A 72,089-nucleotide genomic window follows, 5' to 3' on the forward strand; every position below is an offset into this window, starting at 1 on the left:
TCTTATGATTTTCATCTTTATGATAAATGACACAAAAGACAGTGACAAAAGAAAACATGACTATTTCTGAGAGGCTCAGAATCAATAACCTGTGGGTACCCCCAAACCAAATTTACAAGAGTCGCGATTCAAGATCCATTTTTACAACTGTTTCTCTCCTGCCATTTTAAATTTGGAAGGGACAAGGAGAAATTTTTATCCTCCTCTCTTGACTGGGTACTATAGTCAGATCTGGGAGACATGGTAAGAATTCTTACCTTCTGCTGATATGTTGTCAGTCATCCCATAACTCAACTGCAGTCTCTGGGAGAGTGAAGTGTTCTAGCCCATCCTCACTGCCAGAAACTGTACAGGACAAAAAATATATTTTTCTTGTACTCTTTTAGGTTTTCTTCTAGCGGTCTGTAAGAAAAGACAGATGAACAAGAGAAGAACAAACACATTTATTAAAATGTACATCTCATATATACTTGGGAGAAATGAAGGGAAGAGTAACTCAAAGAGATGGCTAGAATTTGGGCTTCCATAGCATTTTAACCAAGAAAAGTACATTTTTAGAGGAATGACAAGACAGAACAAAGAGTTTTAGGCTTCCAAGGACAGCAAACTGTGGGAATCTAACTATATGGGGTCAAAAGGAAGATAACAGCAAGTCAGTAAAGTTTGTTATGTAGAGTCCCCTGGTGCCCTCAGGGCTGATAGGTATCTAGGATTGTAGGTGATTAATTCTATACAAATTTATGTTCTGCTTTCAGACAAATGAGGCAGACAGCTTTTCGTGGATCTGCTTCTCCTCAATTGCCTTCAGTTCAAAATTATCCTTATGGCAAAGGGGCATATTTTTGGGTGGCACATTGTGCTACTCTTCTGTAGGTTTGATTATAAAATGCTATATACCTATTAAAATGACAGGTACTGTGTCATTTTAAAAAGTGTATATAAAATAATTTTAAGTGAAAAAGGTGAAGACAACATAGTGAATGCACACAAAAACAAGTAAATGGAAATGAATGTTAATCAAAGATCAGAGCTCGTTTTCAGTTCTATAAAATGTTCATTTGATTTTTTTTTTATTGTTTATAGTTGCTCAAATTCATAATAAAACAGGAGAAAGTTCCTGTTTGGAAACAGTGCTAATTCCACTTCTTCCTGAGCCAGATCTTTAAACAATGTCATTTCATCATTTTCCTATGGGTTAATTCTTGGGACATCAGAGTCACTTGTCATACATAAAAAGACCTTTAAAAGTCTTTTAAAAAGTCTTTTGAAAAGTAGGCCAAAAAACAGTTCCTGTTTTCCACATATCTCAAAGGGTGGAGCCTTTAAACCACTAGGAAAAGAAGGAAGTTGAAAGGGTTTAAATAGTGGGACTAGCCCACCCTGGTCAGCCAAGCGGTCTCACTTCCCATTCACCATGAAGTTTCTCCTTATTCTGGGGCTTGTCCTCCTTTCTGTCACCGTCCAGGGCAAGGTCTATGAAAGGTGTGAGTTAGCCAGAACTCTGAAAAGACTTGGATTGGATGGCTTCAAGGGAATCAGCCTGGCAAACTGTAAGTTAGCTCTTCTTCATACTTCCAAATAGTCAGCCAGGTGTGGAACATGGAGGACAAATAAGAAGAAGAAAGGGGCTCTGAGTGAATGGACTTATTTATGTATTCATTTATTTATTTATTTGAGAGTTTATATACTTAAAATGGTTAAAAACATCAACTTGGTCCTTTAGAATCAGACCAGATGAAGGAATGGGGGCATAGGGATGGCAAATTCTATTCCCTGCTAAAGAAACCAGGACCCATCGTAGTCTTTGAGTGCCACTGAATTTGCCAGTTGTCTCAGACTCAGTGGCACATGTAGGTTGACTAATACGTTTGAGCACCTGGGATATCTGTCAAGTCTTTGGTGCTCGACTCCAGCCCTTTCCCATTTGGGAATTGGATTCTGAGAACCTCGAGTAATGCAGTGTGTTTCTCTTTTTAAATTCCCCTGCATGACATGGTGTTTTTAATAGCAGGGTTTTGTTTGTTTGTTTGTTTGTTTAAACTTTTATTTATTTTAAGTATGCTTTTCCAGGACTCATCAGCTCCAAGTCAAGTAGTTGTTTCAATCTAGTTGTGGAGGGCGCAGCTCACACTGGCCCATGTGGGGATCGAACCGGCAACTTTGCTGTTAAGAGCATCACACTCTAACCAACTGAGCTAACTGGCTGTCCCCCCCCCCCCACTTTTTTATTTATGTTGAAATCTCAATACAGGGGCAGTAGGAACCTATTTCTCCTCAATCACTGTTTATGTAGGGATCCCTGAAATGCAGCATGAAATGACATTTTATTATTCTTACTCACTCTAGTTGATTAACTGTTCTCATTTTCTTCCACACAATCCATGATGTGCTCTGTGTAAAAGTTACCTTATATTTTAGTCCTCATTTGTCAGTGTAATCACTATTTTTCAGATTAAATTCAAACGTTTTCCCAAAAATAACTATTTTTGAATGAATGAGTGAATGGTTGGATGGATGCATGAATGGATGGATGGATGAATTAGTCTTTCCTCTACTGCAACTCTTGTTTTCCAGATTTTAATTTGATACACAAATTCACCTTTAGGTCTCATAAGACAATGTCTTTCTCCAAAAAAATTCTTATTTTTCCGAATAAAAAGCCTTTTTCCATCAGCATATGTATCTACTATTAATTACAAAATCCACTCAACAACTCTGTTGATTTTTCTGTGCTAGGCTGAATCTTGCCTGAGGAATAGGAGCAGGGGAGAGATATTAGCAATGGAAGAAACAGCTATTTTAATATTTTTAAAAATACGTTATCTTGCTTCACTAGTATTACAAATGATTTGCTAACCAAAGAATTCTCTTAAGGACCCTTTAACATGAAAGTGTTAAAATATTTTACAAATAAAAGAATACATCTTTATACTTATAAAGTAAATCATTAGTAAAATAGAATTGTTAAATAGAACTGATTATGGTATGCAGTATAAGTCATGTGGTGTTGCTATTTATTACTAAAAATAAGTTCTTTTCAGGGATGTGTTTGGCCCAGTGGGAAAGCAGTTATAACACAAAAGCTACAAACTACAATCCTGGAAGCCAGAGCACTGATTATGGGATATTTCAGATCAATAGCCGCTACTGGTGTAACGACAGCAAAACCCCAAGAGCAGTTAACGCCTGTGGTATATCCTGCAATGGTAAGACAAAATAACCTTTGAGTGATGACACAGGACCAATCTGGTTATACTTACAAGAATAGAGATTTCATGCAAATGAAAAAATCTTGAAGGGTTCATCAGGGACCTAGAAAAACTCTATCTCAACTTCTAGAAACTCTTTATTATTGTGGGGACAGAACCAGGAGTGCAGTTTCCAGGCTCTTGGCCTCACTTGGAAAGGTGCTGGCTCAGGTAGTAAATGGCCATCAACTGTGATTGGCTGGCCATCAGCTGTGGCTAGTTGGCCGTCAGCTGTAACCAGTGAGCCATTGGCCACTAATATAACTGCTGTGGCTACGCTAGAAGCAAATGGGGGCCAGCAAGAAAATGGTGGCTGAGCTAGCAAGCACAGATTGTGAGAGTTGGATGCTGCCAGTGAGAATATAGTGGTATGACTCCCCCATCTATGGCTCCATGGGTGTTCTTTTTTGGCCTCACCATATCCTGCGTTCTTATGTGAGGAGCAGGACCAGAGACCCCACCTGACACCCTGCATGACAATTATCTTCCTGGTAATTTCCTAAGAAATTAAGGAGCTGGTATCACAAAAGGTTGCTGTTTTCTAATACACAAAAGTTCTGGAATGACCTATTTATTGTACGTGGCTTTGTCAAGAACAATGTAACATTGTTCTTGTTTAGGGATAATTTGGTTATATGGTCTTTTTAAAAATTGTTTTTACTTTTTGTTATAAAATGTTCTAAATATACAGAAAATTACAGACAGTATAATAAACAGCCATATGCCCACCCCATACTTTTAACAGTTAACATATTTGTTTCTTTTATGTATACATATGTATATGTATTTTTTGCTGAGTGATTTTATAGTGAATTAGAAACATTATGGCATTTCATTTCTATTTAGTTTGCATCTTCAAAAAATAAAGTTCCTATATAATCATGGTCATATCTAACACGTTAATTAATAGATTTGTCTAATTGAGGTGAAATAAATGTTCTATTAAACTCACATAAAAATAGAAATAGCCTTGTAATCTTTAGTAAATAAAATATGGGAGAAATATTATAAAAAAGATATTGTTAAATTTTTAAATGTTAAAATTCCTAATAGGGAAGATTAGTCTTAGAATATTCTTTTGTAGCCAGTTAATTTATTTAAAAATATTTTGTGTTATATAATAACCTGTGGTCACTGAATAAAAATTTTTACTACCAAGAGATTTATGATCACTGGTAACTTTTGGTACATATTCTATATATCATGTATATGAATATAAAACTATATCATGCACCCACACGCAAACATGTAAGCAATGTGTGTTTTAACAAAAATAAATTTGTACTATTATGCAGCTTTACAATTGGCTCTTTCTCACACAAAATTATTTCTATGTTAACAAATACCAATATTCATTATTTTAAAAAGATGAATAGTATAAATATTCTATATTTTATTGATTCAACTCTTACTGTTAAGCACTTAGGCTGTGTCCATTTTCCTCTTTCGTTAATTGCAATGAAATGCCTTATGCATACATCTTTGGGTGCATTTCTTATTATTTCTTTAGGGAAAATTTCTAGTAGTAGAATTGCTAATTTAAAAATGGCTAGGCTGGTTCCTCTATTTTTTTTTATAGTGCCTAGTATAATACAAAGAGAATATTCTATCACATTTGTTAATAATTCCAGAGCTTCCAATAACTTTGAAAAATGAAAAAAAAAAAAAGCTTTATTTAATGCCAAATGGAATGGAATTAAAGAAAAAATTTCCCCCAACATTCACAGATATACAGACTCATGGAAAGTAATTTTAGTGTCCTTTTCTCAGTTTAAGAGAATAAAACTGGCTAAACCTAACACCTCTTTTTCAGTTTTGCTGCAAGATGACATCACTCAAGCTGTAAAATGCGCAAAGAGGGTCGTCAGTGATCCACAAGGCATCAGAGCATGGTATGTTTTAAGCATTAAAGGGGAAAGCTATTTTACCCTACTGTTATGAGAGAAGTGAAAAAAGATTCTCAAAGACCAATGTATTCTACTGAGAACTGAAAGTTGCAGCTTTAGACTTTGGCTAAACAATGTATCACTTAGAAACAATCTGATTCAGAGTCTTTCTCTTTTACTCCTCAGTTAATTTTAGGGGATTTCTAGAGTTTTTAAGATTCTCCACACTCTACCAGTTCCTTGTCATATCTTGGAATTAATTTTGGAATGAAGCAAATGTAGAATGCACTTTGTAGTTGCTGTTGGGGGATGCACGTGACTCAACATTTATGTTCAGCATTCTATGCTTTAGCAAGGACTTTTGGGAGAAGTGAAATATTTGGTGTACATATCTCCATTTAATAATAGCAATACTTGCATCTAGCAATACCCTGTACTTCATGTATTGATAAAACATTTTGTTCTCCCAAAAGATTTGAAGTATGTATATTACAATGAAGATATGCTTTTACCTTATCGCTATTTCATTCATCTTTTTCTACAGGGTGGCATGGAAAACTCATTGTCAAAACCGAGATCTCACTCAGTATATTCAGGGTTGCGGAGTGTAACTGGAATTTTTCCTCTTCAGTTCATTTTGTCTCTTTTTCATAGTAAGAGAGTAGTAGTTGAGTGAAAGTTCACACTACTGTTCTTTCACACAAATAATGTTTTTACAGAAGTAGGAGCAAAATATGGTCTCTCTTCTAAGATGCTAAATGCTTCTTTTCAGTCCTTGGCTGGCTCTTTCTCTGCTATTAATTTTTAACTGTGGGAGTGCCCCAGGGCTCAAGCCTATAATCATTTTATAAACTACATATTTTACTTATTTTTTGTCTCTTCTTGCTGAAATGTAACTTCCAGACAGAGACTTTCCCCACTTTTTAAAGATAATTGAAGTAATCTCAATCTTTCCCCAAATCTGCAAGTATAGTAAAGGGTCCTTTTATTTTTTTTGAATAGTTTAAGAGCAAATTGTCAACATGGTGTCCAGTGACCCTGAATCATTCAGTGCATAATTCCTAAATAATCTCAAAACATCGTCCAAATCAGGAAGCTAACATTGATACATTCCTTCTGCCTAATCATCAGCTGTCACTCAATTTCATCAATTCTCCCCAAGAGTTCTTCATAATAAAAAGATCTAATTCAGAAGCATACATTCGTTGTCTTTTTTTTTTTACTTTTATGACTTTAACACTTTTGAAGACCACAGACTAGTTACGTTGTAAAATGTCCAAAGGTGTTTCTGATGCTCTTGATTAGATTAGGTTATGCATCTTCAGCAGGAATACCACCGAGGTGATGCTGTGTGCTTCTCATTGCATTTCTTAGGTGGCATGCATTTCTGAAATATGCTGTTACAGACGATGTTCACTCTGATCACTTGATTAAGGTCAGATCTGCAAGTCACCTCCACTGTAAAGTATTTGGGAGGGGGTTAAGGTACTTGAAGGCTGTTCCTCATCAAAATTTCAATTGATAGATTTGTGTATTATATCTTTATTTATTTATTTATTTATTATGGCCTCCTACTTTTATTCAAATTATAATGAATTATAATTCATTACTATCATTTATTTTGACGTTCACATTGTCCCTGATTTGGCCAGTAGAAGCCTTGCAAGCTAGCTTCTGGGTCATTTTGACATGTCCCCATCATTCTTTCAGCACTTTCTTATTTTCTGGCACAAGATGTTCTAAGGCTCACCTTGTTCTGTTCTTGCTCCAGCCCTGGAATTCACCATTTTCCCAAAGAGCCCCGATTTCTCAGTGAATAATGGTACTTAAAAAACAAGATCTGGGCACTAGAGTGTCACTGTTCCCAGACCCCATCAATGGACAGAGCTAGAGGATATATGTATGTTTATATTGATCTATATTGAATTCACATTAAAACCTCCAATTCCAATCCCACATCATAGGGTTCATTCAAGTTTTCTCCTTTTTCTCATTGGTAACTCCCTTCTCTGACAGTGAGAAACCTGGCTCTTATTGTCCTCAGTAGCCTTCAAGTGTATCCTTAGTACAGGAATGTATTTCATTAATTTGCCTTTATGTAACAAATCTCCCAACACTGCCACACCATGGAATAGAGGATCTCCACTTAGGCTCTAATACCCATGTTGGGCTTCTCCTTCCTCATCTGGGCACCTTCTTTACTATGTTACATCTTTAACATGCCATGGTGGGTCTCTGTCCTGATAGGAAAGAGGGCAGAATTTTTTTTACTCTTGTTTTCGCTCAGATCCCAAATACCTAAAACAGTGTCTGCAACATCATACATGCTCAGTAAATATCAATTAACTTCATAAGTCTTTTCCTGGTTTTGTAGTATATTCTCCCATGTTGAGCATTCTAAGATTTTTCTTACTCATTCGTCCCACATAATTTCAGTACAACAGCTGCTGTGATTCCAAGGATCAAGTGTTAAGTCCATGTGAATGTACTGCATAGACCAGCCATCAGAGGGCACCATGAGGACCTACCATAGGCACCGCCTTAGGCTTCAAAATTCTGGGACCATTCTGGTATGAATAAATTCAGAAAGGTTATAGATTTCTTCATATCAGGATATCCAGAGGTGTGACGAAGAATGGGTGAAGATAGGGTAGACAGACTTGAAGAGTGACAGCTCAGATGCAAAGACGGGATATATCCAAGAAGCACCAGGATAGCCCAGCAATACAGGATGACCAACTGAACACAAATTAGCAAAAGTTGGCTGAAGAGGGAAAGCAATTGTGTTGAAGATTTTGCTTAGTGTTTCTGATAAAATATTATTTCTTACCCCGTTATTTTAGTAGAACCAAGTTCCCCAAATTTTTACTCATTCTGGGAACAGAATAAAAATCAAAATCAATATTTGATCACTTAAAAATGAAACTCAATTCCTATGTTGCTTAGTTTCACTCCAGGATATTATTTTAAATGTAGAGTGATACTCCAGATGATAACTGAGCTCATCATGGGGCACTAATTACAACAAAGCCCAACAGCACATTTCTTGTACTTCTATTTAGCAAATTCATTTTTAAAATATTTTCTTAGAAACTGCTAAAAGGAATTACTAAAAATTATAATCAGGAGTGACTACTATCATTCATAGACATAGTTTTCAACTAAATGCATGTCTATTATGCAAATTATATTTTTAAATCATTTTAAATTTTAACAAGTTTATAAATTCTCGATATTTACAGAGTAAATAGTTCTACAAGGTTTGTTATGAAAGGTGTACCTCCCCATTTCTCCCCCTTCGCATGCAACCACTTTCTCCTCTTTAAGCTTAATATTAATATTTTTATATTGACTTCCATGCTTTTAAGTATTATGCTTTTATTGCTCCTTCTTGATTTTTCCATTTTATGATATTGACTTCCACATTATGGAAGTTACGGATTAAGCTCTATTTCCTCCTTCCCCATCTCCAACACATGGCACCCTTCCCCAAAGCTCATTCTTCAAATGTAATTATTTTATTTCCAATGTATATTATTTTTCGTTAAGTCAGTACTCAGTATTTTACATAGGCATAAATAAAATTACTTTTTTCTCTTATACAAGATTTTATTTGCCCTAGGGGTAATAAAGGCATGACTCTTAAATTTGCTTAGTTTTCTGTGTACGTGTCAGTCATTTTTTTGTTCTCTCTGGAATTCCTAGGCTGGTCCTCTGATGTAGTTATCTGTCCCTGCAAAACTCATTAGTTCAACTTCCAAACTCTAAGTCCAATATTTAAATCTCCTCTCAAGGCTTCAGATTCAGGTAGAATTTTGTCAATTTCATCTTTCTAAAGCAGTAATTCCCAAAGTTTTGTGACCAATTCTAAGTGGGACTGATTGCTGTCTATACCTAACACATAGCTGTCATCCTGGGTTCTTTCTTTCAGCATCATCTTGGGATTCTCTTCATATTTGATATTTATTGTGTTTCCTGCATTTCATAATTTCCTCCTTCTTGGTTTATTCCCTCATTTTGGAGGATCACATATCTAAATTCTTCCTGCAGAAGAGTACATGAGAGGTACCTTTTTTTTTTTTGAGACTTATGTCTGAAATTGTTTTATTCTATTCACACACTTGGTTGAAATTTGCTGGGTATGGAATACTAAGTTGGAATTAATTTTCCTTCAAAATTTTGAAGGTGGTCCATTGCAATAGGACTACCTAGGGAACCCAATCTAGGTAACTGCATTGCTCCCTATATTCCAATGTTGCTACTGAGCAATCTGAGGTCACTCTTATTTTGGTGTCTTTATATCTTGGAAGTATATGAGATCTTCTCTTTACCTCCAATATTCTGCAAGTTCACAGTGATGTGCTTTGATGTGGATCTGTCTTCCACTTTGTTCTGGGTGCTTCGTAGGATCTTTCAGTTTGGAAACTAATACAATTGAGTACTGGAAAACTTTCTTGAGTCGTTTATTATCTCCTTCCTTCCATTTTTTTGTTCTCTCTGGAATTCCTAGGCTGGTCCACTGATGTAGTTATCTGTCTCTGCAAAACTCATTTGTTGAAGCCCTAATTCCCAATGTAACTATATTTGAAGACAGGGCCTTCAAAGAGGTAACTTAGAGTAACTGAGGTCATAAGGGTGGGGTCCTAATCCAATAGGACTATGTCCTTATAAAAAGAAGAGACACCAGGGATGCCCGCACACAGAGAAAAGGCCATGTGAGAATGCAGCGAGAAGGCGACCATCTGCAAGCCAAGGAGAGAGGTCTCATAAGAAACCAAATCTGACAACACCTTAATCTTGGGTTTCTAGCCTCCACAACTGTGAAAAAATAAATTTCTGTTGTTTAAGCCATCCAGTTTATGGTATTTTGTTATGGCAGACCTAGCAAATTAATACAGATGCTCTTATCTTTTCTTTCCTATTTTCCATCTCTGCCTTTTGCTCTTTCTGGGAAGTTTCTTTGATATTATTGTCCAGTCTTTTTATCGAGTTTTTCATTTCTGCTATCATATTTTAAATTTTCAATGGATCTTTTTTGTCCTCTGAATGCTCTTTTTTTTTTCATTGTATTGTGTCATATTTACTATTTATTTTATCTGAATATAATAATAATTTGGGCTTTTTGGTTTACTTCTGTTTCCTCTAACCTGTCGTTTTATTTTGGATTATATCTTTGATATTAAAGGCATTTCTGTTATTTGGTAATCCTTGACTATCTACTTAAATTTTGGGGTGGGAAACTAAAAAATTAGGGCCTATGTGGATTTGACCGTGTGTACTTTGTTGAAGTACAGTTTCATTGGGTTTCTCTGATAAGAACGAGAGGGTTGGTGTCAGAGTTGGAGGTCTGAGGAAAGCAGAGAAACGTTTAGAATAGCTCTATCTAGTTTCAAATAGAAAAAAAAGGGAGCGAACCCCTGGCCAGCACTTAAGACTTGAATTAAATTGAAGACCATTAATTGAGCACGGCACTAATCTGCAAAGTAGTTAGGACCACCGAAGGGCAATGAAGGGGCGGGGAGGTTTGTGTCCAGTCATGCACCTTGGACTCCAAACTGAGTAGAGAAGTAAGGAAAGGAAAAAGGCGATGACTAAGAAATAGCCGGTTCAAGCATTGAGATCTGGGTGTAGACAACGAAAAGTGGTGCGTGAGCGCGTCAATTTCATGAACTTGGTTTCACAATTGGAACGCTTTGGCCATGACAAGTATTCCCACCCAAGGCCATGTCTCGGTCGTTACGAAGCTAAGGGCACTGGTGACAGGCTCTCCCGACACCCACGCGTGCCCGCGGACCCCGGCTGCCAAGGCCCGCACAGCCGCAGGCCCGCGGCCGGCGCATGCGCAGGGAGCGCGCACTCGTCGCGCCTGCGCACGGCGTCGCCACCGCCCCCCCCCCCCAGTTCCGCGTCCCACCCGCGCGGCGCTGGATGGGCTTCCGGGACGGCGCCCGGGGCGAGTGATTGGCGGCTCCTCGTCTTCGCGGGCGTCCGTGACTCGCCTTCCCGCGGCCCGAGAGCCTCCGCCTGGGTCCGCGCAGGAGGAGCGGGGCCTCTGAGGGGAGCGGCGACCCCCGCCGGCCTCGGTCTCTTTCCTTGGCGGCGGCGGCGGCGGCTTCTTCCGTAGGACAATATGTTCAAGAGAATGGCCGAATTTGGGCCTGACTCCGGCGGGAGAGTGAAGGTCAGTGCCCGGCCCGCGCCTCCCGTCCGGGAGCGGCCGTCTTCGCCCCGGCTCCTCCCAGCACTGCGTGGGGAGGGCCCGCCGGTGTCCCTCTCGCGCCTTCTCGCCTCGCTTTGAACCGGGGTTTCTAGGCGGAGAGCGAGTCGCGGCCTCGGAGGGAGAAGCAGTGTTTCGTTGGGCCCCATCGTCACGGCGTCACCACCTCCCTTCCATCCCCCCGAAACACCAACGTGGTGGTGGCTCGGGCCCAGCCGGACCTTGCGGCGGAGGAAAGCAGCCCCTGGGAGCTGGGAAGCCGCGGCCGGCCCGGTGCTGCCGGCTCCGGTCACCCGGAAGCTGGCGGTGCCGCCGCCCCGGCCGGGAAGGGAACAGCGAGCACGTGGTGGGTACTCGCTCGCCGCGGTGCCGCGCGCGGTGGCGAAAAGCGTTTCCCGATTCTGTGACGCGGCCCCTCGCGGCAGCCTTCCACGGGCGGTCCTCACCCGAGCGATAGCTGAAGAACGACGGGGTAGAGCGTGTCAGGCAGCTGGCCCGAGCTCCTGCGGTTGCCACAGCCCCAAAGCGACAGCCACGATGAGCACGCGAGGCACGCGCACGGGCTGCCTGGCAGAAATGTTAGCGGCTGCTGTTTTGTTAAGTTATTATCGGAGAGCCTAACGTCACGTTTGACGCGGTGGCCCGTTGCCCTCCCACTGCCTTACGTTAAAACAGGACCCCCTGGGTTTCCAACGTAACCCCTGTGTTTACCCCGTGTGATTTTTATTCCTCGCAGAAAGGACATTTTTTAGGAAAAGAAATCACCCACTGTTGCACCCATCTAATTAGTTTTGAAGAGTCCTTATGTCGCATTGTTTGTACATAATTTTAGTTATACTGTGTTTACAGCTGTCCTACGCAGCGCTTTCATGTCACATGTTGAGTGGGAGTTCTCCGAAAATTTCCAAAGTTACTGGAATTTATTGTAAGGGGAAAGAGATGCCAGGTAAAACTCAGACCGTGTTTCCCTGAAAATAAGACCTAGCCGGACCGTCAGCTCTAATGCGTCTTTTGGAGCAAAAATTAATATAAGACCCGGTCTTATTTTACAATTACACTGGGTATAATTAACACAATATAATACCGGGTCTTATATTAATTTTTGCTCCAAAAGATGCATTAGAACTGATGGTCCGGCTACGTCTTATTTTCGGGAAACACGGTAATACTGGAGAAGCTTCCTAAACATACACATTTTGCCCAGCATTTTGGGCAAGGTTTTTTTTTTTTTTTTTAATTAGTTTCAGGAATACAAAACAATGTAATAGTTATTTATCATTTATATCCCTCACACAGTGATAACCCCCATCCTTCGGCAAGGTTTTGCACTGATGGGAAAGTATGTATTACCAAACAAAGGGTTAAAACAGGTTTTGTAGAAGAACTTAAAGAACTTTCTATACTTGTAATCACGTTAGGTTCTAAAAGTTTCTAAGTTTAAATCCAAAGTAATGTGAGGAGATTAGGCCTGTGGTCCTCAGATGCTTTTCCACCAAAGAGGGGTGTGAATTAGTCATGTAAAGCTTTAAAATTAGGGACTTAGTTCTCTACAGTTACTATGTATGTGGTCTTGTAGGCATCTTTTTCCAATTTAGATAAGTTTCATCCAGGTAGAAAGTCTGTTGACAGTTGAGCCCCTTTTATCATTGAGGAACTTTGCCACTTCTACCAACACTAATGCAACTGTGGGATCTATTATCCACTTACCATGCTAATGCTTCTTGTTACTCATTCATTCAGGCCTTGAACCAAAGTCCCCATCTGTGGTTGCCACACAAATGTCAGACTCTTACTGTGATTATTTAAGTTCTCCTACAAACTGTTTGCCTTCTTCTGAACTAACTTTAGACTAAAAGTATTGGATTTGTTAGTTATCCAGCCACAATTTAAAATTTTTTCATTTGTTCACTGCTTTTCCTCATTTCTTATTGTTGATTACATTGGCACCGCATTTTTCACATGTGGTCTATCTTGCTCTTTGACCTTCAGATACATTCTTATTATTGAACAATTGGTCTCAAATTTATTACAACATTGCAGCATTTTGTCTTCACTTGAAGTTTTTTTTCTCCATCATAATCTGTCAACACTCGCTGCATTTACCCTTGCAAGATGTGATGAGAAACATGTCTGTACGTCTCAGAACTGAACACAAATGTAGCAATCGTGCCATTGGCCAGTGTGAAACAAGCATCCATCGTCCAAGTGCCACTTTATCTGAATCCAACTGTAATATTTAACATTTTAACTTAGATCAATTATTTATTTTCTTTAAGGAGGGCACAGCTCAAAGTGGCCCATACGGGGATGGAACTGGCATCCCTGGTGCTACCAGCACCATGCTCTAACCAACTGAGCTAACCAGCCACGCCCCATAGATCAATTTTTAAAAAGCCCCATCCTAAGCATTAATATTTTTTAAATTGTGGGTTTGAATTGCTAGTTGTAGTTATGGTTTTTCTAATATTGATTAAAGTAAGCACATAAATAATTAAATATGTTTGCTCTTATTCTACTTAAAATCCTTTCCCAAACTGCCTTTAATATTTGTGCTTTGGAAAAAACTGCTATAAGCTGATAAATAAGGACATTACCATCAGGTGATGGTGGTCGAAATTGGCAATCTTTATTCCAGAGCCTTGCTTTAAACTTTGTGAATAAAGAGCCTTTTGTGTTTCTTTTCAGAAAAATCCTCACAGTACTTTACATGTTTTAAATAGACTTTTTCAAAGTGAGAACGTTGTAATTAATCTGGTGGTGTTATTTGTATTAATATGAAATGAAGATAATTGTTTTCTTGAGAGAATTCCATGTTGTAAGCAAACTTGAGGTTGTTAGATTGTCTGCCATTTCATAAAACAAGCTTTCAGAGCTCTTATTCTGTTTATTTGGGTAATAATACAATATTAATTGGTGTTTAAATTATTTTTCTTGTAGGGTGTTACTATCGTTAAACCAATAGTTTATGGTAATGTTGCTCGATATTTTGGAAAGAAAAGAGAAGAGGATGGACATACCCATCAGTGGACAGTATATGTAAAACCATATAGAAATGAGGTAGGCACTGCTTTTTCCTATAACTTTTTTGAAGCTACAGTTTGTCCTGCTTGAAGATAAATTGCAGTATTATTTTATAGTGACTTTCTGATTATATAATTGGTCCTTTTTAGAAATGTTACCCCCCCAAAAAAGTTGAAAGAATAAAGTGAGAGCTGTTATCTTCAGATAACTGTTCAGTAGAAATCAATTTTTCCAAAAATGTTTTCTAATTAAAATTAAGTTATAGTAATAAGAATTGTGTTATAAACATAGCACATCTTCCAATCACCACGGCTTACCTTAGCCTAGTATTTGATCAGGTGTTTCAGGAATAGTAGTTAATTTTTTTTTTTTAATTTTGTTGGGGAGTATTGGGGAACAGTGTATTTCTCCAGGGCCCATCAGCTCCAAGTCCAGTCGCCACCCTCAATCTTTAGTTGCAGGGGGTGCAGCCCACCGTCCCATGTGGGAATTGAACCAGCAACCTTGCTGTCGAGAGCGCATGCCCCAACCAACTGAGCCTTCCGGCTGCCCAATAGTACTTAGTTTTTTATTTTATTTTATTTTTTTTAATTTACACTGGGGAACAGTGTGTTTTTCCAGGACCCATCAGCTCCACATGAAATTGTTGTGTTCAATCTAGTTGTGGAGCGCACAGCTCATTGGCGCATGTGGGAATTGAACCGGTAACCTTGGTGTTAATGAACACTGCACTCTAACCACTGGGCCAACTGGCCACCCCCAGTAGTTAATTTTTAAGTGATAATTTGGTAATAAGACCATCAGAGAAGATAAAAGACAAAACTGCTATATAATCTGGCTGCTGGTAATTTTGTTTTGTTGCTAAATCTCTAATGCCTGGAATGCAGCCAGTACATAGTAAGTATTCAACAGATACTTATTGAATTAATCAACTATTCCTCTGTTTAAATCTTTCAAAGTCCACACAAAAACTTGTATATGAATGTTCGTAGTGGCATTACTCACAATAGCCCAAAAAATGGAGATAACCCGAATGTCTCTCAACTGATGAATGAATAAATAAAATGTGATACATCCATACAGTGGAATGTGATTAGGCAATGAAAAGAAATAATGTGTTGATACATGCTACTACCACGTGGAGAAATTTAGAAATACTATGGTAAGAGAAAGAAGCCAGACACAAAAGGCTGCATATTGTATGATTCCATTTTTATAAAATGTCCAGAATAGACAAATCCATAGACACAGACAATAGATTAGTGGTTGCCATTGGGTAGAAGGAAGAGGGATTTAGGAGTGAATGCTAAGGGTATGGGGTTTATTTTTGGGTGATAAAAACGTTCTGAAATTGATTATGGTGATGATTATTTAACTCTGTAAATATACTAAACACCAGCGAATGGTACACTTTATATAGATAAATTGTGTGGTATGTGAGTATCTCAATAAAGCTGTTATTTAAAAAAAAAAAAACTTAAAGTGATTTCCTATTGTCCTCATGATACAGTTAAGATTATCACATTTTAGAAGGCATGTCATGGTCTTTTCCTGTCCTATCTCTGCAGCATTATACCTTGTCTGTCTTTGTCTCATCATTTCCTTTTACCTACATTCTACCAATATTAAATTACTCTCAACTTCCCAAAGGAACACTCTTACACCTCTTCATTCCTTCCTTCATTCCTACCTACTTGAGCCTTACTGTTCCTTTAGGTCTTAATTCCAGTGTATTTTCTTTAGAACTACTTTCTTGATCTCCAAAGATTGTTCGGTGCCCTTCCTATAGTCTTGTTCCTCACGGCTTCATGACACAGATTACACTGAAATGCTGATTTTCTTGTCTGCCCCTATTCCACAGGGAGATCCTGCGGGTCAGACTCTTATTTACCACTGTAGCATCCGGTACCCAATATTGGTAGTCACTCATGTTTGGAGAAAAAATGAATGAAAGTATTTCCAAAAGAGTCTTCAAAGATACTTATGAAAATCTGCCTCAGAAAAAATGTTCACAATATAATGTTAAGTGATGAAAGCACATATTAATATATCATTGCAGTATGATTCCAATTTAAAAATATACATGTAGATAATAAGCACAAAAAAATTCCTGAAAGCAAATAAAAAAATTAATAAACATTACTATTTAGTGCAACTTATTCTGTTTTGTGTTTTCCTATTTTTCTATAATGAATTATTTTTGAAAAAGCCATATTCACTGGTAGAATCCCTTTTATGTGCCAGAAGTAATGAATATACTCCTGTGCTTCAAAATAAAATTAACAAAAGGAGCAACAGTTTTAGGTTCCTTAGATTAGTCGACCTTAGCTTTATATAATGTAATTTTGCTCTTTAAACTTGCTTAATTCTTAGATTTGCTTTGTTTTATATGGTTATTTCTATAAAAAATATTGGAAGTGTACTATATCTCTCAGGTATACCTCATGTTTTTTTAGAAAATTGGATTCCATAATATTTGAGGGGAAGTGTATTTTCTAAAATTAGGTACATATGCTCAGTGTATTTCCCTAGTAGTTTTTTTGAAGGCAGAACTAATTAATTCCTCTGTATTTTAGGATATGTCAGCATATGTGAAGAAAATCCAATTTAAATTACATGAAAGCTATGGCAATCCTTTAAGAGGTACAGTACAGTGTTTTTATTTATAATATACAAATTTAAAAAGAGCTAGGAAACTATTAGTAATTTATAATTTTTTTCCTCTCTTTTCAGTTGTTACTAAGCCTCCATATGAAATTACTGAAACGGGATGGGGTGAATTCGAAATAATCATCAAAATATTTTTCATTGATCCTAATGAAAGACCTGTGAGTAATGGTAATCTTTGCAAATATAAAATAGATTTTTAGTATTTGCTAAAATGTAGCAATACTTAATGAAGAGCTTGTGATATGTTGACATTTTTATTCAGATATACTTTATGTAAGCTTATGGCATGGTGTATCTTGCCATGAATTAAGATTTTTCATTTTTAAGGAAGTGCCTTCCAAAACTTTTATTTTTCAATATAGAAAGGAGGAATACAATGTGAACATTTATTGGAAAGAAACCATGGAAATCGTATGATTACTACAGCAAAAATAAATTAAAATTCATTAGTAATAAACAAGTTGAATCCATATGCTGCCTGAAATGGGAGTATCCAGTTTTTTATAGTTAAAAGCCCTAGAAACAGTCTTTTTGCTTTTTTCAAGCTGCCATCAATACTAGCAGCTTTTCTTTATATCTTATTCACGAATGCTTTTGTATAACCACAGACTTTTTCATCTTTTGATTTCTTCTTGTCAGATTGTTGCTTAATAATGTAAAAAGTCCCTTGAAGCTTTCACTTCGATCCTTCAGCAACTTTGTGAGATTGGTGATGTCCTCATTTTAGATATGAGAATACTAAGGCTCGGAGATCAAGTCATGTGCTCAGTTGTAGCACAGCTGGTTTTTGAATTCATGTATTTGCATTCAGGCCCCACACTTTCCATTACTCGTTCTTTTGACTAAAACCACTAAACATACTTTGTTTTTAAACCTATTGAGTAACAGCTCAGTTATGGCTCTCTCCTTTCACATTTGTATGGCTGGTGTTTAACTCCATTTTCAGAGCTTTAACTTTCATTACCATTAATTTTCATCTTGAGAAATTCAGCTCATTCCTTTAGCACCAAACATTTACACTTTAATTATTAGATTACATTTTTAAAATTGTATGTGCTTTTAAAGGAGTTGAGTATTGATCTGGGCCAGTGGTTCAGAGAATTAGTTTCGAACTGGCTGCATCAGAAGTACCTGAGATGTTTTTTAAAAAATTCAGACTCCTAGGCCTCATCCTCTGGAAAGTCTGATCCAGTAGGTTTGGGAAGGGGCCAGCACACCAGGTGACTTTGATGCAATAAGATTTAGACCCATTGACCTAGGCCTTACTCTTCTTAGGGAGGAATTCCTTCAAGCCATCTCTCAAATAAGAATCTCCTTTGGACTTGCTATCTTCAGTATGGAGGATATTGACTTCTGTCATTAAGTGAAACATCCTGTTCAGGTTTGGGTAGTTCTAGTTTTAAGAATGCTCTATTTTAAGCTTCCTTGAACTTTTTATTGATAACTATTCATATATTAGTTTTCTTTTCTCCTGAATAAACATCTGTAGCTCATTTAAATATTTTCCATGTGATAGATTTCCAGATCTCCTACCATTATTGTTATCCTTCTAGAATACTTTCACAAACATTACATTTTCTTTGGCAAGAAAGTATTCAATATCCATAATTTGCAAGATATTGGTCAAATATCTTGATACAGAGATGAAACACTGTTCCTATCCTTAATGAAAATAGTCTGTAGGGAAAATAGAGCACAGACTTCAGTTACTGAGAGCGAGGGAGAACGAGAAGTCAGTTATATTACTAGAGCAGAAGTTCTTTTTAACTTTGTAAGGTTGCTTTGAATTCATTTTTATTTTGAAAGTGTGAGCCTTACCTGTCTCCTCATCTGTTGTCCCTCCCTCACCGCCAATTGGAAAATGCATCTCGGAAAGAAATCTTTATATCATGTAACCTCATTATGAGACAGTTTTCAAAGTCCACTCTTGGAAAAGGAAGATAATATGATATTTTGCACTCCTGTAGTGATTAATTTATTGAAAAGGTTTTCATATATAGATAGCTCTACATAGGCCTGAATTTTATTCCCCCAAAACTGTTGTAGTGTTCTTTTAGTATAATGAAACGATTATACTTTTTCACTAGTTGACTCTTACAGAAAATAAGTCATATTAAGGTTTATTTAAAACATAAAAGAAAGACATGGGTAACTTGTGATTTACTTCTGTTATCCAGTAACCTATTATAGGTCAAGCCGTTGAAAAAGGAATGGTTGTTTCAAAAAGTAAAATGCTAAAATTGGATTTTTATGCCTAGAAATACCTCTGTGGAAAGCATAGACATTTTCATTGCTTTACGAATCTTCAAACACTGCTCAAAATTGGAGACATCTGGCTTGAAATTTTTCATTGCCTATATCTGCATGAATGCCTCTGGGAGTCTAAATAATAAATTTAGGGAATGACAGTTTTGTGATGTAGTTTTAAATTTTCCTGAAATTATAAAAGTCAGACATACACATGGTTTTAAAAATAAAAAGTACAAATTTTTTATATTAGTTTCCTATGGCTGCCTTGATAAAGTACCACAAACTGAGTGGCTAAAGACAACAGAAATTTATTTTCATGGTTCTGGAAACTAGAAGCCCCACCTCAAGGTGTTGGCCATGCTCTCTTCAGAACCTCTAGGGAGGATCCTTTCTTGCCTCTTCTAGTTCCTGGTAGCCTCGGGTGTTCCTTGGCTTGTGGAAGCATAACTTCATTCTCTCTCCATTGTCACATGGTCTTCTCTCCCTCCCTGTCTCTGGGTTTCTTCTTATAAGGATACTAGGCATATTGGATTACGGCCCACCCTAAAGACTTCATCTTAGCTTGATTACATCTGCAAAGACCCTATTTCCAAGTTGGGTCACAATCACAGGTAGTGAGGGTTAGGACTTCAGCATGTCTTTTGTGGGGACACAATTCAACCCATAACATTCCCCCCCCCCCATCTCTCTGGCCCTTTCCCCAGGAAAACCAATTACTGTTTTTAGTTTCTCTGGAAATTACTCCCATGCATCTCATTTAAATCCCTAAGTTTGAATTTTTCAATTTAGATAGTGCCTATCAACTCCTAATGATCCTTTTTCTTTCCAAGCTTTTTATATTTTGCTGGAGGAATTTCTTCAGAAAGGATGCCTGAGAAATACTTTCAGAGCCATTGCTGTCTGAAAATATCTGTATTTTTTACTTTATACTTGATTGTTTGGGTGAAAAATTCTAAGTTCCACAGGAGGATATACTCTTTTGTCAATGAGTGAAAGGAAAAGAAAGGAAGGTTAACAGGCCCATCTACCCCACAGCATTCTCGATTTCTGCACCTGCCAACGTGGAGCTGGGAACCTCTTTGGGCTTCATTGGGAGCACTAGCTCCCACCTCTGATGCACTTCTCCTCCTTATGGTTTCAGGTTGTGGATTTCCCTGTTATGGGTTTATCCATAGTCTCAGCTGCTTGTGTCTATTCCAGAAATTTGTTGAATTACCTGGTTTAAATGTGGCAGACGATTGATCCATGCTCCTTATAATAATTTTAGCAAAGTTTTGGAAAATTCTTTGAGGCCTCTGAATTGGTTTCTATTATACAACTTTAACATGAACTCTGATGTTTTGCCAGCTGGGTTTTATTTTGCTCAAGTAATCACACATTGTGCTGTAAAACTTTTCTTTTGATGTCTTACTACGCCTGTTTTTAAGTATTTTGAAGACATGTTGCTCTTGCCAAAGTGAATTATCACGGACTTTTTGTTTGTTACTTATGTAATAATCTTATAGATCACCAAAGAAATTATCTTGCCCTCACTGAGAATTTTAGTATTAGTCATTCCTTTTGAAAGTATCAAATCCTTTTTCCCCTCACAGCAAATGTGTAAACTTTAATCTTCACAGAATAACTGTCACAATTAATCTAATTTCACTTGTGTTAGTAAATGAATTTGTCTCAATTATTTCCCAGTTTAATTTCCATAGCTGTATCTTGTGTTATTTTTATATATAGTCTCTCTAGAAATGCTTTGTAACAGATCCTTACTTACCCTCTTCAAAACATTCATGTTTAGTAGATGTGGATGGATAGTAATACCTAATAGGAAAATAAAAGTACAGAGAGTTTGGGTGATTTGCCACAGTAAGTTGTAGTTGAGACAAGATCCTGAATATGATATCTTTACCAATTCTAGTCTCTAATTCAGTTATAGCATTGACAATGTCTCAGAGTGATTATGGTGACCATTGCACAGACGTGATGTCTTTTTATTTCACAGGTAACCCTGTATCATTTATTAAAGCTATTTCAGTCAGACACCAATGCAATGCTGGGAAAAAAGACAGTGGTTTCAGAGTTCTATGATGAAATGGTAAGATTTTATAATGAGAGTTTTAAAAGCATTTTAAATTGTAGAACTTTAAAGTTATTGGGCTTTTTTTCATTCTATCCCATTAGATATTTCAAGACCCAACAGCCATGATGCAGCAGTTACTAACAACATCTCGTCAGCTAACGTTAGGAGCCTATAAGCATGAAACAGAATGTAAGTGCCATGAGTTCGTATATGTATATATTTTTTCGAAACACAAAGTACCTTTTAATTGATTCTTCACCATGTGGGAATGCCCCCTATAGGCACAGATACAGGTTCTGGTTCCTTAATTTTTTTTTTTTTTTTTTTTTAAGAACAACTCATTTTTTAATCATTTTACTATTTATACCATAATCATGTCTAAATTGGCAAATTGCTCCCACGACAGAGACCCGTCATGCAAAGAAAAATAAGTGAAGGTTTTCATAGAGCTTGAGGAGAGAAGTACCACAGTGACATGGGGATGGCTGTAGCAATCTCAGACAGCAGCCAGGTGTGCGAGTGGGTAGGAAAAAGGTACGCCAGCAGTGGTTGCCCTGAGATCACTGCTGTTTCCTAAGGGGAGTTTCCTAATATACTTGGTAAGCCGATCACTTGTAACACAGATGTAAATGGAATAGGGTGACACTTTTGCAAATCCTACAAGTTCCTAGCCAGGTTCTATAAATCACATCTGTGATAAATGGTTGCTGAAATTATGATTCTGCAAAGGTAATCCCATAAATGGATATCCAGGGAAATTTTATAACCAGTGAAATTCTTAGGCCAAAACCAAACAGCTACACATACCAAGCCTGTGAACTAAAATGGTGCCATGTCAGAGCCTCTGAAAGAATCAGAGGAGAAAAGATTATTCAAACAGAAGATCCTTATCCTGTTCTTCAGCCAGAAGATACACAGCCTCTGTCCTCTCCAGTTCCCCTCTGTTGCTGCATTATCTTTCTTTGCTGAATCTTCACTTGGGCTTCACTTACGTTTTGGATACTGTGGTGCTTAAGTCCCCTGCTGTGAAGTTGGCCTCAGCAAGTTAAAAGGCAGCTTCTCTCATCACTTCATCCATTAACATTTTAGTCTCTGTGATCTTTAGAATCTGTCGAAATCAAAGAGTTAAGGCATCAGATTTTTTTCTTCAGGAGGTTTCAACTTGTCCTGTGCTCCTTTTAATCGAACCTTCATGATGGTGTGTGCTATTCACAAAGGAAGGGTTTCAGTTCGATATTTGCCCAACATTCTGATGATGACTCTTTGTTTGACTCGGGTCCTTGGCCAGGCAATCATGGCTGCAACAGACCCAGCCACAGTGTCTTCCTCTACGAGAGTCAGGGGTTGTCCATGAGTTCATAATTAATCCTGAAAAATAATGTGTTCTGTAATGGTGAAAGGATGGTGTGGTTAGTAACCAGTAAATTTTTTTCTAATGCTACATATAGGTAAATTTTTTAGGAGTTAAAAATTAAGATATATTATTATAGAACGAGTAAGAGGGATATTTTAAATTGTTCCTAAAGTCGGCCTACTTTAAAAAGGTAAAAGACAGCCTCTCACAGTCTCTGAAATACTGTTTGTTTTTTACTCCCTAATTACATTTAAGCATAACCTTTCTTTAATCTTGCTTAACCTGTCATTCAGTCATTTTCTCTTTACTAGTCTTTGCTAACAATCTGCGTAAAGAACCTTGCAGAACATAATCATACTTTTGTGTACTGTTAACTAGTTTATCTCTCTTTATTTTCAACCTATATCATTTTACATAGTTTCAGATTAATACTAAGGTGGAGAATACCAGAATGCCACATTGACAATCAATCACCTTCTATTTTCCCTCTAAGCTGACATGGTCTCAGAATACTCTACACATCCCTCCATGCACCTACTACTCAGCATTTGCACTTGGCACTCAAGATGAAACCTGTTTGCCATCCCTGTGTTGACATTTACGTCACCATTCATTCAGCTGTTCAATAAAATGATCTTTTATTTATTTGCTTACAACATATATTGAGCACCAGTTATATGCCAGGCATTGTTGTGAGTTCTGAGGACAGCAGTGTTCAATCCAGACAAAAAGCGCTGCGCTCATGGAGCTTACATTCTAGTGGGAGGAATACAGACTTTAAATAAATAGAACAACAAACACATGTGAGGTCATGATTAGGTAGCATAGAGGAAAACAAAGCAGGGGAGAGAGCACCTATGGTGGGAGGAGACGGCTGGAGTTTTAAATATCAGGTCAGAGGATGCTTCCTGAGGTGGTGGCATTTGAGCAAATACCTAAAGGAGTAAGGAAGTGAGCGCTGGGCTACCTGAGGGAAGAACGATATTTGTGGGGGCGCAGCAAGGGCAGAAGCCCTGAGATGAGAGTTTGCCTGGCACATCTGAAGAACGGCAAGGAGGCCAGAGTGACGAGAGGCGCGTGAACACGGGGACAAGGAGTGGGAGATGAGGTCAGAGAAGTTCCCAGGGGCCTGGATCATATAGGGACTGTGGGGGGCTGAGCACTTTAAGTTATTAAACTGACGGACAGGTGAATTCATTTGTGGGTTTTGAGCAGAAGAGTGAAAATGTAAAACTAACATTTTAAAAAGATCAATTGCCTTGGCTGCTGTGTTGAGAATAGACTGTAAAGCAGAAAGGGAAGAAGCAGAGGCTGTTCCAATAATCTGGATGTGACAGAATGCTGGGGGGGACCAGAGTGATTGCAATGGAAGTGGTGAGAAGGGGTCAGATTCTGAATCTGTTTTGTAGATGGTTTGAATAATAAGATGTCAGAGAAGGAGACATGTTCAAAGGTTGACTCTTAAGGTTTTGGGCCTGAGGAACCAAAAAATTTGTCATTGCATTTTTTTATAGAGATGGGGAAATCTGGGAGAGGCAGACTTTGGGGAAAGATTATGAGTACAGTTTTGGTCATGTTGGATGGGGATGCCTGTAAGACATCTGAGTGTTGATGTTGAGAAGAGAATTGCACCCAAAAGTCTGATATTAAAGGAGAGATCTAGGCTGAATATAAAAATTTGAAAATTAACGTATAGAGGGATTTATAAATTGTGAGTCCAATGGTATCATCAAAGGTGTAAGTGAAGATCGAAAAGAGGTCCAAGGACTGAGCCATGAGCACTGCAACATTTAGAGATTAAGGAGATGACCAGCATAGGAAATTAAGAAAAAGTGAGTATGGAGGAAGAAAAAAATAGGTGTCTATAATGTCCTAAAGCCAAGTGCATAAAGTATATCAAGAAAGTAATTTGCTGGGCCGGCCCAGTGGCTCAGGCGATTAGAGCTCCATGCTCCTAACTCCGAAGGCTCGATTCCCACATGGGCCAGTGGGCTCTCAACCACAAGGTTGCCAGTTCAATTCCTCAAGTCCCTCAAGGGATGGTGGGCTCCTCCCCCTGCAACTAAGATTGAACACGGCACCTTGAGCTGAGCTGCCTCCGGGATGGCTCAATTGTTGGTTGGAGCGCGTCCTCTCAACCACAAGGTTGCTGGTTCGACTCCCACCAGGGATGGTGGGCTGTGCCCCCTGCAACTAGCAATGGCAACTGGACCTGGAGCTGAGCTGCGCCCTCCACAACTAAGACTGAAAGGACAACAACTTGAAGCTGAACGGCATCCTCCACAACTAAGATTGAAAAGACAACAACTTGACTTGGAAAAAAGTCCTGGAAGTACACACTGTTCCCCAATGAAGTCCTGTTCCCCTTTCCCAATGAAATCTTTTAAAATAAAGAAAGTCATTTGCCATGTCCTATAAGCTGATAGGTCAGGTCAGATGAGGGCCAAGAAATGGGCTATACACATATATATAAATAGCAAGGTAGAAGTTTTTGATGACCTTAACGGGAGCAGTTGATAGAGAATAGTAAGGGCAAAAGATAGTTGAAATGAAAAGAATGAAATGACAGAAATTGGAGAGAGGCGCTATGGACACCTCTGTCTTGGAGCTTGCAGTGGTAGCAGAAGTAGGGTAAGGGGTCTAGACGGTAGTGTTTTCAGGGGGAAGTAAACCAGTATATTTCTATATATATTTCTAGGTTGAAAGAAGTAATCCAGTAGAAGAAGCCATGAGGGATGAGAATGATATTTAACCATTATTGGTTATAGTAGTGTTTTCTTTGATTTTTATGAAACCCATGACTAGGAGTTAAAAGATCTGAATACTAATTATAATTTTGCCACTTGGTAGTCATTTAAAATTTAAAGTCATACTTATTTAAAACTTTTATGCTTCACTTCTGCATCTGCAAAAATATTTACCTGGCCTACTTTGTTATGAATATAAAGCGGGTATGTATATGATCACTTTGAAAAGGTAAAAAAGGATCTAGTCTGCTATTTTAATTTGTTATTGGACATTTCCTCTCCATAGATTTTTCTCTCATACCATGAAATGTGCCCAATTCATAGAGGAAACTTTTCTTTTAAAATTAAAGTGACCACTTTGTTGTGCTTTCATCAAAACTAATTAATAATTTATGTATAATCAATACAATGTGTTTAATAAAAAGGCTTTTCTATAAATGTATTTTTATATATATGTAAATGTATTTTTATGTGTTAAAGCTTATGTATGGAGCTGTACAACCTTGGGAAGTTTTTATCAGTAAATATCAGTATTATCTTCAGTTTATTTTCTTAGCAGTATCAAATCAGTAAGGAAGAAAGAGATAATTCCAAAAGTTGTACTGGCACAGTTGATAAGATTTTAAGAGGAAAACTTAAATTAGATTATTATTTCATAGCATTACCAAAACAAATTCTAGCTTGATTAAAGATAAGTGTTTTTTTAAAGTCAATAAACCTATTGTTTAAAAAATTAGAGAAATGACTGTGTGTCCTGGCTATGATAGACTTTTTAAATTTGAGGTGTTAGAAGAAATCACATTAAAAGAAAATCAAACCTGATTTTGTAAAAAAAAAAAAAATTAACTTTAGGGCAAAGAAAAAACTAAATTTGCAGAAAATATGGCAAAGGATTAATAAGGTAAAAACACTAAAATGGACAAATAAAATATAAAAATTTCAAACTTCAATTGATAAATGGACAAAAGACAGACGAAAGAAAAGATCACTAGTAAATAAAATGGGAAAATATTTGGCTCTGCTAGTAATTGTAAAACGCAAACCAAATAATAATAGGTGGCCATATTTATATTAAATTAGCAAAAGGAATCTTTAATGGTTGTTCCTAGTAAGGATGTGGTAAACCTTGCATTCTCATGAATTGTTTGTATGCGTAAAAATTGCTTTAGTGTTTTAGGAAAGCAATTTGGGAATATTAAAGGCCGCAAAAAGATTATGTACACTTTTACCAATTTGAGGGCATTATACTCAATATTTCGTAATAAGATATCAGGTTTATTGAGTGCTTACTGTTTGTGCTCTTCTAAATCTGTTCGTGTATAAAATTTAAATCTGTAATAACTTTATTAGGTAATCCATTCAGAAAAAGAAACTGAGGCATGGGGTGGTTAAATAATTTGCCCATGTTCATGGAGCTAAATAGTGGTAGAGCCTGGACTAAATCCAAGGTAGCCCTCAGAACCTAGGCTCTAAAAAACTGAGTAGTATTTTTAGATAGAGTAATACTCAGGATAGAGGTTGCTCATTATGAAGCATATTAAAAGTTTATAAAGATATTTGTGCTAGTAAACCCATGAAAATTTAAGCACTAATCTAGCTTTTAATAATTGCTTCTACAAGGAATAATTAAAATGATAGTGAACACTTAATGAGAGCTTACTGTGTACTTGACAAGCGCTTTACATTTCTTAACTTATTGAATACCATACTAACCACAGGAGGAAAGTACTATTAGTCCCATTTTGTAAGTAAAGACCCTAGAGCATAGAGTTGATAATTTGCCACAAATCAGCCAGGATTTAAACCCAGAGGCTGAACTCTTAACCAATAAGCTGTTCTATCTCTGTGTAAAAGCCTTACAGTCTGTGCTTCAAAGCAGTAAGTTATATTGGCTCTGCAAAAATAATTCTCCTTCTTTGATTTACTCTTAAGTTGTGGCTTCATTTGGAAATTTAAAACAGAAATATTTCTTTTTATGTAAGCAGGTAATATATGGAAAGCGGAAAACTGGAACAAGCTAAAAGAAGTTTTAAAATGTTTTCCCCCAGGCTCTTGTTTGGTAATTAACCTAGGTCTTCTTGCAAATATATTGTGCCCTTTGAAATCTTATCATTTGTCAAAAATAAAGTGTAAGTATAAGACAAGTAATAACAAGTGTTGGCGAGGTTGTGGAGAAAAAGGAACCCTTATACACTGCTGGTGGGAATGTAAATTGGTATAGTCACTTTGGAAAACAGTATGGAGGTTCCACAAAAAAATTAAGAATAGTGCAACCATATGACCCAGCAATCCCTCTTCCGGGTATCCAGTTGAAAAATTTGAAAACACTTATTCGTGAAGATACTGTCTATATACCACTATCTTCATTGCAGCATTATTCACAGTGGCCAACACATGGAAACAACCAAAGTGTCCTTCGATAGATGACTGGATAAAAATGTGGTATATATACAATGGAATACTACCTAGCCATAAAAAAAGACAAAAAATAAAGTGTAAAACAAGAATCCATATCTATAGTGAATGCTGTCCTTCTGACAAATGAGTTAAGTCAGTCTTCCTGACTAGATTTAAAACTATTATAGTCATACAGACTTCTTATTATTTCCCAAATGTATATGTGCCGTTTTCTAGGCCTGCTGTGTCTACTTATCTACCTAGTTCTTTTCTCATTCTTTAAAACTTAATTCATGTTTTACTACTGCCAAAAAACCTTTCTTGATACATACATACCATTTCCCCTTGGTATGAATCCAGTCTGCTCATGGCTCCCTGTGATTATCTCATGACACTGTACTGTATTTTTCTTTCTTGTCTATCTCTTGCCTCTGTACCCCAGCATCTAACAAAGTGCCTTTCACTCAGTATATGTTTTCTTTTGTTTTTTTTTAGATTTTATTGGGGAAGGGGAACAGGACTTTATTGGGGAATAGTGTGTACTTCCAGGACTTTTTTCCAAGTCAAGCTGTTGTCCTGAGTTGTGGAGGGCGCAGCTCAGCTCCAGGTCCAGTTGCTGTCGCTAGTTGCAGGGGGCACAGCCCACCATCCCTTGCGGGAGTTGAAACTGGCAACCTTGTGGTTGAGAGGACGCACTCCAACTAACTGAGCCATCCGGAAGCTCAGCGGCAGCTCAGCTCAAGGTGCCGTGTTCAATTTTTTTAATTGTAGGGGGCGCTGCCCACCATCCCTTGCGGGACTCGAGGAATTGAACTGGCAACCTTGTGGTTGAGAGCCCACTGGCCCATGTGGGAATCGAACCAGCAGCCTTCGGAGTTAGGAGCACAAGCTCTAACCGCCTGAGCCACCAGGCCGGCCCCTCAGTATATGTTTTTTAATTGATGTGAGGAGAGATGGAAGAGGGAATGAAAATTTCTGCATAGTAAAAGCACTGTAAACAAAATCTAAAGACTGTTTCAAACCATGAAAAAATGTACTCGTGTCACAAGTGACTAGTTTCTTTAACATATAAAGAGCTCTTTCCTACACATCAATAAGAAAGGCCAATAGCCAATAACTAAAAAGCATCTACACAGCAGAGGAAACCATCAATAAAATGAAAAGGTAACCTACTGAATGGGAGAAACTATAATAGTTGCAAATCATGTATCTGATGAGAGGTTAATATCCAAAATATATAAATGACTCATACAACTCAGCAAAAAAAGCAAACAAAAACTGGACAGAAGATCTGAATAGACGTTTTTCCAAAGAAGACGTATACATGCCAGTAGATATCAGAAGATATCAGAAGATAATCGACATCGTTAATCATCAGGGAAATGCAAAACAAAATCACAGTGAGCTATCACCCCACACCAGTCAGATTGGCTATCATCAAAAAGTCAACAAACAAGTGTTAGCGAGGATGTAGAGAAAAGGGAACCCTCTTGCAATATTGATATTGTAAATTGATGTAGCCACTATGGAAAACCATATAGCGGGTTTCTCAAAACTTAAAAAAAGAACTATCATATGAACTACCATATGATTCAGCAATTCTACTTCTGGTTATTCAAAAAGAATGAGAACTCAATTTGAAAAGATATATGCACCCCCATATTCATTGTAGCATTATTTATGGTAGATAAAGGGACAACTTAAGTGTCCGTTGATGGATGAATGGATAGAGAAGATGTATTTACATATACAGTGGAATACTATTCAGCTGTAAAAAAAAAAGAAAAGGAATGAAATTTTGCTATTTGCAACAACATGGATAAGCCTGAGGAATTATGCTAAGTGAAATAAGTCAGATAGGGAACAATGAATACTGTATGATCTTACTTATATGTGGAATTCAAAAAAACAAGCTCATTGGTGGTTGCCAGTGGTGGGAGGTGGACAAAATGGGTGAAGGAGGTCAAAAGGTACACTCTTCTTTTTGATAAAGGTAAAAATAATTTTACAAATAAAAGCAATAAAAGAAATTATAAAGAAAATATGTATTGTTTTGGCAATATAAATATTTACATGTGTTATAAAATGTATTACCAAAAAAAGTGACCAGCAGCGAGCAAAATAAGAAAACATTATTGCATGTTTTTAACATGCTCGATGCTTTACATATACATACTACCGTCTTCCCTTGGGTCCATGGGGGATTGGTTCCCGGACCCCCGTGCATACCATAATCTACTGATATGCTCAAGCTCCTTATATAAAATAGTGTAGTATTTGCATATAAAGTCTGCATATCCTCCTGTACACTTTAAATCATCTCTAGATTACTTAAATAATACCTAATACAATGCAAATGCTATGTAAACAGTTGTTATATTATTTAGGAAATAACGAGGAGAAAAGTACATGCAGTCATCGTAGGCTTAACTGCATAGTACACATTAGCAACAGCATAACATTTTCCCCCCCAATATTTTCCATCTACGAATGCAGAACCTGTGGATGTGGAGGGCCAACTGTATTGCTTAATCCTCATGAATCCTCTGAAAAATACATAGTTTAACCATATCATGTAGAAAGACGAGATTGAGAGAGACTTAGTGATATCAGGATTTAGCTAATAAGGGGCCAAAAGTATATTTGAACTCGTCTTTCTGATTTCAAAGTGTTTCGGTGTTGTTTTTTTTTCACCAAACCGTGCTGCTTCCAATTAGGGATCATCTTATATTAGCAAAAGTAAAACTATGCTTTACTAGTCAGCAGCAGCAATAACTGGAAATGTCCACAAGATGGAAATGTTGGATGAAAGTACAGATTTTTCTTTGTAAAACAGTGCTACATTATCCAAGTGGAATATTTAAATGGATATATTTTATTTTCCAGTAGTGATATTTTCTTTAGTAATTTGTTAGGTAGCCAGCTAGAATGTTTTAAATGTCATTTAATGTTCCTCTGTTATGATAGTAGTTAATAACACTTTTTATGTGCCAGATAGTATTCTAGATTCTTATATACATGAATTCATTTAAAATCTCAACAAATAATACTATGAGGTGTTTGCTATTATAATCTCCATTTTAGAAATGAGCACAGAGATAATAAATAACTTACTTGGAGTAGCACAGCTAATAAACAGTAGGGCTGCAATTCAGACCTAGACAGTTATTGCTATCTTTTTTTAAAAAAAAAATAGGGGGTTATTTACCAGTATGATTCTGTTTATGTAAGTTTTACCTGTATGTATGTATGTATAGTATGTATACTATATACATTTAGTGTTCTTATTAGCTGGATGTCTCTTGCATTATGTGTCTCCTATTTCCAAATTAATATGTATATGGAGAAAAACAAGGATATTGTGTCTTAAAATTTTTACTATGAATTTAAATATTAGTGGCCAGAATTTCATTCTTAGTTATAGAAAACATCTGAGATCCTCTCTTGGGAATTCAGACTTTCTTACCCACACCCCTATGTGTAATGTTATATATCTTAAATTGTGCACATTTCATCATGGAAACACTGACCTCAGGAAATGCCTTATTTATTACTCTATGACATATCTTAGTTATATAAGAAAAATGAAATAAGTCAATAAAAGTATGTTTTCCTTAGTTGCAGAACTTGAAGTGAAAACCAGAGAAAAATTGGAAGCTGCGAAAAAAAAAACAAGCTTTGAAATTGCAGAGCTTAAGGAGAGATTAAAAGCAAGTCGTGAAACTATAAATTGTTTAAAAAATGAAATTAGGAAACTCGAAGAAGATGACCAGACAAAAGAAATATAAAGTTCAGAAGAGAACTTGATAGTAAGCTAAACTGAAAGCAAGGTGGATGCCAAAGGAGAAATGGACTGCAGAGGCCGTTTCTTAGGGGGACTGCATGGGTAGTTGTTGACCATAGATTCTCAGCAATGTGGTCAAAGTAGTAGTCGTACTTTTCAAGCAATCTTTAATGTGAAATGTATGTATATAATAAGAATGGATGGTGTATAGGCATTTTATGAACCCATTTTAGGGTAAGTCTATGATGTTAAGCACAATTAAAAATTTTTTTATTGCATTGTACTAGGATGTATAGCTTATCCTTTCAACAGGCATCAGAAATTCATTATGAAGTATAACTTGTACAAGTTTCATAATTCCCTGCTAGTCAGAATTAGTGGTAAAATTAATGTATAAATTTAATTTCTTAAGTTCTTACCTGCCCTCATTCTGATTCTTTTGTATCTGATGTGCCCAGTACCCAGTAAATACTCAATAAATGTAGTTTACTGATCCTGTTTCTGCTTCATGATGTGTTTCTTTCTCTTTGAAGTGCCCAGAGCTCTCTCATGGTTAATAGTATATCCATACTATTGTGATCACATATCTCTTATTGGCACCCATTGTAGCATACAGAAGCTCTTTGATGGCAAAGCTATAGCTTAAGTGTTCTGCCTAACTGCCACATAGAAAAATTGAATCACTCTTGCATGTTCCAAAGTCACATAGGAAGCAGCTGTACGTCACCTTCACATACTACCCCTAATTCCTCTACCTTTTCTTGCTCAGCCTCTCCTGTTCAAATCCACATAAATTGCAAAGCTCCTCAAAATGGCAACCTTGCTGCAACAACGTGGATGAACCTAGAGGGTATCATGCTAAGGGAAATAAGTCAAAGACAAATACCATATGATCTCCTTATATGTGGAATCTAAAATACAAACGAACACAACAGAAACAAGCTCAGATACAGAGAACACACTGATGGTTGCCAGATGGGAGGAGAAGTTGGGGGACTGGGTGAAAAAGGTGAAAGGATTAAGAACAAATTGGTAGTTACAAAATAGTCAGAGATGTGAAATACAGCTTAGGGAATATAGTCAATAACGTAATAACTACGTTCGTATATATGGTGTCGGATGTAAGATTTATTGGAGGGATCACTTTGTAAGTTACATAAATGTCTAACCATTATGCTTACACCTAAAACTATATAATACTGAATGTCAACTATAACTGAAAACTAACTAAAAATTTAAAAAATGGCAACGATGCCTATGCCTAATGCAGGGATTCTGTATTCTCTGTAGAGTCCTAACTGGCCACTGTAGCACTTTAAGACACTTTGTCTCCATGGTGGATTGGTGACTTTTTACTTTGTCACTTTATTTTTTAAGTTGTGGCATTTATAAGCCTTAGGGAGGTAGTGCAAAGGTCTCTGTGGTATAAAGGTTCTGCCAGGGGCCCTCTGGGGCGTGGAGGTAGCCCTTTTAATTGTGCCAGGTGTCATTCAGATTCTACCTCTTTCTCCTGCCTGTAGTATAGGGTAGGGCCTGGGGATGGATCCGAAAAACTAATGGGGGAAGAGTCTCATTCGACCTGAGGAATCCTGACATGGGAGATCATCCTTCCATATTCTAGTCAAATTAGCCCCTGAGAATGTATTGGTCGTAGGACTAAAGTTCATGGAGATAAGTCTGACTTTATGCATGGGTGAATACAAGAGTTCAAAATACAGCATCACGGCTCAATCTTGCCCTTTGTCAGCTCTTATTTCTGTGTTGGCTTTGATCTCAGTAGGATCTCCCATGAGTGCAGTGAACTCTTATGACTCAAAAGACAACCCGATTTTAAAATGGGCAGAGGATGGATAAACATGTCTCCAAAGAAATACAAATGGCCAATAAGCATGAGATGATGTTCAACATGCTTAGGAAAATCAGAACCCAAGATAACCACTTCATACTCACTCGGGTGGCTATAATTTTAAAGAAGACAAAAGTTGTAAGGATGATGAGAAATTGGAACCCTACTACATTGCTGGTGGGAATGTAAAATGGTTCAGCTACTTGGAAAAATTGTTTGGCAATTCCTCAAAAAGCTAAGCTTGGTCACCCTAATGACCCAGCAATTCCACTTCTAGGTGTGTACTCGAGAGAAATGAAAACGTGTTTGTACAAGAACTTGGGTGTATGAATGTTAGTGGCAGACTCACACATAACAGCTATAAAGGACACAACCCAAATATCCACCAACTGATGAATGAAGAAATAAAATGTAGTCTATCTATGCAATGGAATGTTGTTGTTCAACCAGAAGAAGGAAGTACTGATTCTGCTACAACATGAATGAACCTTGCAAACATGCTAAGTGAAAGAAGCCGGACTAAAAGCCACATACTATATTATACTATCTATTTGAAATGCTCAGAATAGGCAAATTCATAAAAACCAGAAGTTGATTACTTGTTGCCAAGGGATGGGGAGAAGGGGATTTCCATTTGGGGTGATTAAATGTTCTGGAATTAGTGATAGCGCTTGCACAATCTTGTGACTATACCAAAAGCATTGAACTGTACATTTTAAAAATGGTTTTACTACTGTGTGAATTTTATCTCAAAAAATTTTAACATTTCAGTGGCAAATTTTGTTTAGGATTTTTAAAAGTTTAAAAGTATTCTACAGGGTCTTGATTTCTGTTTCCCCATTCTTGTACAAGTGAAAGAGAATGTTTATTTACCGAGGAATAATAACTTTTGAGATAAAAACTAAGAACAATTAGAGGAAACTCAGCTAATTAGGCAGCTTACTTCTTTCAAGAAGATCAAAGTGTAAGTCATCTTTCAAAGTATAAGTGTGGTAGGCACTGCTGCTCTCCATATTTTGCAGATAGGAGATTAAGGGACTATAGCCTAATGTTGAGTCAACTAGCAGTGTGACTCAGACCAGTAATCTACAGCTTTTCTGCCTCAAGAATACTTAATTCTTCTCATGTTCAAAGTGTTAGGTCATGCCTAAATACTTCTCAAATCTAATTAATTGGAATAGTTTAAGACTAGATCAAACATGAACATCAGATGGCATGAATACAAAACATTGAGATAAGAATCTTGCTAGCCATAAGTTATATATAAGAAAATTCTGGTGTTAAGTCCCACTGGATGGAATATTAAGGAATAGATATTTGAAATCTTTTGTAGAAGACATTCCAGGTACCTATTCCTTAGCATTAACCCCTCGTGTCTCCAGTTTTGTTCTGTTTTTAATCTTAATAGACTTGCAACTCTTGAGATTGAAATAAAAGAAAATGAGGTGCAGCTAGCAATAACAGGAGTAAATACTTTTTGGGGGTTGGAAAGAACTTTCACAGTACAATGGGAAACCCAGAAATCATAAAGTTCTGGATCTCAATTTGAATGAGTTTAGGAATCTCCTGAGATTTGCTTTAAAATGCAGTCATATGCTGCTTAACAACAGGGATACTTTGTGAGAAATGTGTCGTTCAGTGATTTTGTCATTGTGTGAATATCACACAGAGTGCACTTACACAAACCTAGATGGTACAGCCTCCTACACACCTGGGCTCTATGGTACAGCCTATTGCTCTAGGCTACAAGCCTGTACAGCATGTTACTGTACTGAATACAGTTGTAACACAATGGTAAGTATTTGTATATCTAAACATAGAAAATGTACACAAGATGTTTGAGGCTGCTATGGGCATAACAGCGTACTGTTTTACAGCAAACTTTTTTTTTCTTTTTTCTTTCTTTTTCTTCTTTTTTTAATTAAATTTATTGGAGTGACAATTAGTAAATTTACATAGATTTCAGGTGTACAATTCTGTATTACATCATCTATAAATCCCATTGTGTGTTTACCACCCAGAGTCAGTTCTCCTTCCATCACCATATATTTGATTCCCTTTCAAACTTTTTTTTTATAAATAGAAAAAGTACACTATAAAATGATGGTAAAAAGTATAATATATTAAATACATAAACCAGTAACAGTCATTTATCAAGTATTATGTACTGTGCATAATTGTATGTGCTGTACTTTTATATGACTGTCAGCGAAGCAGGTTTGTTTCCATCAGCATCTCCACAAACGTGTGTAATGCTGCTGCGGTACAACAGCTGTGATATTACCAGGAGATAGGAATGTTTCAGCTCAATTATAATCTTACAGGACCACCGTGGTATATGCAGTGTGTCATTGACTGAAACGTCATTACACAGAACATGACTGTAGATATATAACTCCTGTTAAAGAAGAGAATTCAACCAAGTAAATTTGAATATCTAATTGGCTTTATTAAGCAATTCATGAATCAGGCATCATGCCATCTAGCAACTAGAAGTGCTCTCAGAGGGGCTGTACAAAATGGTTTAAGTTTTTATAGGAAGAAAGGTGGGGCTAGGAAGCTATTAACAAAAAAGAATTATTGTTAGGCCAGGACATCATTTGGGAAGAAGAGAAAGGCAAGATTTTTGTCATGCAGATTGCCTCTTTTTGCTGTGGAGGAGGGGGAATGGAGAAGGCTCATGTGAAGATTACATCATTGGTGTTGACCAGACAAATTCCAGACTGGTTGATTGATTACATTTCTGCAATTAGCTCATGAGCTTTAGTACGAGTGATGCCATTTGGTGCTTGTGGTGTTTCTCTTTAACACCTACAAATCAATTTAAAAAAAAGGTCAATAGAAAAATGGGCAGAAAGTATGACCAAGTAATTCACAAAAGAAAAAATACAAATGGTGGTTAATAAACATTTGATAAGATGTGAACTTACTAGTAATCAGGGAAATACAAATTAATACACGACCATTTCTCATTTATTGTAGTGACAAAACTTGAAGATTTCTAATACATAATGTCACAGAGAGTGAAGGGGAATTGGTTCTCATACATTGTTGGTGCGTGTTAAGAGTAACAGCAATTTAATATTATCTATCAGAATTTTAAATTAACCTATCATTTGATCAAATAATTGCACTGCTAGGAAACACTCTCATATGTACATAAGAATGTTCTTTGCTTTTTTGTGATGGTGAAAGACAGGATATAAACTAAGTGCTTACCAACATACAATTTAATGTAAATTCTTAGAAAACTTAACAGAAGTTACTTCTGAGGAAAACAGTGAAAATGGAGTGGGTGTCGGAGAAGACAGGTAAAGGGTTAACAAAACCTTTTCCCTTTCTGCATGCGAATTTGACCCTTAGTTAACTTTCTAGCTGTTTCTCAAGGCAACTTGATAAGGATGGTGTGTCAACCGTGTTGCTAGGCAACGCTGCACAAGAGAGAGATGACCCCTGTTTGGTCTGTAGTGAGAGAACTATCAATCCCTGGCAGGAAGTCACATCTTTAGACTTCCCTGAGTGCCATGACCCTGTAACTGGTGTGTCTCACAGAAACCCTGGAAGCTATACTTACGAAGTTGTTACAAGAGATACCAGCTCCTATAGGGAGTGAGGCCTGTGAGCCAAGGCAGCTTCCATGCTCACCCGGCAGACGTCTTCCTTCCTTGAATCCAAGCTGCACTTCTCAGTGGAGGGCCTCTAGGACTCCTGGGAGCACTTGCCCACACCCTGATGGCATGTGTGGTTCCTGTGCTCTTATCAAAGGGAGTATCCAAGTGCGGTCTACAGTTGAGTCACAAGTTGGTGTGTAATTCAACCCAAGACATCCCCTGTTGGGCATAATTGGAAGAGCTTTCGTGGCAAATTGAAAACACATTTGTAAATTAAAAACTTAGTTTGTACCATCTTCCGATTCAACCAGTAGAATCGTCATGCGTTCCTTAAATGGACCCTACACTCTGCCACCTCTCACACCCGCCATCTCCTTCCTTGCAGGCCCAAATCTCCCTTTCCCACTCTGAAGTAAGCGCACCTCCCTCGGAACTACCAGAGCAACTTGCTTGCCTCTTTTGTGTTGTAGTTCACGCACCTGGAAAGGGGAAACTGGAATCCATAATCCCAGGTCCAGCTGTGAAACTATGACATTAACCCTATCTTTGTATTACCATCCTTTAGACGTTTCACTCTTGCTGAAGTGGGGGTGGGTGGGTTAGTTCTGTTTATCTTGATAATTGTATGTAAAGCACTTGGTATGCCTAGCGTACAGGAAGGGCTCAATAGATGGTAGCTGGCATTTTATCGTTCTCTGCCACTTAACTTGCAGTGCCTGCACTGACTATTCCACCCAGAGGCATAAGTCTAGTTGAGGTCTTGGCTTCCCCTCCATCTACTCTGGCCTGTCCCAGTGCCAGGCACAGACTCTTGCCCAGCGGTGTCCCAATATATCCTAAATAAGTACAAATAAGTCAAAGGTGAAAACTTCCTGGATTTGGTCTGAAATGAGGGTATTCATGTGGCTCTACTTAGATTGGGGTTGTTTCTATACTTAAGACTTTAGGAGATTAGACACACTTATATTTGTATTGAGGTTTGGTGACCAGAACTAAGCTATTTTTATATCTCTAAGAGCAACGTAAAGTCCCGGACTGCCCTGTCCAATCTTCTAGGGTAGATGTTTGCGAATGTTTCCTGAAAAGAGACAAACAGTAAATACTTTAGACATTGTGGACTATACTTCTCTGTCAGTGCTACTCAATTCTGCTATTGTAGCATGAAAGCAACCACATCTAAACAAATGAGCCCTGTGTGTCATGTATATATTTAATGAGACTGAAATTTGAGTGTCATATAATTTTCACATTACAAAATGTTTTCCTTCATTTGATTTTTTTTTTCAAACATTGAAAAATGTGGTTGGTTTTTTGTTTTTGTTTTTTTTTAAAGTCCTTAGTTCACAGACCATACAAAAACAGGCAGAGGGCTCCAGAGCTCCAGGGCCATAGTTTGCTGATCCTTCTAATGTTTCCAAGGCTAATTATATATAAAAATCAGCAACCCCAAGAGGGAGCTCTAGGCTTTGCTCTGTGAATTCAGAGTAAAAACCTCAGATTGGGTCTCTGTAGACATCGCAAACTGACTAGGTTAGTCCAAGTTACCCTATACAAAAGAGATTTGCTGAAGAACTTTGAAGCATAAGCACCTGACTTAGTCTATTTAATCTCACCAAGATTGTTTCATAATTGACCGCAAATGAAGAATTCATTTCATAACCTCCTAAACTCACTGCAGTCTTCTTTCTTCCTTCATTCTGATGCTCACATCATCAGAGACCTTGGGGGCAAGTCCAACGGGGCAATTTTGGGGGTTTATCTTATCTAACAGAATTGGCCACTTTCTTTTCCTTGAAAATTCCTCTTTTCTTTCTCTTCCTCTCTTCATGATTGTTTTGTTTCTTGTCACCCATCCTTTTGGCCAGTTTTTCTCAATCTCTTTTAGTGTTTCCTTTCCTTCTGTTTATCCTGTAAATATTTTTTGTTCTCGAGTTCTATCTTGAATCAGCACTATTTTTTTCTTACTTACCCATGGTTTCAAATTCTGTTTTTATACTAATTATCCCAAGCCTTGATTTCCATTCCAAATTCTCATGCTGAACTTTGGACTCTATATTCAGTTACCTCCTAGACAACATGTTTGGATGTTCTGTGGGCATCTCAGTTGAGCATGTCCAAAACTTAACTTACCATCTTCCATTCCAATCTTCTCCCGATCATGAATTCTCTACCTTGGTAGTTGGCATTGGTACCAATCCAGTTTCCCATGTTATCAGTAAGCAGGATCTTCCCAACCAAGGCCCCTCTGGTGAGAACTACAGTCTCCATTCACAGGGGTCAATCCTGTGGCCCTTCCCCCTGGCTAGAGATGATTGGATTTGGGTGGATGCTTCACCCAATGTGGATCAATCAGGTTATCTCCTGGGGTTATCGTCAGCCATTATTGATGCTTGAACTAGAGCTGTTGCAGCTATGTGTATGGAAAAAAGTAGAAAGTTGGTCAACAGAGAAAGATTGAAGTTGAAATACAAAGAGGAGCAGAGAGAGTAGAAGAAATGGCCCCAGATAAAGTCGTCTTGACCCGACCTCTCTTCCCAACTCCCCTCCCACCCTAGTCTGCAGTGTGTGTCCCTGGATCACCACCTTCTGGATATAAAATAGTTTGACTCTAAATTTTTGTAATTCCCATATTAAATTCCCTCTATTGAATTATCTAACGTAAGTTTTGTGTTCCTACCTGGACCCTGACTAATGTAAATATCTTTGCCAACAAGCACATAGAGATCTACATCATTTATTTATTGTAAGAGCACCTGTGTTACATTATATGAATGTTCCATCCTTTATTTAATTATTTGGCTATTAATGAACACTTGGCTTGTTTCCAAGTTTTTTTGCTACTGTAGTTAGTGCTGTAAAATGAACATCTTTGCATATGAGGTCTGACAATTAAGTTTGCGAACTTGTCGCATTCATGTTGCTAACCTTTTTCCCCCCCTTTCTCCACCCCCTCACTCTGATTCAAGCCATTGTTTCTCAGTAGGACACAGCTCCCTGACCCATGCTGGTGTTATGAGCCTTGAGCTTCCCTGTGCCACCCAGCTGAGGCAGTCGGTCACTGATCTGTGGTTGGCCACTCACAGCAGCTCACGGCAGCTCTCGCTGGCTGCCAGCGCTCACGCTGACCACTGGCTGCTCATGTCAGCACATGGTAGCCCATAGCAGCTCATGCTGACCTCCAGCTGCTCACCGCAGCCCAGCTCCAGGGAGAGCCATTGTTCAAAATCTTAGCTGTAGAGGGCACAGGTCACTGGCCCATGTGGGAATCCAACGGGTGACCTCAGCGTTAGATGCACAGCGCTCCAACCACCTGAGCCACCGGGCGGCCCGCTAACCTTTTTTTTTGATATCAGAGGGATTATTCATTACGAATTTGTATCTATTGGACTAACAGTTAACCAAGTTTACTATTTGGAAGTGCTGAAAAGGCTGTGTGAAAAAGTTAGACGACCTGAACTTTTCGCCAACAATTCATGGCTCTTGCATCACAATGCACCAGCTCATACAACATTGTCCGTGAGGGAGTTTTTAGCCAGTAAACAAATAACTGTATTGGAACACCCTCCCTACTCACCTGATCTGGCCCCCAATGACTTCTTTCTTTACCCAAAGATAAAGGAAATATTGAAAGGAAGACATTTTGATGACACTCAGGACATCAGGGGTTATACGACGACAGCTCTGATGGCCATTCCAGAAAAAGAGTGGACTAGGCCCTGGCATCGTTGCATAGCTTCCCAAGGGGAGTGCTTCGAAGGTGCCCGTAGTGATATTCAGCAATGAGGTGTGTGTGTGTGTGTGTGTGTATGTATATATATATATATGTATGTATATATATATATATGTATGTATGTGTATACACATGCATATATATACATAAAACTTAGCATAGTACCTAGGACCTAGTAAGTGCTCAATTAATATACGTTATTTTAAAACAATTTTATCACAGTATAATTTATATATTGCTATGGGATAAATTGTATCCCCCTCTAAAAATTTCACACTGAAGTTCTAACTCCTACGACCTTAGAATGGAACTGTATTTAGAGATAGGTCTTTAAAGATGTAATTAAATTAAAATGAGGTCATTCTGGTGGACCCTAATCCAATATGGTTGGTGCCCTTGTAAGAAGCGGACATTTGGACACAAACATGTACAGAGGGAAGATGATATGAAGATAAAGGGAGAAGATGATGATCTACAAGTCAAGGAAAGAAGCCTTGAACAGATTCTTCCCTCACAGTCCTCAGCAGGAGTCAACCTTGATCTCAGACTTCCACCCTCCAGAACTGTGAAAAATAAATTTCTGTTGTTTAAGTCCCCCCATCAGTGATACTTTGTCATGGCAGCCCTAGCAAATTAATACCCATGCCATAAAATTTACCCATTGTAGTGTACAGTTCAGTGATTTTTAGTAAATTAATAGAGTTGTGCAATCTAATATGAGAATATTTTCATCATTCCCAAAAGAAATCTTGTTCCCATTTGCAATCACTCCCTGTTCCCACCTTCAGCCCCAGGCAACCACTAAGTTTCTCTCTGTCTCTATAGATTTACCTTTTCATATAAATCATCTCCAATGATTAGGAAATTTTACCTACTAAGAGTCAGCCCATTTTATAGCGTGATTGTCTATATGTTAAAACTTCTTATATTGAGTCCAAATCTGCCCTGTGACTTCTACACAGTAACATTAAGTTTATATTTTATGTGTTAGTTTGTATTTAATAATATAAACTTTTATAGTTTATGTGTGATATAAGAAAGACAAAAATTATTGTATGTACCACAGAATAGTTGGAATGGGATTGAAATATTCAGTCAAAATGAACATTGTGATCATAAATTAAGAAATCACTTTGTTTTTAGCAATAAAGACAGTCAATAAAGACAAAGATTGACAAAAGAGACTATGAAAGATGTTTTCAGTTGCGTGCTGTTTTGAGTTGCAGGAGTGTAGAGACAACACAAACGGGATTTCAGTAGAGCTGCTCATGAGCAACTCTTTCTCCACGGGGAGACCTGAACTGACAAGCCAGTCCCCAGAGCTGCTCAGGCACATCTGATAACTAATCAGGACATTCCATCATGACCACGTGTTCAGGGCCACACCCAGATGGCAGAGCCTCCAAACTACCAAAGACAGTGTGGAGGCTGCACGAAGATGGGGTTTGTGCACTGCCCCTTTTGCTGAAAAGATCCATTTAGATGAAATCTATCTAGGGCATTATGTCACAACGGCAAATGAAGAAGTCTTTTGCTTTTCTCACCTAGAAGAGTTGCCCACGCCCCCCACCTCCGCCCGCCCATTAATCTTACCAGACCTTAGTAGCTGCAAACTTAAACTATGTATAGCTGTACACATGCATGCATATGTAAGTATTTATTCAAGAATATTTATTAAGTACTTTGTGTGTGCCAGGTACTGTTCTGAGCACTTGGGTATATATATCCATGAATAAATAAAGGTCCCTGTACTTGTGGTGCTACTGTTCTAGAAGAGAAAAATCAGAAAATAAACACTTACCATAATAAATAGGTTAACTTAAGTGTTAAGTTGGAAGGTGTTAAAGAAAATTAGAGCAAGATGAGAGTATTGGCAGGGCTGGAGGTAGGCATGGCCAAGGTTACACTTTTGGTTTTTTACTTTTTTAAAAAAGCCACTTGAGGGGGCAGGGGGTGGTAGATGAGGGTAAGGGGTATGGTGATGTAAGGAGAACTGGCTGTGAGTGGTGAATACACAATGGGATTTATAGATGATGTAATACAGAATTGTACACCTGAAATCTATGTAACTTTACTAACAATTGTCGCCCCAATAAACTTTGATTTTAAAAAAAAGCCACTTGATTGAGTATGATTGACATACAAAAAGCTGTATGTATTTAATGTACACAACTTGATGAGCTTGGAGATGTGTGTACATTAGTGAAACTACCACCACTCTCTGTGCCGTAAACTATTCATCACCTCCAAGCTTCCTTCTACCCTCTTTATTATTTCTCTTTTCTTTGTGATGAGGCTGCCATTTTAAATAGTGTGTAATCTGTGTAGGCCTTATTGAGAAGGTGACATTAGAGCAAGACATGAAGGAGGGGATGGAGCTAGTTAGCAACTACAGCTGGAAATAGTGGCCCAGACAAAAGGAATAGCCAGAGTAAACTCTTTAAAGCAAAAGCATTCCTGGTGTGTTCTGGAACATCCAAGAGGCCAACATGGCTAGAGCTGAATAAGCAAGGGGAGGGTAGCAGAAGATGAGGTTAGTTGGCTAATAGGGAGCCAAGCCAGGTAGGGCCTTGGTGTCCCTTGCGAGGACTGAAATGGGAAACCAGAAAAGTAACAGTGATCTGACTTAAGTTTGGAAAAGATCCCTCTGGCTAGACTGGAAAGGAGCAAAGATGGCCAGGAGGCTATTTCAGAATCCAGACAAGAGATAATGGTGGTTGGGGTTGGGAGCAGTAGGCATGCTATATCTGTGCACCTGGAAATTCACTTATCCAGCAAATATTTATAGGCACTGTGAGATGCGCACGGACGTTGTGGTGACCTGCCTAGTGACAGTCCCTCCCCTATTACTGTAAACAATGAATGGTAATAGTTAACATGGATGGAAGGCTTGCCGCAAGCCAGGCCAGCTCTAAGCACATGAAAGGTGTTCTCTCAGTGATGTCGAACCTACCTCAGAGCTCAGGTGCTACTGTTGTCTCCGTTGAAAGTGAGGAGAGTCAAACACCGAGAGGTTCGTGTGTAGCCCTATCTTGCACAATCAAGCAAAGTCAGAATTCAAACTCACAGGGTTGACCTCCACAGTGCCTCCGTTAAAGATGGCAGGTGCGATGGGGTTAGAATAGGATGATATGGGTGAGAGATAGCACCAGAGCTGGGACTTAATGGGGGTTTGCCCTGTGATGGTTAGGTATAGGCAGAGGTGAAAGCAAGGGTAGGAAGGCGAGTGTTCCAGGTACAGGGAAGAGCGTGTACAAAGCAGACCTGGAAGGGAGAAAGCAGGGCCTTGAAAAGACTGAAGCAAAACCAACAATGTTGTTGGATCCCTACGTGTGTGAGAGGTGCTGATTTGGAATGAACAGTAAAACAGAGAATAGAACTTTAGGTTAATAAATCTGTTAACCTACTAATTGCGTATTTGTCTTTAATTTTCTTACTGGGATTTCATATCACAAATATATCAATTGGAAGAGAATGTTGACATGCAAAAATATGAAACTGGACCACTTTTTTTTACACCATATACAAGAATAAACTCAAAATGGATTAAAGACTTAAATGTAAAACCCCAAATCATAAAATTTCCAGAAGAAAACATAGCCAGTAAACTCTCTGACATTGCTCTTAGTAGTATTTGTTTCTGACCTATCTCCTTGGGCAAGGGAAACAAAAGAAAAAAATAAATAAATGGGATTACATCAAACTACAGGTTTTGCACAGTAAAGGAAACATCAACAAAAGAGAACCTACTGAATGGGAGAAGATATTCACCAATGATACATCTGATTAGAGGTTAATATCCAAAATTTACAAAGAACCCATACAACTCAACACTAAAACAATAAACAATCCAATTTAAAAAATGGACAGTGGACCTGAATAGATGTTTCTCCAAAGAGGACATACAGATGGCCAATAGACATGAAAAGCTGCTCAAAGTCACTAATCATCAGAGAAATACAAATTAAAACCACAATGAGACATCACCTCACACTTGTCAGAATGGCTATCATCAATAAGTCAACAGACAGCAAGTGTTGATGAGGCTGTGGAGAAAAGGGAACCCTTGTGCACTGTTGGTGGGATTGCAGATTGGTGCAGCCCTGTGGAAAAGAGTTTGGAGGCTCTTCAAAAAATTTAAAATAGAACTATCTTATGACCCAGCAATTCCACTTCTGGATATTTATCCAAAGAAATCCAAAACACTAATTCAAAAATATGTATGTACCCCTATGTTCATTGTGGCATTATTCCAAGGTATGGAAGCAACCCAAGTGCCCATCAATAGACAATTGGATAAAAAAGATGTAGTACATATATCCAATGGAATATTACTTAGCCACAAAAAAGAATGAAATCTTACGATTTATGACAACATGGATGGACCTAGAGAGATTTTTTTTTTTACTATTATTATTTTTTTTTGAGAGTCTTAAGCTAAGTGAAATAAGTCAGCCTGAGAAAGGCAAATACCATATGATCTCACTTATCTGTGGAATCTAAAGAGCAAAATAAACAAATAAAATAGAAAGTGACTCAGATACAGAGAGCAAACTGATGGTTGCCAGAAGGGAGGGGGGTTGGGGAGCTGGGTAAAGATGAAGGGATTAAGAAATAGAAATCAGTCGTTATAAAATAGTCACAGGGATGTAAAGTAAAGCGTAGAGAATATAATCAATAATTTTGCAACAACTATGTATAGTGTAAGGTCGGTACTAGACTAATCTGGGGGACACTGCATAAATTCTATAAATAATTTTATATACACCAGAAACTAATATAAAATAATACTGAAGGTCAACTTTAACTGAAAAAAATAAATAATTTTAAAAAATGATAATAGCTATCAATAGTAATTTTACACTTACTCTGTGTCAGGCACTTTACATGTATGAAAACTCATTAATCTTCATTAAAAAAAGAAAGAGTGAGGCTCTTGGAGTCAGAAAAGCAATGGCAGCCCAAGACGTAGCTTACAGTGGGAAAGCTAAAAGACCCCTGTATCTCCATCACCCCCTCGATCTAACCCAAATAAATGTGCTAAGGAAATCAATGAGCTACCTATGCAGCCACAACTTCAAGAAAACTCCTCTGTCCACATTTGCATCAGATGGCTGCCCCTATCCCTTCTAATACAAAATTTTGGAGTCTCTGTTACAAATTTTGGAGTCTCTGTTACAAATCAGCCTAGCTGAATCCTGCTCTAATTAGCTTTGTAGTAACACTCGTTATTCTACATCTATAAACCTCATTGATCTACTCTAAAAGTGACATGCTTTCCCCATCTCATAAGAGCATTATCACTCTTAGTTGAGTTAATGCATACAAATTGCATATTTGACAGTTTCTGCTCATTTCAGAGCTCAAATATCTAAACAACGATTGCATGTTCTGATAAAAAGCACTTTTTTTTATTATCCTACAAATTGGACAAATGATTAAGTGATACAGGAATAGAAAAAAGATTTAAATGTTTGAGTTTTATAAACTCGATCCACTTCTGTCCAAAATGTTCTATTTAATTTACTTCAAATTAAGATGGGAATTTCTTGGCATATGATATCTGAATTCTTAAGCAGAGAATCCCCTGGACTTCCAGTGTGAGAGCTGGGTTGGCTCACGGAGAAATCCCCAGACTTTGAAGCCAAACTGATTTGGGATTAACCAGGGTGATGTAGTTGATTGCTCATCAGTGGCTTTGGGAGTGAATTTGCACCACCTTGCACTGACATGGCTTCCTTTCTCAGGAAATGTTTCCATAAATGGTTTTTGTGAGACATCAACAACGTGGCGAGGAAGAAAGTCTTCTCTAAAGTATTGTGGTCATTGGGAGGGCAAAACTTTGGAAAATCCCACGCAAATTCTTCCAGGATGCAGACAGGGGTCCACAAAGAACATAAGCGGAGCAATTCAGCAGCCACAGTCTCAGGGCTGGTGCGAGCTTGCACTCACATGCGCAAGGGGCAGGACTTTGCCCTCAGAGCCAGGGACCCGGGGGCAGTAAGAGAGGAACATGAGAACTTGTTTCCCCAGGTGGCCTTTGTCCCCCTCTGTTCCAGTATTTCTAACTTAAATTGTTAAGTGGGCAAAAGTCCAGTGTACTCAGTAATTCCAAACCAACAGTTAGTGTCACAGAACTATTTGGAGCTAGTAATGGGCCTAGTGACAATTTCAAAGCAAGTATGGGTCTAAACATGGGACCTCAATACTTGGTAAAAAGTGGTATATCTATGAAAGCCGACACTGTACGTGGGGACTGGTGGGTGGAAGGCATATGTCCGGGGAGATGACCACATGTGAAATGGATTCCAAGGGGAACGATGTCTGAAAGGGCAATGCAGGAGGGGATGGGAAAGAATGCCTTGGGGGACTGTCCAGAGGGTCCCAGGTGGGAACAGGAGCCCTTCTTTAAATGTCATGTGTATCACTGCCTGCAGGTGGCATCTCTGACTCTGAAGGATTCCAGTGAAGATTCAGAAGCCTTGAGATACATTTTTGGAAGGTCAGTTCACATCTGTTTTCTATTTGTCATGTTCTGTCAGCACTTCTGTGACAACAGAGCCATTACACCAGCCTTGGGAGCCAGAAGCAGCTGGGTCCTCCAGGCCTGGCACCTCTCAGGGTCTTGGTCCCACCTCTGGGCAAGAAGTGTTAAACGCAGTTGCAGCCCAGCTTCAATTCTGTTGCTGTCGCCCCCACTAACTCTCACCTGTACCCTGTGGCTTCAAAAAGCAAACAGGTACAAAGAATTCAACCAGGTTAATCAGTGGTTCTCCCGCCCGTAAAACAACACACCAACAAACAACTTAGAAGTTTTTCAATCCTCTGAGGTGTTTAATTTGTTATCTAGCAGGCAATAAAAAGAAAATGAAATTCTCCTGGTTTTTACATTTACAGTCCTCTAGCTAGGGAACCGGAGTTTACCCAGGAGGCCTACTGCAAAGGGATTGACCCCAGGGAAAGACCCAGAACTCTGTCATACAGTGGCCTAATGATGTTTATCAGAATGGTGAAGATTTCCAAATGTTACTTATCAGTGTGTGGAGGCACTTATCACAAGTAAGGAAAAATTTCCATTGATTTTGTTCAAAGGGCAGCCCAAGACACACAGTGGGTCACATTCCCTTCCTACCCTCCAACCCTCCCACCATCAGGATGACCTAGGCTGGCTTCACCAGAGTCTGGGTTTGAAATTACAAGGCATCTATGACAGCCCACATTCCTCTCAGGTCCGTGTGCAATGGTCGACCTCCAGTGCTTCATTTTCATGATAAGAATGCATTTGCCGGGAGATAGATGGTCAAGGTTCAATTGTCAAGATCTTGGCTGAAAACCTTTGAAGCTTCTGAGCAGATGAGAAAGGATGACCAAGTACTAATGCATAAAGGGTGGGAGGCTAAAACTCCTGTAACTATAAATCCTTTGCTTTTCAAGTCTAATTATTTGTGGCCGCTAGTAATTCTGTGATGTTTTAAAACTAGCTCTAAAATAGAGAAATATTTAATTTTATTGATCACTATTCATATGCTGTGTTTCTAAGATTGTTTATTTATTGGAGTTTGTGTAAAAACAACAGCAACCGCTTGTTATTGTGGAAACAGTCTCAGTGGAAATCAGCAGGACTTAGTTAGATGTTGGCCTATTTGTTGCATGCCTCCCCAGAAATGCTTGACTTAATATTTTTACAATAGAAAAAAACAATAAAAGCAGTCAAAACTTTTGAAGCCAGATGTCCCTTAAAAAAAAAAACACACACAGGAAAAAAAACTGCTGATGGAGAATCATTTCTCATGTAGAAAGAAATTTCAGTTAAGATGATCAAATGAAATCAGTTATTCTTAAAATTTCTGGCGTCTTTATCTTAGTTAAATAAAGCTGTGTATTCCAGCGAAGAAATCAAAGGTCATTCTTCTGATAAAGACAGATTCTGGGGATTGTCTTGCATTAGGGAAGGCATTTTAGTAGTGACTTCAACCTTGGCAGGCGGTAATGCTGTTCAAGTCATGTTCGGAGGTGGAAGGCTTCCAAAATCTAAGTAGGTTTTGGACTGCAGATTGCGTGCTTGCAATTTGTTTAAGGCATTTTTTACTAGTTTTCTGATCTGCACCAAATCTTGATTGCCAACTCTCTCTCCTTTTTAAAATGTCACTAATAAATTACTGCTTGTCTGAAACAGTCACCTGTCATCAAAGTGATGCGTGTGTTGGAGGCAGTCAACAACCAAGAATCAGAGTGACTTCAGTTGGTTCCCCTCCCACCCCACATATTTCCCTTGGTCAACCCCATCCTTGCGTGATAGTTACCTCTCATTTATCTGTTTCATGCCAAAATAAAGCCTACATAATCAAAATACATTTCAGCTAGCCCTTCAACCGTGCTGCCTCACTACCATGGTAATTGCTAATAAGTTGTAAATATAGCTGACTTAAGTTTCAAGTCAATAATTTCTCCTGCTCATCTCTCTCTGACCATTCTTCCTTTAGTGCCCGATTCAAATGTCATATTCCCCGAGTCTCACTTTCCCATTCTCAGTCACACCTTCAGGAATAAATCCTCCCTTGCTTTGCACATACCTCCACTGTGCTCCTTATAATTTATGGTCACAAGTTTACGTGTCATTCTCACCAGCTCACATGAGAACCCCAGTAGAGCCGAGGCTGTGCCTCATCCGTCTTTGTATGACAGCAGCCGGCTCAGTCTGCCATTATGGAAGGCTTGTCTAAGTGTTGATTGAAAGGATGCCACATGCTGGGCATGCTGATGAGATAAAAGATGGAGAAGAAATCAGTTTCTTGTCTCAAGGAACATACAGTATAGCCGGGCCAGAGAAGACTTGGCCATAAATACAATATAAGACTGTGTGTGACAGGTGACATCATCAGCGAAACACGTGAGATGGGCCTCAAAGGATGCTGGGAGGACCTTCCGAACAATGGACCTGCATCAGCAAAGGGAGAAAGCACTAGGTGTCTTCAAGTTGTCTGGTGAATTTCAAGTTGTCCAGGTGACATTAAGTAGGTGTCAGGAAGGAGTGGAAGATAAGGTTGGAAATCTGGTTGAGCCTAGATGGCTGAAAATCATGTTTTGGATTTTCTTCTTTAAATGATGGAAAACTACTGAAAGTCCCTGATGCACCAAGAATAATGATGTGGGAAGGGTGGACTGTCATTGCTCTGAGGTTTAAATATAACGGGGCCGCTGAGAACATGGACAGGAATCTTGACTAAATTGCATGTCCCATTCTTTCATCTACTTAATGTAGAACAGTAGAAAGACGTTGTCACAATGGTGTTTTCAGATGATTTTGCCAGAGTTCAAGGAGTGAAATTTGAATGAGGGGCAGGAGACAGGGAAGCCAGTCGGGAGGCGAAGAGTTTTGAGGGCCTGAAGAAATGCTTTTGAGGCCCAAGGAAAGAGGTAAAGTGATTTGCAGCCTGGATCACTGTGAGAACACCATCAAAAGTTAACTAGTTGGGAGGGACTTGATTTGGTCAGGAGGAGGGGGCGAAAGGTAAGATGACAAGTTGTGTTTCGGATTTATTAAATCTGAGGTGATGGAAACCCATCTAGGAGGACATTTCCAGCAAATCATAGGAGATCTGGGAAAAGAACATGAGGAAGACACAGAAATTTGGTAGTTCTTCATATAAAGGGATGAATGGCAAAAGCCACATGACTTGGTGAGACCATGCAGGTAAGTGGGTTCTACATAGAAAATTCCAGGACCAAAACTTAGCAAAACCTTTTACCTAGCGGGAAGGACTGAAAAAGACAGCAAAATTGGTGTTTAGGAAGACCCAGAACATAAAGTAAAGTGCTGAGGAAACCCAGCCAGGCATGGTTTCTAGAGAGGTGATAGGGAGATGCAGAAAGTTCAAGGACAATAAGGATGGAACACACAGCTGTGTATCTCATAACTGGAAAATCACCAGTCTGTTTCAAGAGGGCACTTCCAGTTGAAAGACAGGGACATAACCAAAACTCTAGCAGAGGATTGCAAACTCAAATGCTTACAAGGACCTGACAGGTAAAATTGAGCAAAGAGGGCCTGAGAAGACTGATGACGGAGTGATCACAAGCCCTACTCAAAGGTAGCAGCTGTGCCCAGGAAAGAGTGGCCCAGGGCAACCAGCTGTCTGACCTTTACAGAGAAGACTGAAGTCCTTATTTTTAAGTGAAATTTCCCAATTTAAAAACACTCTGAGAGTCAAGTGAAACACTTTTACAGGCTGTACCTGGTATTTGAGCCACCAGTTCTAGCAACCTCTGCTGGGCTTGAAGGCATTGATGACGGGACAGGAGTCTTTTGAGATGTAAGGCAGTACGAGAGTAACCAGTCTGGTGAGTGTTTTAGAGACTGAAGTGCTCTTAGGAGTCAAAGGGAAGATTGAAGATTCAGGGGCGAGAGGTCCAAGGAGTGGGTGGAAGGCATGAAATCCTTAGGGAGAAAAGAGCCACCTTCTCCTTTTAGATGAGAGAGATGAAGAGAGTGAGAAATAGAGAAATATTAAATACCGTGTTTCCCCAAAAATAAGACCTAACCAGAAAATAAGCCCTAGCATGATTTTTCAGGATAACATCCCCTGAACATAAGCCCTAATGCATCTTTTGGAGCAAAAATTAATATAAGACCTGGGGTCTTATTTTGGGGGAAATGCGGTATTGGGAATGAGGGTTGAGCTAAATGGGGAAAATTAAGGACTTTGAACTTAATGTCATCAATAAACTCTACAAAGTAGATCTTGAGATTACCTGCTGAGGATGCAGAGACTGCACTGGGGCCATGGGAGGGTGGGTAGAATTAGCAGCCATCCCCAGGGTTAGGATTTAATGAGCGACAAATCGAATAAATAAAGACCTGGTTAAGACTGATAGCGTACATCCATAGGGATTTTCCATTTAATCAATAGTTTTTAAGTGGCTTCTTCATTCTAGGCACTAGGCTAAGCCCTGGGGATTTCCAGTCAAGTTAAGAAGGCAGATGAAGAAATAAGTCGTTATCACCAGACTGTAAATGTCATAAAAGGTGTATAAACAGGTTGCTATTTAGAAAAGAGGAGAAACATCCTGGAAACTTTTCTGAGGCAGGGGCATTGACGTCTATATTTGAAAGATAAGTTGTAGTTGCTATGAAGACAATGGAAGAAAATCAGAAGAGATAATATATATAAAACACTAGAGGTAACAACAAGCATGGTGCATTCTGGGACGTTTAGCTAATGCCATGTGTCTGAAATGGAGTGCTCTTGGCAGAGTTGGAGGAGATGAAATTCAATAGTTAACATGAAGAAGCATGAATGGTCATGGAACTTGGACTTGCCTTATAGACAAGGAAAAGCACAGGAGGATTTCAAGCATGACAGTTACATCATCAGCTTGTTTGTTAGAAAGAGCATATTAGCTAGAAGCAAGATCATGAAGGAGGCCAATTCTGATGTACAATTATATACTTAGCCACAGAGGACACCTCTTGATTGATTTAGGTTCCTGATGGCAATCTTAACCTATTCATTGATTGATCTAGGGTTGGGACATACAACCACTTTAGGTTAATGGGGTATAAAAGGATGTCTACAAGGAGATTCTGGGAAAGAGTTTTTTAATAAGGAAGAAATGCTTGAGAAGAAAGCTTTTATCACCCATTTCCTTCCTCTCTTTCTGGCTATTGCTCTGTGAAGATGTATGTTTGGAACTGCAGCAATCATTTTAAGATTATGCAGCAGTAAGTCTAAGGACGAAAAACCCACAAGTTGAAGATGGCAGAGCAGAACAAAGACCCGGGTTCTTGGTGTTGCAGGAGGTCATCAAAAGGATGTGACCAACAGTTGACCCGAGAGCTAGACCTGGGCAATTGGAGGCTCCTCACTCCTCCCCTGTCCTTGGAATGTATGTTCTGCCCACCGTTCCCATAGCCGGAGCCCTTTCAAGGACAGAACCTTGAGAGAGTAATGTGTTGTTGGTTGAGACCATCTGGACTATGTACATGACTAAGCCCCATTAAAGCCTCTATATAAACTTTTAAGATTCTGGCAGGCAGATGTGGACATCTATTTATCTTGCAGTGGCCCAAGACAAGCCTTGTATGTAGTTTCCCTTGCTTATTAAAATTGGCACCTACCAATCTGACCTCTTTCTTCTGTCTCTCCTTGCCCTCCCTTTGAGATTTCACCCAGGTTGTGAACCAACACTTGGTGACACTGTTTTGTTTCCAAAACCACTCTGGAATGGGCTACCTTGAACTTGCCAAGTCAATAATGAGTACCCCTTTGGTTTAAATAACCATTAGATGGATTTCTTAATTGCTGCACTGCTTCATACGTGGTCATCACAGTAGAAAGTTTAAAGAGCAAGAGATCCTAAACGGCTAGAGAGACTGTACTCAGGTATAGTCCTATTTCTGTGCTCAGGAAACAAGATGCATACTCTTGGTTAATCTTCTACCTCTCTCACCAGTCTTTGTTTTTCCTTTACACATGTCTTATATGGATTAGAAGAAGCTGCCTTACTCATCCTTGATCTCTCCTTTGTAGCTTTCCTTGCTCTCTCCCAAAGAGAACGCATTTCTCTCATTTAAATGCCAGTCTTGGCATTTATTATATTACATTATAGTTAATTAGGAGTCCAGAGGTCTTATTTTCTTTCTGTGTGCCCCTGGCACAAAGGCTGGCAAATAATAGATGCTCAAAAAAAAAAAAGTGTTTTAAATGGAATTTTGAGATAGGGGGCCTGAATAACAATACGATGAATGTTGCACCTACTTTCTGTTTCCCCAGATTTGTCTCCCTGGCCTCTAAGCTGTTCCTGAAATGGAGGTGTTTACCTCCATTTCCTCCATTACCTCCATTACCTGGTGGTGTTTACCTATCCCTTCTGAGGACTGTCTTAGGCATGGCCTTCCTTGCACCCACACAGTGGGAGCTACAATGGAACCACGAGTTCCAAGCCAGCCCAACCCGACTCAGGGAGTCAGTGACTCCTGCCAGCACTTGCGGGCAGCCTGTGGCTTCCTCAGTGGCTCCTGGAGGGGTCTTGGGTTACAAGCCCAGGTGTGCAAGAGAGTCATCACCATGTGGGGTCTACTTTGACCAGAGAGAGGCAGGGGATGAAAAGAAATCAGCCCTTGAACTCCTCTCCCTTCCCCCTTGATGGGCCACTGTGCACATGACCCCATATGGCCCCACCAAGCCATTCACTCTTTTCTCACGAAGCCGTAGCCAGTTCCCTTATGCACCACTTTGTACTTGCTATTTCCCCATCCTGACTGGCTCCTTTTTACTCACTCTTGCTGCCCTGGAATTGTATCCCCTTCTTTCTATTAACATCAGCATATACCCTTGTCTCAACCTTTGTGTTCTAGGCTAAGTCAAAGAATTACAGCTGTTATTCAGAATCTGTTTTCTTAGTGTATATTTGTGGATGCCACTTCAGTTTAAATTCTCTTTCAAACGTAGGCAGCCAGGGTTGCCAAAACAGCACAGGATTTCTCAAAACTCTTTTTGTTTAAGTAAACCATTATTCATGAGTGGCATTTCTTAAAAGTCAGTCTGTTCATTTTTTAAACACTCTTAAAGGAGGTGATGTGAGGTCTCGAGGGCAGTACATTAACTCCTAGGATAAGCAAATACTCAATTGACCTTGATTTTAAACATTGAGTTGTCAGTTTGAGCTTGATAATGATTCCTTTAAAGTGATACTATTTCTCAAGGCATCAAGCCTGTGTTGACAAGTTTCTTGAAAAAGTTGAAAGAATAATTGAAAGGTACATAATTATCCTTTGCTTGATGTTTGTTTATCTTAATGCCATCTGATATCAATAAAAGCTACAGCAAGTGATCAGAGTATCTGAGTTATTTCCTTTTGAGAGAGGTAGAACATTATATTATTTCTTAAGTATTATTTTATTTATCACAGACATCTTTTTTGATGCAGTTAAATTTGTTTTATATTGAATACATGTCAGAGTTATATATAATTAATAAAATTGTCCTCGGGAGGAAAAATGAAGCTTCAATGTCAGTGCAGCCTAATTATCTGGAGTTTACGGATGCATCTGCTTGTAGAGGTCTGGAGTCATTAGCCAAGATAAATGAAAAACATAATTTACAATAAAGATGTTAACCTACAAATCTTGTCTAAGCTACAAGAAACAAAGTCAGAAAATTTTAGCATATTGTTGAACTACCCAGAACAGACGCACATGGACAAACTGAAAAGGAAAACAGAATAAATATTGGGACTACCCTGGGAAGAACAACAGGGGAGATGTACAAGTTGAAAGGGACCCATCAAGAAAACAATTCAATCTAATAAATCTGCAAAGATTACATTTTTGATAGATTGAGTTTCAAATTATTCAACCATACTTTCTCGAAAATGGAAAATTCTTCAGAACTTCCCTAAATGAGATGGGAAAATAATAGCATGCATACTGAAATATGTTTATGTTAAACATAGCCACCTCACAACTATCCTACTAATGAATGAGGGTACCGTGGGCCCAAAATGAATCGGGAAATATTTGTTAAATGCTGATCGTGGGGTTATGCCTAGAAACGAGGGCCTAGGGTCCTGCAACTACGTTCCCTGATCAAACTGGAAATTGACCAGCGTCAACTGTGACCTGCTTTATGATTGACCTTGCCTAATCACCAAGGCCCCCTGGAGAAGAGAAGAGAATAATGAGCAGGAAAGGAATGGTAAGGGGAGGAGGATGGTTTAAGATGGGAGAATTCTAAGAAGACAATGATCTAAACATTGCCTAAAGATCAAGAGAAAGAAGGAAAAGCCTTTGGATTTACTTAAAAGCAGTCACTGGTGTCCTTCAAAAGTGCAGTTTCAAACACTCAGTCTTCTGTCCATAATGGAATAATTGGAGTTGGGATTAACCTTGAACAGCTAGAAACTGGACAAAACACATGAAACAACTGTTTTCAGACTTTGGACAACAGGTAGTGTGGGACGGTGATCACTGGGACAAGGTGGCCCTAAGATCTCCCCGACTTTCTGCCTGGACACACATGCCTGGCCATAGAACAGCGAAGGGGATCCCATGTGAAGTACAGTGGTCTTAGTGAGTTGAGGAGACCAAGATCAGAGTTCAGAAGGGCTGAAGCCGCTGTAAGTTGTAGGGCAGAGATGCAGAGAGGAAGAAGGTACTTAGAAAGAGAGCTCCAGAAATCTGCATGGCCTCACTTTGAGATTTTGCTGAATACAGTGAAACTCCACAGTTTAAAGAGAAAGTGGGGAGCTGTGAATTGAACAGTTCCTGATCTTACACAGGTCTGGGATTGCACAAATTGTGACTAGCCAGACAGAAGTGTATGTGGTGATCACTAGGAGCCTTCAATAGAGACCTTTGTCAATGGAAGAACATCCAAACCTATGGAGAATTTTTATGAAAATGTATTTGAGCCAAACAAAGGATATGCCTGGAAGCAAGATCTCAACAGACTGAGAAATCTTAGAATGGCAGTTTGCAGCTTCGTTTATGCATTTTGAACTACAGAGAGAACTAAGATTACGTGAAGGTGGGAGAGAACAAGGTGGGGACGGGATTACAGGATAATTAACAAGATTATGTGCTCTCTTGAAGGTGGCTTCAGAGGGATTTGAAAAGAGGCATTTAAAGGTGTGTTAACCTAGTTGCACAGAAACAAAATGAACAAGGCTTGCTTAAGGCAAAGATAAACCTTTTACTAAAGAAGTTATATGCCTGGGGTGTGACTACCCACCATGACCTGCCCAGATAGGAATTTATGATCAGATCACCCTGTGAGGTTAGTTTCCGTAGAACCCTTTTTTGTCCACACCCTAAAAGGGCCATGCTTTTGTAATGTTACTAAACTATTCCTAGAATAAAGGTTATTTTATGTCTGCCCTACAAGGGCTTAAAAACAAGCCCCCAAAGGGTCAAATACCTTTACTGCTCGCCATGACAAAACACAATAGTCTTTAAAGGAAGATAACGCAATTGGGTTTCAACAATGTGAAACCCACAATATCTGACATCCATTAAAAATTACTAAACAGGCCAACAAGGAGGAACACGACCTATAACCAGAAGAAAAAAATTACTCAAAGGAAACACCCAGAAATGATAGAGATGGGTAGAATTAGCAGACAAGAATGTTAAAACAGCTATGATAACCATGTGACTAATTAAATGAAAACATGAACAAAATGAGAAGTGGAAGATATTTAAAAAAAAAAAAAAAAGACCGTTCAGCAGAGTGGTGATGAGGGGCACCAGATTAAAAAAAGGGAAGGAATGAGGAGGACAAAATGAAGGCAGTTGGCAAAGACCATTTACTCAAGAAGTATGGCGGCAAAAACAGGGCTACAAGACCTCTCAAAGGCTGGGTGGTTGCTGTTTATGTTTTCTTCCTAGGGAAAATATAAGAAGCTAAAAATGAAAGCTAAAGAGTAGAAGGTGGTTGAGAAAGAAAGATTTAATTGTTAGAAAGAGGAAATTGTATTAGGTTAATGGTTCTAGAAAGCTTTAGGACAGAACACTTTTATCTCTAAAGAGAAGAGGAATCATTTTTCTCTGCGATCATGGAAAGAAGGTGAATATAAAATTGAGATAGAAAGTCCAAAGGAATTAGGCCGGGGTAGCTAATGAAGTAAACAGGAGACAAAATGATTCACTAAGAGCCCCCGGGATGGGGAATCTAATGAGTGAAAAAATGAGAAGAGGGAGCCTGAACCAGCAACTGGGAAACAATCCTCAGAGAAAATGTAAGAGGTGAATAGAAGGATTGCAGAGGTCTAACTCCAAACAGCCAAATTTCCCCAAACATGGGGAATTGATTAGATGCAAGAATTAGTAAGAAGGAAATCATCCGTTATCACTACTAAAAGGAGGAGGGCTTTGAGTTTACATGTTAAAATCAAAATGATTTCCTTTTCCTGTTAGTGTGCTAAATCCTAGTGTAATCTTCTGGGAGAATAATGATGTTGAGAGGGTTAGAATTGTGAAGAAACTATAGACTGACAAAGAAGAATGAAAATAAGAGATGGGAAAAACTCCAGGTGAGTTGGACAAGAGTAGAATGGCTATAATCTTAGGACTACTAAATTTTAATTTTTGTAAAAGTGCATTTGTAAACTTGGATAATAAAGCTGTGCACAAGTAATAGAAACTACTTTGTAATAGAAACTACAAAGTCAGTTACATTTCTGTGTTGCATGGTGAGGTGAAAGAGTCAGGCCAGGAGTCAGAAGACATAATGTTGTGTCTGGTCTCTGACACTGACCGTCTTTGTGGGTTAGTCAACTTATCTTTCTGAGTCTTGTTTCCACATCTGTAAAATGGGCAAAATGCCAATTATGCCTACTCTGATAGGCACAAATCAAATGAGAGAATAAATGAAAATACTTTGTATGCTGCTAAATGCTATAAAACACAAGGGAAGTGTTTTAGACCTTTTTTGGTTTCTCTACCTAGTTCGTAATGACTCATCTTTCTTTGAGAGTTGCCTTCCTGTTCACTGGATGACTCCACTCCCCCAACTGTATTTATTACGTCACTCTACCCAGCTACCCACAATTGACTGGCCCAGTATTGCACACCTAATCCTAGATGGGGTGAATCAGATTCTCTCTCCTGAGAATTTAGAATTTGGACCAAGATTATCCAATTTGCACTGGTTATTTGAACATAAATGTAAACTCTGGAGCAATAGGTTGGTCATCTTCTGTCTGCTGAGGGCATGGAGATACAGAGAAAGCCAGTCTGATAGGCAGGGGGAAGCTGAGATAAAAGGAAGAGAGAGAGAAAACTAATGCTTTTGATAGCTGCTCAGTTCCATGTTCTTCTTCCTGAGGGCTGACTGCTGTACTGCCTTAGGATTCTGTAACACACTCTTTGTACTATTTTTCACAACACGGTTCATCTTCTATAATTTTCAACTTAAGAGTCTTACCGTGTTTCCCTGAAAATAAGACCTAGCCGGACAATCAGCTCTAATGTGTCTTTTGGAGCAAAAATTAATATAAGACCACGTCTTATTTTACTATAATATAAGACTAGGTCTATAATATAATATAATATAATATAATATAATATAATATAATATAATATAAATCGGGTCTTATATTAATTTTTGCTCCAAAAGACACATTAGAGCTGATTGTCCGGCTAGGTCTTATTTTCGGGGAAACAAGGAATATAAAGGAATATAGTGGGTTGAACAGTGTTCCCCCCCACACACAAAAAAGTATGCCTACCCAGAACCTCAGAATGTGACCTTATTTGGGAGAGGATCTTTGAAGAAATAATTAGTCAAGATGAGGTTATACTGAATTAGAATGGGTTTAATCCAGTGACCAGGGTTTTTATAAGAATAGCAGAGGACACAAGAAATACAAACAGAGAAGAAAGAAGTACAGACAGCTAAGAAGGCCTTATGAAGATGAAGGTAGGCAGAAATTAGATGTATGCTGCTACAGGCCAAGTTATGCTGCTGGGGCCACCAGAAGTTTGAAAGGAAAGGCAAGGAAGAATTCTTCCCTAGAGGGATTGACTATGAAACACCTTGGCTTCAGATGTCTAGCCTCCAAAACAATGAGAGGATAAATATATGTTGTTTTAAGCAACCCAGTTTGTGGTACTTCATTATAGCAACCCTAGGAAACTATTACAAAGAGTATTATAGGACAATTTACCTCAAAATTGCTGTTTTCAAGCTTGTTGTCATGGCAAGGGCTAGCTCTACACTGAGGAGAAACCCTTGAAGCTCTGAAGTGCCTTCTGGACCCACAGCCCCTTTCTGAGAAACAGGCCCCTAGTGGTTTGTTCTGCATAAAGTTATATTTCTTGCCATGTGGAACGAACTCTACTACTCCAGCTATACTTGGTAGAAGCCAGAGTCCCCTGGGGATGGGCTAGTCAGAAGGAGGCCAAAAAGAGCTGGCTGTCAAACTACCTAATAAGGACACTGCATTAGACAATAACAAATCAATCAACCAGGAAGTATAAATACTAAATAAACAAATAGTAGGCAATATCCCAATCCATGCTGAGCCTTTGTTGCATTTCTCCATGAGCCTATAGATAACCTGTCTGGAAAGCTCGGTGACCAAGAACGGTTGCCCAGCTAAGGAGACAGAGGACATCCTATGCTACCTCATAAATCTTATCAGTGAGCCCCCTATGATCAGGAATCACCTGGGCATGCTTCCTGTTTTAACCTGTCGTAGTCTTCTTAGTCTTGCCATAATAAAATACTATAGACTGTGTGGCTTAAACAGCAGACGTTTATTTCTCATAGTTTTGGAGACTGGTAAATCCAAAGATCAAGGCACCAGCCAATTCTGTTTCTAATGAGGGCTCTCCTCCTGGCTTACAGATGGCCGCCTTCTTGCTATGTCCTCATATGGCCTTTCCTTAGTGAGTGCATGGAGAGAGAGAGAGACAGAGAGAGAGAGAGAGAGAGAGAGAGAGAGAGAGATCTCTTCTGCTTGTTATAAATCCACCAATCCTATCAGATTAGGATCCCAACCTTATGACCTCATTTAACCTTAATTACCTCCTAAAAGTCCTATTTCCAGATAGAATCACAATGGGGATTAGGGCTTCAAAATATGGATTTGGGAGGAGTAGCACACTATTTAGTCCATTTAGTCTGTAAGGTTTAGCAAATCTTAAAGGATCTAAGTAATACAGGCTAAGGCAAAGATACTCATGTATGAATATGATGAATACAATGACTACGGAGATTTAATATACATTTTAGAGAGTGGAGGGAAGCAAATAAAACTTGTCCTAAACTTTGCTACCACTTCCTTTACACTCTGGTGGTGTTATATGACATTCCCAGGCCTTTACTGTCTCCCTTCCAGAATGTCTGCCAGGAATCTTGTTTCATAGGATTGGCCCAGCCCTGCTGTAAGGAAAAAGGCATTTTGGGAGTGTGCGCACAGGGTCAAAGTTATTTTTTATCCTTAACATCTTATTAGAATCTTCATCAGACAAACAACTGGCTCATTCATGATTCTAATTCAGGAGTCAGAATGAAAGAAAATCTTAGATTATTTCTGTCACTTTGCTAAGACACAAAGTGCTTCTAACTATATAAATGAAGAGATATACATATACTCATACATTTATATGCAAACATATGTAGACATATGAACACATGTATGAATGTATAATGATGTAGTATATACTCTTATATATGTATATATATATATTTTTTTCATACTTCCTATGTGCCAGGCATTGTGTTAAGTGATTTATATCTATATTCACTTTATCCTTATAACAATCTCATAAGATAGGTAGTATTATTATACTCACTTAACAGTCCAGAAAATTAAGGCACAGAAGAGCTTGAATAACTTGCCCGAGCTCATACAGTTAATAAGTATTAATGCTGGGACTCGACCCATACAATCTGACTTCAAAGTTCATGCCTTTAATTACTCTAGTTTATTGTAAACAAATAACTACAAAGTGTAAACAAACTACAGTGAAAAATACTATAACCGATTATATACAAAGATATATGGAATCAGAAAATTATTATTTTACACTCTTTTGGATGATCTATCTCTCAGCCTACTAGTCTCTATAGACTTTGATGGCCATACAGTCCTGACAGTTCCAGAAGTAAACATAACTAGCCTTGGAATAAAACTGCATCAGTGTATGGTTCTGTATGTTAACCTGATCTGTCTCTGGCCAGTGGGCAAGCCATATGGTATATGTGGAAAGAGATGCAAAGTCTTTCTGGTCACATTCTGCTCATCCTGAGCAAAAAGCTGCTCCCTCTGAAGTTATGTCTCCAGGGCAGAAATGGAAGAAGATTGTGCTCCTCTCCATCTCTCTGACTAATCAAGTGCCCCTGTGTGCTCCAAGAGGCTCTTCTCAGTTGGATGAATGGATGTGTAGAGAGGCAAGAGGCCAGGACTTATGGGCTCAAGAATGTGTAAGATTTATTGGAGCTGCTGGTTAGAACACTGCTGTTTTCGTAAACTGGACCAAAATGCTCTCACACCAAGCTTTCAGCAATAAAATAAATAGCCTCAGGTGTCTGTCGACCTAAGAGGACCTGCTTGTAGTTGATATAATTGCCAAACCACTCACTGGGAACTTGACAGATGAGTCTTTAGCTTTCAATCCAGGATGAGACTTTGTACCAAAAAACAAGACTAATGCTTTTTAAAGAAAACTACCAATTCCTATTTTCTTAACCTTTCATTCATTCATTGAACAAATATCTACTGAGTGCCTACTATGTGTTAGGTAGTGTTCTTGGAGATTAGAATACATCAGTGAGCAAAACAAAGATTCATACTCTTATAGGACTTATACTCTAGAGTGGGGAGATAGATAATTGGCAACACACATAATAAATAAGTAAATTATATAGCGTTTACTAAGAAGCTATAAGTGTTACAGAAAAAGAAAGCAAAGCAGGATAAGAATGATTGAAAGTGTTGGGACTAGTTGCAATTTAATTAGAATAGTCCAAGTAAGCCTATGGAGAAGGTGACATTTGAGCAAAGATTTGAAGAAATTGGGCGGATTAGACACGTGGACATCTGGGGAAAGAGCATACCAGGCAAAGGAAACAGCAAGGCAGGGGTGTGTCTGGTACATCTGAAGAACTGCAGGAAGCCGGTGTGGCTAGAACAGTGGGAGTTGGAGGATGGATTGTGGAAGATGTGAGGAGGTAACAAGACCCCGATCGTGTGCAGGCTGGTAGGCCACTGCCAGGATTCTACTACATTGTAGGACTTTGACTCTGAATGAGAAGGCGCTCTGTTCGAGAGTTCTGAGCAAAGGAGTGATGTGTTCTCTCTTATATTATAATTAGATCCCTTTGACAGCTGTGCTGCAAGTTGACAGTATAAAAGCAAGAGTGGAAACGGAAACCAGATAGAATGCAACTGCGATTATCAAGAAGGGAGACGATGATGGCTTGGACTAGATTGTAATAGTGGAGGTGGTGAGAAGTAATCAGTCAGTCAGTTTGGGGGTAGAATTTGAGGGTAGAGCCAGTTGGAGTTGCTATGGATTGGATGTGGTGTGTTAAGGGAAAAAAAAAAAAAAGATGAGTCAGATGACTAGAGCCATCAAGATAGAGAAGGTTGGAGGTGGGGCAGGGTGTTGGTTATATGTGTCTGGAGGTCAGAGAAAAAGTCTGGGCTGTGGGAGTTGTTGGCATACAGATGGTCTGTAAAACCAAAGGCTGGATGAGATCACCAAAGAAGTGAGTGTGGAGAGAGAAGAGGTCCAAGGACTAGGCCTTCCAGCATTCCAACATTAAAGGGTTGGGAGGAAAAGAGGATTCAGCAAAGGAAACCAAGATGCAGTGATCAGAGGTAGGAGTAAATCCTAAATGCTAAATTCTGGAAACCAAGTGAAGAAAGTGTGTCCAGGAGGAGGTAGATGTCAACTTTGTCAAATGCTGCACAGAACTCAAGTCAGATGTGGATTGAAGATTGATCATTGGATTTAGCAACATGAAGGTCATTGGTGATTTTGCTAACAAATGTTTTGTTGGGGTGGTGGGGAAAATCCAGATTGGAGTAGTTTTACATATGAAAGGTGCATTTTACTGTGTATAAATTATACTCCAATAAAGTTGATTTAAAAGCACAAGAAGAAGGGAGATATGAAATAGGATAACTGAAAACTTGGAAATAACACAAATGTCCGTCAACATTAGAATGGATGAATAAATTATGGTATATTCTTTCAGTGGAATATTATAGACTAGGGAGGGTTCAGTAAACCACAGCATGAGTCAAATCCAGCACAGGCCCTATTTTTATAAAGTTTCACTAGGACACAGCCACAACCATTTGTTTAAATATTGTCTGTGGTGCTTTTCTGGGCTACATCAGCGAGTTGAGTAATTGTGCTAAAGTCTCTATGGCCCACAGAGCCTAAAGTATTTACTATCTGGTCCTTTAAAGAAAAGCGTTTGCTAATCCCCGGACTGGAGCAATCAGAATGAGTAGACTATTGCTGTTCATAACAACATGGACTGATTTCACAAATATAACTTTGAGGGGAAGAAGCCAGATACAAAAGAATTCTCCTTACATGATTCTATTTGTATGAAGTTCAAAAACAGGAAAACTAATCTATGGTGCTAGAAGTTATAATAGTGGGTTAGTGACTCAGAAGGCTCAGGAGGTGAGCTTCTGCAGTACTGACGATATTGTATTTTTTTTCTTCCAATGAGAACTTTTAATATCTATTTTCTTAGCAACTTTCAAATATGCAACATGATGATATTCTAATTCTTGGTCTGGGTGCTGGTTACCAGAGTTGTTTACTTGGTGAACAATTAACTGAGCGCTTAGGATTTTGTGCCCATTTTTAAATGTCTAAAATAAAGTTTACTGAAAATGGAAAATGCTAAGAGAGGAACCAGAGACAGGGGTTATAACAACTTTTTCATGTAGTTTTGTTGCAAAGGGGAGGAAACAGGTGAAGGATAGTTCACAGACAAAGTAGGGTTTTTTAAAACTGGCAGAAGTAATAGCATATTTATGTTTGATGAGAGGACAAAATGGAAGATTTAGGAAAGAGGAGAATGGTGCCGTGATGGCATTGACTAGGTGGGAAGGAATGCAACCTGGTTTACAAGTAGAGAGACTGGCTTTGGACAGGAGCACAGGAAGTTCATCTACACTAATCACACTTTTTGGATAATTGGTGCCTATCTTTGTATGTTGTGAAGAATCATTTTTGGTTACCAAGGAATTCCTTTATGATCTTCCCAAAGCAGTTCCCCATTGGCCACGGGGTGAATAATGATTTCACTAAGAGTCAATACTTTACAGGTGCTTTTACACAGATCTCATTCAATACTCATCTTCTAATAAACATAGCATATTTTCTGTCTTTCTGATGCAATGCAATTCATAGTAGCTAAAGTGATAGCCTAAGGTCCCCATGATCAAGCCATGATTGTAACCAAGGTCTCTGCATTCATTTGCTAGGGCTGCCGTAATAAAGTACCTCAAACTGAGAGTCTTAACAACAGAAATTTATTATCTTCCAGTTCTGGAAGCTAGAAGAGTGAGATCAAGCTGTTGGCAGGGTTGGTTGCTTTGGAGGCTGGGAGGGAGAATGAGCCCCATGCTTTTCTCCTAGCATCTGGTAGTTCTCTGGCAATCTTTGCCATTCCTTAACTTGTAGAAAGGTCACCCTGATCTCTGTCTTCATGTTCACGTGGTGTTCTGCCTCTTTGCTTGTCTGTTTGTGTCTAAATTTCCCCTTTATGTAAAGACCAGTCAAATTGGATTAGAATATCACATTATTCCAGTGGAAATTTATCTTAATTTAACTAATTGCATCTGTAAAGATCCAATTTCCAAATAAGGTCACATTCTGAAGTACTGGGATTAGAATTCAACATACTGTGTTTCCCCGAAAATAAGACCTAGCTGGACCTTCAGCTCTAATGAGTCTTTTGGAGCAAAAATTAATATGAGACCCAGTCTTATTTTAATATAAGTCTTATTTTAATATAAGTCTTAATATAATATATTTAATATATTATTTATTTAATATAAGTCTTAAATTATATTAAGTAAATTATATTAATTAAATCATATTAATTAAATTAAGACTTATTTAATATAAGTCTTATTTTAATATAAGACTGGGCCCAATATAATATAATATAATATAATATAATATAATATAGTGCTGGGTATAATATGATATGATACGATATATAATATGATATGATATGATATGATGTGATATGATATGATATGATATGATAACATATCGGGTCTTAAATTAATTTTTGCTCCAAAAGATGCATTAGAGCTGACGGTCCTTCTAGGTCTTATTTTTGGGGAAACATGATATGTATTTAGGGCAGGGAGACCCAGTTCAAGCCATGACAGTCTTGTCATGCCACATTTGGTGTCAGCCTTAATGGTAGTAGGTTAGGCAATTGCAGACCAGGTAGAATTGAGGACCAATGGGATTGAAAAGGTCTTCCCTTTGCCTTTTCAATCTTTTCAATTGCCTTCTCTAATGCCTGCCAGTCCTATCATACAAAGGCCTAAGAAGTTCGCAAACTTGTTACACTAATATCGCTAACCTTTTTTGATATCAGAAGGATTATTCAGTATGAATTTGTACCAACTGGACAAACAGTTAACCAAGTTTACCATTGGAAGTGCTGAAAAGACTGCATGAAAAAGTTAGAAGACCTGAACTTTTCGCCAAGAATTCATGGCTCTTGCATCACAACAACGCACCAGCTCACACGGCACTGTCTGTGAGGGAGTTTTTAGCCAGTAAACAAATAACTGTATTGGAACACCCTCCTTACTCACCTGATCTGGCCCCCAATGACTTCTTTCTTTACTTGAAGATAAGGGAAATATTGAAAGAAGACATTTTAATGACATTCAGGACATCAAGAATAATACGATGACAGCTTTGATGGCCATTCCAGAAAAAGAGTTCCAAAATCGCTTTGAAGGGTGGACTAGGCACTGGCATCAGTGCATAGCTTCCCAAGGGGAGTACTTCAAAGGTGACCGTAGTGATATTCAGCAATGAGATATGTAGCACTTTCTCTAAGATGAGTTTGCGAACTTGATTGTTGGACCTTTATATGAACCCGTTGTCTTTGATGTGACTCTGATGTGACTGTTTTGACCTATTTTAAAAGCAGAACCTTGAAGAATAAGAGGTAATGAATGGAAAGGTGAAGAATCAGGGAATTTGCTGGGGGAGGTATTCCTCTAAAGCAGCATTTTACAGTTTGGTCCAGGACCATATGTATTGAATACATGTTTGTCTTTTATAAAATAAAAGCTGCTTCTTCAGGCTTCACCCCTGAGATTGCAATTCTGCAGACCTGGAGCCCAGGAATCTGCATTTTAGCAGGTGATTCAGGTGCCACACTTTGGCAGAGATTTCCCTGGAGCCAGTGATCAGTGGTGTAGGGAAATTGAAGCAACAAGACACTGGGTTGGAGCCAGAATAGGCCTTGCCATCCAGAGAGTGGGCGGAACTATAGAACCCCTGGGGTCCAAGCTACAAGGGCTGGAAGACACCACCAAGATCACCTCCTCATTTTCCAGAGAAGAAAATGGATAGGCCCAGAGATGGTGAAGCCAGGGCATTTTGAGCACTTAAGAACAGAGAGAAGCAAAAAAAGGACTTCAATATAACAAGAGGATTATAATGGATACAATGAAAAGAGAAGAGAAATGTGAGGAGCTGGGATTTAAGCCAGTGTCTAGACTAGATAATATCTCCTTTTCTTTATTAGGTCACAGACATTGTCATGCTTCGGAGTGGGCCATTTCCATGCTTCCATGTTAGGCCTGGGTTCCTGAAGCAGGTATTTGCCCATAGGATAAAAAATGGGTCTGTTTTAAATGCGATTTGTTGAGGTTCACTGCTTCTGGTGGCACAGCATTATCCTTACACGAAAAGATAAAATAAGAACCCAAGCAAAACACTTTGAGTGTGATTAAATTGATTGATGATCTTCAATTAACTCTGATTAGACTTTGATAGTTAGACTTCCTATTGTGTTTCCCCGAAAATAAGACCTAGCGGGACAATCAGCTCTAATGCGCCTTTTGGAGCAAAATTAATATAAGACCCAGTCTTTTATATTATATTATATTATATTATATTATATTATATTATATTATATTATATTATATTATATTATATTATTATAATATAATATAATATATTAATATAAGACCCAGTATTATATTATATTACCGGGTCTTACATTAATTTTTGCTCCAAAAGACTCATTAGAGTTGATTGTCCTGCTAGGTCTTATTTTCAGGGAAACACAGTAACAAAATTTTGAGTATAATAATGTATATATGCATAATTTCTCTATTGTTCTTTCACCTTGTTGACCTCATCTAGTGTTCACAATAGCCCTGTAATAGGTATTATCCTCACTGCACAGATCTTTAAAGATGAAAATTTGATCATGCTCTTTCCCCATGTAATCCTTCAATGCTTCCCCACTGTCCACCCATTGACTCATTCATCCTTCCTTGGAGAAATATGTTGCAAGTTAATAACCTAAAAGAAAAAAGAGCAGTTTGTACAAAGGTCTATGTAACAGCTTTATTCACTATATTAGAAAACTGGAAACAACCCCAAACCCAACAGTAAGGCCAGGCTAAGCAAATTCCACTCTATCAATACACTGGAATACTCTGTACCTACTGTAAATGGTAAGAATCTAGTCTGATGCATGAGTGTGTGTCTAAATGTGTGTGTCTCAAGGAGGTAAATGCGAAATAAGCTTAACAAACAGGATAACAAACACCCTGATTTCAACTCTAAAAATATGCACGTACATACACTGACAAAAACTAATAACAAACAGTGATAAAATGTTTGATATCATATGTGAATCAGATCTTCTGTTTAAGCATGACATAAAAATGTAAATGTGAAAAATAATGCCTTTGGGATTTTCTTCTGGGGGCACTAACATAAGATTTTCTACTGTGAAGAAAAAACAAGACATGAAACTTAAAACCTTAAGAACTCAGTACAACAGGGTGGGCTAAGGACACAGTGACAGTTTTATGCTGGGATGTAGTGTTTGGGTCAATTCAGGTCAGAACAGGGGTGTGGCATGGCAGCATACAGTGGCTTTCCTGAGTGTGCTCGTATGCACACACGCACACTTGGCCAGTAATTACACCAGTTACTGCTGCCACAGCAGTTCAAGGCCACTGAGGAGTCACGAGCAGGAAAGAAACTGCCCTGTTAACTGAGAAAAACTGGTCAGACTCGATCAAGCAGAACATTAGTCAAACTGACCCAATGCACAGTTTCAAAGGAGCAGTTGACCAGATTTTCTTCTCTTTATGAGTATTTGTCATGGCCGAAGACCTGCAAGCATGGCGCCAACCCCTCCCTACGAATGCACACAAACGGCCTAAGTACCTAAACTGTAGTATCTATTCAAATGTGTTGATTAGGTCTCTTCCTAGTTCTCATTCAAGGTTCTTCCCCCGACCCTAAATTGTATGGTATTTGCCTTCTGTACTTTTCAGTAAGTAATACAACCATTCATTGAGTTTTCTTTAGGTCACTGTGTACACACGAGGAGTAGGTTGATGGCCAGGAACGCTGTTGCCCTTCTAGATTTCTCTGGGTTTTCTGTCTTTGTAGTTCTGGATCCTCAATCTTGGCTTATCCTGGCTTGATCAGGCCCGAGAAAAACTGGCGCATGCAACCCAAACACATGTGAGTCTGATTTGTATCACAAAATCAATGTAATCATTTACAATGAGAAATGTAGCAGCCAAGTGGGATGATATATTTCGTTGGCCAGTTTGCAAGTTCTCTTCCCACGGAGAAAACCAAACAAAGATAAGAAGTCTGTTGGTGTGTGAGCATAAGCTATTGGGAGAAGGACAGGGTCTGAGAGAGATTCATTTACATATTGATCCACCTAGAATTCCCTAATTCCCTTTCAATGTCTACTCTTCTAAAGGTCCAGCTCACACATCACCTATTCTGTGAACCTTCTTGTATCCCTGAGCCTTTTGTAAAATTAATCACTCACCTGGCCAGGCCACTATAATTTTTATACCTCCATTATAGCGCTGATCACCTTGTATTCCAGCACTTCTTTTTTTTTCTTTTTTAAATTTTATTGGGGAATATTGTGGAACAGTGTGTTTCTCCAGGGCCCATTAGCTCCAAGTCGTTGTCCTTCAATCTGTTTGTGGAGGGCACAGCTCAGCTCCAAGTCCAGTCGCCATTTTTTTCTTTTTAAAGATTTTATTGGGGAAGGGGAACAGGACTTTATTGGGAAACAGTGTGTACTTCCAGGACTTTTTTCCAAGTCAAGTTGTTGTTCTTTCAATCTTAGTTGTGGAGGGTGCCGTTCAGCTTCGAGTTGTTGTCCTTTCAGTCTTAGTTGTGGAGGGCGCAGCTCAGCTCCATGTCCAGTTGCCATTGCTAGTTGCAGGGGGCGCAGCCCACCATCCCTTGTGGGAGTCGAACCGGCAACCTTGTGGTTGAGAGGATCTGTTCCAACCAACTGAGCCATCTGGGAGGCAGCTCAGCTCAAGGTGCCGTGTTCCATCTTAATTGCAGGGGGTGCTGCCCACCATCCTTTGTGGAATTCGAGGAATTGAGCTGGAAACCTTGTGATTGAGAGCCCACGGGCCCATGTGGGAATCGAACCTGCAGCCTTCGGAGTCAGGAGCACGGAGCTCTAACCGCCTGAGCCACAGGGCCTGCCCGCCATTTTCAATTTTAGTTGCAGGGGTCACAGTCCACCATCCCATACGGGAATCTAACCGGCAACCTTGTTGTTGAGAGCTCGCTCTCTAACCAACGGAGTCATCTGGCTGCCCCTCCGGCAGCTCAGTGACAGCTCCTTGCCTTCAATCTAGTTGTGGAGGGCACAGCTCACTTGCCCTTGTGAAAATCTGATGGGCAACCCTGCTGTTCAGAGCTCACGCTCTAACCAACTGAGCCATGTGGCCGCCCCCATCTAGCACTTCTTGATGTACCTGTCTCCCCTGCTGTTTCAATAATCAGGGCAGAAACTCTCTGATCCACTTTTTTTCCTCAGTGCCTAGCACATAATAAGTGCTCAGTACAGGGTTGCTGAATAAATAATGAATAATGAAGGAAGGAAGGAAGGAAGGAAGGAAGGAAGGAAGGAAGGAAGGAAGAATAGAAGGATGGAAGTTATTTCTCCATCTACCCTAATGACCTTTCCTAAGTCAGGTTTTATTAAACGGATGTAGATAGATATTAAGAGCAATTGAGAGAGAGAGAGAGAGAGAGAGAGAGAGAGAGAGAGAGAGAGAGAGAGAGAGAGAGAAGGGGAAGGGGGGAGGGATAGGGAGGGGAGGGGAGGGGAGGGGAGGGGCAAAGAAGGGAAGGGAAGGGAAGGGAAGGGAAGGGAAGGGAAGGGAAGGGAAGGGAAGGGAAGAGAGAGAGAGAGAATGCTGTCCCTTAACCGTGAGCGATCTGCCCAAACATTATACCATGGGGAACCTATAAAATCCAGTTTTGGGCAACACTCAATGCTTTACATTTTCATCTGGACTGATCTGCTTATCTGATCCATGTGTGTTATGCCCTGGCCTCACTTTTGGCCTTGGCTCATATGTGCCTTACCTGCCACCCTGCTTTAGTGAACAGTTCGACCTCCTCCACCAGCATATTGATTTGGATTCTCCTTATTCACCTTTTATGTCTTCTCTGCTGTCCCCTGCTAATCCTCAGGGCAGTTTAGATCCCTACTTCTCAAAGGACCAGTGGCATCAACATCACCTGTGAACTTGTTAGCCATGCAGAACCTCAGGCCCCAGAACTACTGAATCAGAATCGAATTCTCACAAGACCTGAAGTGACTTGCATGCACATTAAATTTGGAGAAGCTCTGCTTTCAATCTTCATGATAACCGCTGCTCCTGGGTCATGGTTTTCCTCTCTATCTTGTCTCCTGTTATTCTCAACTGGTCAGCATCTATTGTATGTTATCTATAAAATCACCCTAACTTATCAGCTTAAAATAACAAACATTTATTACCTCACAGTTTCTGTGCATTCAGGAATCTGGGCAAGACTTATCTGTATGTGTCCTCTGGTTCAGGGTCTCTCACAGACCGCAATCAAGGTGTCAGCTGGATCTGCAAACATCTAAGGCTCAGCTGGGAAGGAGCTCTCCAAGCTCACACTTGTGGTTGTTGACAAGCCTCATATCCTCCTGGGGTGTTGGACTGAGGGCCTCGGGTTCTCACTGGCCAGAGGCCTCCCTTAATTCCTTGCCTGATTGGTCACTCCACTGGGCAGCTCACAACATGGCAGCTGGCTTCATAGAGCAAACAAGTGAAAAAGCAAGAAAGAGCAAGCAAGATAGAAGCTGGAGTTTTCTGGTAACAATCTCAGAGGTGACAGCCCATCATTTTTGCCTTATTTTATTTGTTAGAAGTAAGTTACTAGGTCCAGTCTACACTCAAGGGGAGGGGATCATACAAGAGTGTGAGTAACAGGATGTGGGGATCATTGGGGGCTATCTCAGAAACTGTCTACTATATTCATGTTCATTTTCATCTAATAACTTGGCTAACTAGTTTCTACTTCAGCTACACATCTATATGGCCATACCTAGGACCTCAACACCACTTGGAATTTTATGTTCTCCAGACTTTCTCCCTCTGTGCTTCCTGTCTTGACTACAACTTATTCCTGTTCTTGTCCCATGTCTTCACCCATTAAACCGTCCTTCACAGCAAACATAACTT

At 38.9% G+C, this 72,089-nt stretch overlaps 2 protein-coding genes across 3 annotated transcripts; both read left to right on the forward strand.

Annotated features, from left to right (window-relative positions):
• The first annotated feature begins 1,332 nt into the window (after nucleotides 1-1,332).
• Nucleotides 1,333-6,333, forward strand: LYZ (lysozyme). The gene is made up of 4 exons (XM_081059164.1): nucleotides 1,333-1,550; nucleotides 3,042-3,206; nucleotides 5,062-5,140; nucleotides 5,679-6,333. Exons 1-4 carry the CDS (start codon nucleotides 1,415-1,417, stop codon nucleotides 5,743-5,745), a joined length of 447 nt encoding a protein of 148 aa, XP_080915290.1. The 5' UTR covers nucleotides 1,333-1,414; the 3' UTR covers nucleotides 5,746-6,333.
• Nucleotides 6,334-11,041: 4,708 nt separating this feature from the next.
• On the forward strand, nucleotides 11,042-32,143 carry YEATS4 (YEATS domain containing 4). 2 transcript variants are annotated; one of them, XM_081058195.1, is made up of 7 exons: nucleotides 11,042-11,315; nucleotides 14,289-14,408; nucleotides 16,949-17,015; nucleotides 17,106-17,200; nucleotides 21,286-21,378; nucleotides 21,465-21,552; nucleotides 31,480-32,143. In XM_081058195.1, exons 1-7 carry the CDS (start codon nucleotides 11,265-11,267, stop codon nucleotides 31,647-31,649), a joined length of 684 nt encoding a protein of 227 aa, XP_080914321.1. In that variant the 5' UTR covers nucleotides 11,042-11,264; the 3' UTR covers nucleotides 31,650-32,143. The 2 variants fall into 2 exon arrangements, with proteins under 2 accessions (XP_080914321.1, XP_080914322.1); XM_081058196.1 differs by lacking the exons at nucleotides 16,949-17,015; nucleotides 17,106-17,200 and having other exon boundaries at nucleotides 11,069-11,315.
• The last annotated feature ends 39,946 nt before the right edge of the window (nucleotides 32,144-72,089 follow it).

This window comes from Rhinolophus hipposideros (genome assembly GCF_964194185.1).
Source record: "Rhinolophus hipposideros genome assembly, chromosome: 9".
In the NCBI taxonomy this organism is placed as follows: domain Eukaryota; kingdom Metazoa; phylum Chordata; class Mammalia; order Chiroptera; family Rhinolophidae; genus Rhinolophus; species Rhinolophus hipposideros.

Bases quoted from the DNA above. Each gene is read 5' to 3' on its own strand.
- LYZ (XM_081059164.1), top strand. From the start codon at position 1,415: ATGAAGTTTCTCCTTATTCTGGGGCTTGTCCTCCTTTCTGTCACCGTC. The intron at 1,551-3,041 runs GTAAGTTAGCTC...AGTTCTTTTCAG, and splicing joins GGGAATCAGCCTGGCAAACT to GGATGTGTTTGGCCCAGTGG. The intron at 5,141-5,678 runs GTATGTTTTAAG...CTTTTTCTACAG, and splicing joins CCACAAGGCATCAGAGCATG to GGTGGCATGGAAAACTCATT.
- YEATS4 (XM_081058195.1), top strand. From the start codon at position 11,265: ATGTTCAAGAGAATGGCCGAATTTGGGCCTGACTCCGGCGGGAGAGTG. The intron at 14,409-16,948 runs GTAGGCACTGCT...TCTGTATTTTAG, and splicing joins TAAAACCATATAGAAATGAG to GATATGTCAGCATATGTGAA. The intron at 17,201-21,285 runs GTGAGTAATGGT...TTTATTTCACAG, and splicing joins TTGATCCTAATGAAAGACCT to GTAACCCTGTATCATTTATT.